We start from the raw sequence: 60,948 nt of genomic DNA on the forward strand, positions 1-60,948 counted from the left end.
ATGGTAAGTGGTGACCAGCTAGTTTCCTCTGATCGATTCGAAGCAGGATGGTCAGTGCTAGCCAACATTGACAACACAACACATAGCATCACAAATTTACACATAGCATTCCTTTTTTCATTCGGAACTTTTTTCATTCTTTCCTGCTCGTTCTTGTTTTCTATATTTTTTTTCTACTCTATTCCATGGAATTGTTGCTTGTTGATTCGCTACAAAAATTTACTGCCAAGCTAGAGGATTGTGTTACATCGAGTAGTCTTTGCAAGTTCGCTTTGTGTGAAAATGGGCCCAATAAGATAAACAAGCTAGGATCGCAACCTCAGACTCACTTCCATCGGGTCAATTGTCAAGTCAACCCGTCAACAAGCTAAGCTACCTGCAAAAGAAACGTTGCATTATTTATTGGCTGTTCTATTGGACCCCTTATATTTTTTTCCAGAAAGCCGAACGGTGTTGATGCGTCATAGATAAATGCGTCAGTGCTTACGTGGATGTCACGTACTCCCTATGTCTTTGTTCACTTTTTTGCAAAGATTAACAAAGTAGTAAAAGTATAAGTGATGACATAAAAGATGATAAGAGATAGAATAAAAACTAATAAAAAATTAATAGGGATTAAACTAGTAGAAAAATGGATAGGTAAAGGATTAAAGGTGGGGAATAAAATAAAGATTATGCTTTGAAGACTAAAATCCCTTATATTATGAGATGGAGAGAGTATGACAAAAAAAAAAACTTTATCACACCTCTAGATCTCCTAATTAGAATGCATAAGTCTTTCTTTTAAATAATATGTTGTGCTAACTAGTCATAATTAATGTTCGATTCCACATGCTTTTTTCTTTTTTAATGCATTTTGCATATAATTTTATTTGCGATGTCAATACATGTAGTGGGTTGGAGCTCGTTTAAATATGCATGACATCCATAACAAGTTCAGGATCCAAAAATATATTTCGAGAGTTCACTAAACTAGATGATACATACGCACAAGTTTAGATACCACTCGTAAATAGATACATACAGCCAAAACCATGAAAACATAACTTACTATTAATTGTATGGAAAATATTAATGTTTGATATATATGCAAAATGAGTTTGGAAGAGTTGTAGAAAATGTACTTTTGTTTAATTATAATTTCGAATTTATGAATAAAAAACAGAATAATCCAATCATGTTAATAAATTAAGCTAGACAGTGTGCTATACCGCGCGCGGCGCGATCCACGTAAGAAAGTCACCAAACTACACACCACACCAAATAAAGTTGATCGGTGCTGCTAATAGTAAAGCTTTACTCCACTCCTTTATGTATGGCTCCTATATCTATGAGAACCTAAATTATTGTGCATACTCTCTTATCTAACCGTGGGCAAAAAAAGTCAATTGCAGAGTCATTTTTTATTTCGGGAAGTGTCAAATAAAATTGATCACCTATAGCTAGCTAGTAGCTAGTGCCGCACTGCCGCTATAAAAACACTTTTGTTTTTCGTTAAAGGCATATATTTTGCGACCCCAAGTGACCCTCCCAAAGACCAAAGAAACAAAAGAAAAAAAAAACGCGATACCGCTCTATCAATAATATCTCTCTTCCTCCTTGTATATATCTCAACTTACGTTAATCATATCCTTCCACACACCAGCTAAGCAGCAAGCTCTCACTGCACTCACCGCATCGATCTCTACTCGATACACAGCAGCAGCAGCAGCCGCCTAAACCCCCATTAGCTAGCTGCATGCCTCAGCGAGCCATGGAGTCGCCTCCAATCCCCTCTTGAGACAAGCTGTGCCAAGGGCAACGAGTACAAGCCGGAGCTATTGGGCTCTCTACTTTTCAAGGTCAGCTACATCCAATTCAAGGAGACCTTTCTGCACAATATTATACTACCAGTAGAATTAAGGGTAAATTCGTAATTTACTAACATAGTTATTAGGGGTAAATTTGTTACTTACCTTTTTTTTAAGTTGTACAAAGCAAATTAAGAGCTTGCATGGGCTTTATGTGAATTTGTGATTATGAGAGTTTGCAGCAATTAAGTTGGATCGCAAAAAACTGTTGTTCTTTACATATATTGATTCAATTTAGCTAGTGTAAAAACCTGATTTAGTTTGGTACGATATATATAGCTAGCTGAAATATTTTCTAATTTTTTGTGCTTCTCATTGAACTGAAGATATAGTGATGCAACTACTGCGAATGGAGATTTGAAAGCAGTTGATGAGTTATCAATCTACGCCACATCATCATAAGAAACGTGCAGAGAGGGAAAGTGAATTATCAAATGGAGTTGGCCACTGGAGCGATAGGTGCAGTCCTCCCCAAGTTGGGCAAGCTGCTAAAGGAGGAGTATGACCTGCATAATAGTGTGAAAGAGGGGATAAAGTTCCTGAAGGCCGAGCTCGAGTACATGCAACCTGCTCTTAAGAAGGTGTCGAATGTTCCACGAGACCAGCTTGACGAACAAGTCAAGATCTGGGCTAAGGATGTTAGAGAGCTATCGTACAGCATCGAGGACATCATTGACACCTTCATGCTACAGGTGGATGCACTTGAGCCACCCAAGAATAACATCTTCACATGGTTAATCAATAAATGCCACAAGTTGTCCCAGCTAATGATCCACCACAAAATAGGCAATGACATTAAAAGTGTTGAGAACCAAGTCAAGGAGGTGACCGAAAGATACGATAGATATAGGATTGATAGTATTGATGCTAAGCCTCCAATATTTATTGACCCTCGTATCTTGGGACTGTACGAGAAGGTCACCAATCTTGTTGGTGTTGACAAGGCCAGTGAAGATCTAATCAGGATGTTGTTTGTAGGAAGTGATGCATCCAAGATGCTTAAGATTGTATCTGTTCTTGGATTAGGAGGTTTGGGCAAGACAACTCTTGCAAAATTCGTGTTTGACAATCTGAAAGTGCAATTTCAGTGTTTTGCTTTTATTTCGGTTGGTCAGAAACCTGCTGACATCAAGAACGTTCTCAAGCACATCCTGATTGGACTTGACAAACACAAGTACATGGAACTCGATACATCCCAACTAAGTGAAAGTTATTTAACTGATGAGGTCCGTGAATATCTGGATAACAAGAGGTATGTATGCCAGAACCCATCAAATTAATTAATTGATGTACATTAATTATCAGTGTTTACTGATGATTTATTGTGTCTGCTACTAGAAGATCAATTGTTTGTATTAGCAGATCGATGCTACAAGGGTACATTATCTAATATGTATTGGTGTTATATAGATATTTGTCTCTCTCTTTTTTTACATTTATTTGAAACCCCTCAATTTAACCCAAAAAAATTTAACAGTTGACAAAAAAATTAAGGGAAAATGCTAGGAATTTTGATGTGAGTTAGAGAAAAGTTCTTGACCACCTGAAATACTAGCTAGATGTATTGTGTACGTGGCTTTATCTTATCCACTGGCCAGGGACCAATTAGATTTGAAACATATACTCCCTCCGTCAAGAGTACTTTGTGGTAAACATACAATCATTTATGACCATCTCCATGTCAATTTCTTCTTATATTTTTAGGAGTACATGATTAGAAGTAGCAAGGATCAAAAATGTGTTTTTGGAGAGCATATCATGTATTACTATAAGTGACAAGTGAAAAACAACAGAGAGGGCATATATATATAGTTTAGAGAAATATCAATACAACATTTGTATGTTCCCAAATCTATTAGAACTTCTAATAAGATCTATTTGGATAAACAGATTTTTAAATACTTCAGATGAAGAAAATACTATATAAAAGTTGTAGAGAGCTTGATGAGATCAACAACTCCATAGTTGAGTAATATAAAGTGTTAAATACAAATTACAAGTTTTTGACGAATGGAGTAAAGAATAGCATGTGTTGTTGAAGTAAGAAGTGCTTTGAGGCAGTAGCGTAGCTAGGATTTAAAGTAAATGTGGTCCATCTATATGAAGTATGTCAATTAAAAGGGTGATCCGCTATACAAATTTTATTATATTAACTAGCACATATACTATAATTTCAAATTTTTAGGTGTGGTCCATGGACCACGGTGCCACCTAGCTTGCTACGCCACTGCTTTGAGGTGATATGGTAAGGAAGCTATGTGTAGAGAGATGTCAAGTTCAAATCCTATATACGACACACAGCCTAATTTCACGCCAAAAATCACACATGACTTTCTTTTCTTCACCTAAAAAAAAATTCAAAATGCAGGAATACATTTCGGCAGGTAGTTGCGTTAATTTAGTCATGGGTGGATGGGCTAAAAGCACGTGGCAATGCTGATTTATCCGCATGCAGAAAATGTTTTCATGGTAGTAATAATACAAAAGTAAATAAAATTACATAATATATATTAATACAGTTCATAGTTAGGCACATTTCTCACACGTTTAAAGAGATCTCAGCAACCTGCTCCCTGGCCGTTGGATTAAAATCTAATGGCTAGTGGGTTGTCTTCAAGCTCTAGCAACAGAGACCATGAGAGCCAAGAGAGAGTGAGGGAGGGGAAGCCCGGAAGGTGGCAGAAAGAACATACTACGATGGCGCGACGACAATATATAACTTCAGCACTAAGTTTAGAGTTTAGCATTTTGTGGTAGGTGCTGGGTGGGAGGGAGCCTAGTAGAGGAGGAATAGGTGGGTTTCCCTGGGCCTAGAGATATGGCCTTGGGCGCCCGCGACCGGTGGTGGGCGGTGGTGCTAGGTTGGATTCCCATGCACTGCTGGAGAAAGGCTCTTTAGTCCCGGTTTGCAACTCCCTTTAGTCCTGAGTTGCAAACCGGGATTAAAGATGACTATCTAACCGGGACTAAAGATGGTAACGCCACGTGGCTAACGCTTTCATCTTTAGTCTCGGTTGTTGCCAACCGGGACTAGGGTTTTCTTTTTCCCCTTTCTTTCATTTTTTTTGTTGTTCTGCATATCTCAGCCTGACATCCCAAAATTGTTACAATAACAAAATATCATCTCCCGATATCCCAAATCATCCACAACAACAAAATGATCCTCAAGTTACAGATCGAATGAACAAATTATCCTCAACAAAAAAGCATCCACAAATTAAGAGGAAAAAAAAAGGAAATAAAAAAATCCGCCCGCGCCGCGCCCAGCCAGCCGTCTGCCACCCGCCCGGCTCGCTGCGCCACCGCCGCCTGGCCGCCTCCCCTCTCAGATCCAGCGGAGGGGAGGCCGTCTGCCACCTGCCCGCTTCCTCTTGCACCGCCACCCACTATACTGCTGAGTGTCCACTAGAGGAGAGAGGAGCGCGGGGAGGAAAGAGAGATAGAGGAGAGAGGAGGAGGAGTTATTTGCGAGGACAGGAGGAGAGGATAAGGCCTAGGGATTATATAGGACGTTTTGATATTTAGTCCCGGTTGGTAACACCATCCGGGACTAAAGATAGTAGGGGCTCTGACGTTTTTTTAATTTGAACCGGGACTAAAAATGATCTTTAGTCCCGGTTGGTGTTACCAACCAGAACTAAATTAGATCATCAAGTCCCGATGAAGTTTTAAACCGGAACTAAAAACCATCTTTAGTTCCGGTTCCTATTTAAATCGGAACTAATGTGGTTTTTTGCCAACCCAGTAAAGATATTTTCTCCAACAATAATGGGCGCTCTGGTTCAATAATTTTGTTGGATGGGAGGGATAAGTGAAGAGGAAGAGATAATGATGAGTCACTGTAGTCAAAACTCTTGGCACAATCCTAGCCATTCAAAAGTGGCTGAAATTTGTGTGGGTTCCCTTAGAGAAAATGCTAGAGATCCATAAGGCATATGGAGCACGGGAATGCGCCCACTAAAAGTTCACATATTTATTTTCATAAATTCGAATGCGTCGGCAATAAGGCTGTGGCTCTATCTGGATGTGTTAGGTGCATAATCATACTGCTAGCTATATTGCATGCATATCACTACATATGTTCCCTGCTGTTTGCTAGACGCATTAAAAGAAAGTATAGAATTCCTTTTACGCACATACAGACATAGTGACATACTTGTTTTGGAGAGTCATATGTAGTTTTCCAATTTCAAAACAGAAAATGAGATTGCACAAATGCATGGCAAGTGATGAATTTAATATTTTTCATCGAGCAATCTTATGATAATTGCTTATGCCATTTCGGATCCTCCATTATGTACACTTCTTGTTTTACAGATTTACTCAATAAATGTGTCTCACTAATTCATATCTCTTCTACTCCTATCGGGATAGGTACTTGATTGTTATTGATGACGTATGGGAGATATTCACATGGAAAAGGATTAATTGTGCTTTGGTGGATAGTAATTGTGGAAGTAAAGTAATTACAACAACTCGTATTTCTGAAGTTGCTGAAGTAGTTGGTGATGTTTATAGGATGAAGCCGCTTTCCAGTGACAACTCCAAAAGGTTATTCAACAATAGAATATTTGGTATTGGTTCCAATGGACCAACTAATAATCAATCAGTTGAAGCAACTGAGAAGATCTTAAAGAAATGTAATGGCATGCCTTTGTCTATAGTTACAATGGCTAGTTTGTTGGTTAATAAACCAGTGGAGGACTGGATCGAAGTGTACGACTCTATTGGTTTTGGGCCTACAGGTCAAAATCAAGAAGTTGAGAACATGAGAAAGATATTATCTTTTAGCTACTACGAGTTGCCTTCATACCTAAAGACTTGTCTACTATACCTAAGCATATATCCAGAAGACCACCGGATCATGAAAAAACCATTGATATGGAAGTGGATAGCTGAAGGCTTTGTCCAAGAGGAACAACAAACCTGGTTATTTGAGGTTGGCGAGAGGTATTTCACCGAGCTTGTAAATAGAAGCATGATCCAACCAATTGAGATGTATGGCCGGGTGTTTGCCTGCCGCATCCATGACATGGTGCTAGATCTTATTCGCATCTTGGCAACCGAAGAGAACTTTGTAAAGATACTAGACAGGTTATATGATGTTCATAGCTCATCTTCACAAAGCAGCACTGCCCGTAGGGTAGCATGGCACAAGAGCTTGAACCAAGATAAATTCGATAACTTGACCACAGGGATGGCACAACTGAGGTCACTCAATGCCATTGAGTGTCCTATTAGTATGATTCCCCCGTTAGTGAGCTTTGAGATTCTACACGTGCTAGCACTGGAATCGTGTGGTGTCATAACAGGATATCACTTGAAGCATATTGGGAAGCTACAAAGGTTGCGTTACCTGGGACTTAGAGGCACACGAATTACCGAGCTCCCAAGTGAAATAGGGGATCTCATGCATCTGTTGGTATTGGATGTCAGGGGCACTAATGCACTGCCAGCAACTGTTGGAAAGCTAAGAAGGCTGATCCGACTATGCGTCGGAGGCACCATAGTTCCTTCTGGGGTAATTGGGAACCTGACCTCACTGCAAGATTTGCGTTTGGGCGAGATAACCGATGATGGCTGCCCAAACATTGCTGTGGATCTCTGCAAACTGACAGACCTGAGGAAGCTCACCATTGATTGGTTGCATCTAGATGAGGGCTCACTGAAGACACTGGTGGAGTCCCTATGCACCCTGCGCAAACTACAGAGCATCAAGATCAAGGGCAGTTGGAAGGTGTTGGAAGGTTGGGAAGGCTGGGAGCCCCCACGGCAGTTCCGCAAGTTCTACGTGGATGGTTCATTGCCTCGGCGGCCAACGTGGGTGGATTCCGTGCGTATTCCACACCTCTCCCATCTGAACCTTCACTTGCTGGCTGTGGAACAAAGGGACTTGGATGCCCTTGCGATGATGCCGGAGCTCCGCGTCCTCGAAGTGAACTCCGATTTGTCAATTTCATGGACAATCGCTGGTGGCGGTTTGTTCCCAAGCCTGAGATGCTTCTCCACGGACATAGAGATCATGTTTTTGCAGGGAGCAATGCCAATGCTCACGAATATTTCATTTGAGCCATCTGGTGATGATTCAGCCAATGACATTGGATTAAGGTACCTCCCTTAGCTGAATGATGTTTTTATACATCTGCTGTACTGCTCAGATCTGACGGCCAGGCAAGTGAAGGAAGCCATAGCGGTGTGGAGGCGTGTGATTAATTCTCACCCCAACCGTCCCATCACTCATGTGCAGATAGGTGACGAGGTACGATTGGTTTTTGTTAATACTCTATCCCATCATAAGGAATTTTAGCTCTATAATTGTATAGACAAAATTTCTTATATTATGCAACGTATGGAGTGGAAATAATGAAAAAATGATTGACGTTAATTCTCTTTCATGCCTCCTCTAAGTAATCATTACTTTTCTTAGGCTATGTTCTTTCTTTCTTCGTAACTTCTATAAGTAATATTTTTTTCGCGCTTGCTTCCTAGACAGATAAACGGTGTGTTTGTCAAAAAATTATATAGGAAAGTTGTTTTAAAAAATCATAATAATCTATTTTCAAGTTTCTATAGCTAATGCTTAATTAATCATACGCTAATAAGCCACTCCATTTTTTGTAAGGGGTAAAGGTTTAAACCTCTAGTATTGAACATAGCCTTGCTAATGTACTCTCCCTCAATTTCAGGCTTATAATCTGATTCCATCAGACGATAGCGATGACGAGGAGATTTCCGATCCAGGGAAAGATGACATAAATGATGAGGAGGAGGATCAAATTTCAGATCCAGAGGAAACCGACAGAAATTATGGCGAGGAGGAGATTTCAGCCACGGACCAGAAGGTGCAGCATTTGCGCACATCGTGCTAATTTAACACTGAATTCGTACAAAGTGTATATGTAACTAATTACTTCTAACTAATTACTGGTTTCTTTCCCCATCCAGCAGGACAATGGCGCAGCCGACGAGGCAAAGAGGAGGAGGCTATCTTGAACCAATTCGCTCTGCACTCTCGTTCCTTGATGCGTGCAGGTACACATTTAGGAAAGTTACAGTCATCTTCAAAGTTGTTATTGTTTTATGTAAAGTTCTCTTACCGACTGTACTGAACAGCGGCAGGAGGATAATTTCAGAGAAACTCTTTGGTGGAACCCTCCATGGCTTTATGACGAGGAAGAAGACCAGTATCCTCCGGCAGACTTGAGCGCCAGAACAGAACCGGCCGTTCGATGGATTGGCTAGTTTTTCCTAATAGTTTCCTGTGCCATTTTACTTAGCTTTTCTACATTGTTTTTATTTACAGATGGATTGTAATATATGCATCAGTGAGGCCTAATCATAGGCCCAGATAAAAACACAAACTGATGGTGTGTAATTGGTTGGAAGTGCAATGTTTGATGGAATGATCCCATCCAAGTTTTACGGTGAATGTTTGAGATGATGGGGCACTTTTTTTTTTGAGAATAATTCGCATGCAAATACAAACTCACATGCTTTCAAGAGAAAGATGAAAAAAATAGTGATTTTACAGTCATTGATTAGTTACTGGGAGGTATACAAAGGCCAGCCGGGTCTTGGGCTCCCGGCGCCCCGGCGCCTGCCTCGCGACGTGGTGCGTTGGCGTGGCGACACCTCCATTTTCCACCGCTCCGTGGATTGAGCGGCCAGGAAGTCAAACGACGCCAGCGGAGAGAAGCAGAAGCTGCGAGGCTGACGCGAGGGCGAGGCGAGCTGGGCTTGAGTTAATTTGTGAGAGATGATGGTGAAGGAAAGATGAAGATGCTTTGCCTACTAGTGAAGGATCGATATGATGTACTGGCCATGCCACGGACACAGCAGCGTCATGTTCGTCCTCCAGTCCACGATTCGTGTTGCTTCAGATTGGTACCGAGCTCGTCTGTGCTTGTGTTCAGGAGGGTATTGAGCTCGTCGCTGTGGACGTCTCTTCGTTGGCGCGTTGAGGTCATCGTCGCCATCGGCTCCCTGAAGTCGGCGCGGCCGGATTTGGACCGGGAGCAGGAGGGGCAAGTTGGGATTGGGCAGTGTGGTGATGGCAGGTAGTAGCGAGGGAGGCGGAGGCCAACGAGCTTGGCTGCGCCGCCGCCGTCGTCAAAGGACCCGAGGGGCTTTTAACTATTTGCCACTCTTACGAGTGGTGCTTAACGATTTGCCACTAGGCCCACATGTTATAGACATATGAGAGCCCACATGTCATAGACACGGTGTGGCAAATCGTTAATTGCAATGTCATAAGAGTGGCAAATAGTTAAATTTCCCGGAGGGGGGGGATTGCCGGTGTCGGGGACTCAAACCGTCTCGACGAAAACTATCTATTATGCGAAAGTCCAATTCTGCCCTTTAATTTGTTCCACGCATGCGAATGAAGTGGGAGGTATCCAGCACGGGACTCCTGTACCTCGCGGTACCAGTGATTGTCGACCGTTTGGTTGTAGTACCGGGAGGTACCAAAAACTGTGTTGGATGGTAAAAAATCTCACCGAATCCTTTACTAAAGATATTCTATCTGTATATGGTACCCTCATACCTAGTTGGATATACATGTCGTATGGGTATGGAGTATCCATAATCTCCAGAAGTATGTGCGTAACTGGTTCTGACGGTTGGATTATCTCGATAATATTTTTTTAAACTTTTATGAGTGCCAAGATTATCTCGATTATACCTCTTTGTTTTATTTTATGTTATGGTAGTGGTGAAAACTTTTTTTTTTACGTTATGATTGCCTCTGTGTGGTTTGTCATCACAGCGATACTTTTTTTTATATATATATGAGTAGTGGACATAACCGGTTCTTCCTGATGTTGGATTTTATCTGAATGATAGTCGTTTTTACTTTTTAAAACTATATATTATGAGTGCGGTGGTGATTGCAGCTTGTTCTTCTCGCCATTGGATTTGTAAGGTGAGCGCCAGCCAGGGCCGCAGCGTAGGCGTGCTGCGGCAAGCGAGCCAAGCTGAATCGGAAAATGGAAATATAGAAAGAGGAGTTGAGAGGCATGTGATGTATCGCTGAAAGCGTAAATCTAGAGGAGTTGAAGGGGTGATGCTAATGGGCGATCGATCGCTTGGAGCGATCACTCCCCATCCCCCCTATGCGCTCCTCTCCCCCTTCCTCCTCTCCTTCTTCTCTTCCTAGTAGTATTACACTATAAATTTTAAAAATATAAAAAACAAAACTGGAAAAAATTATGTATATAAATACAATATATAAAAAATATTTGAATTCAAATTCAAATTTGAAACGGGTATGTAAACTTTTAACTTATAAACTTTGTGTCTATAAACTAATATTTGAATTCAAATTCAAATTTGAATAGGGTATGTAAACTTTTGACTTATAAACTTTGGGTCTATAAACTTTAGGTGCATAAATTTTAGATGTATAGAAATACTATATATAAAAAATATTTGAATTCAAATTCAAATTTGAATCGGATATATAAACTTTTGACTTGTAAACTTTGGGTCTCTAAACTTTAGATGTGTAAACTTAAGGTGTACAAACTTTAGGTGCATAAATTTTACTAAAATAGAAAAGTAATACGGTGCCAAAAAAAAGAAAACCACGTGGAGGGGGTCTGATCAAGTGATCGATCGCTCGTTAGCCTTTCTAGAGTTGAAGTACTCTTTTAAGTACATATTCTTTTATTTACACCTTTAATTTTGTAAATAGATGATGAATCGTGAACTTGTGATTAATGCTTGTTACGGTGCTTAATGTAGACTTGATGAGAAACGTTGCCTTGTAAAATATCGTGCATTGAGATTGATTTTTTTTTCCATTACTATTATCCTGTACTAACTCTTGCGTAGTTCATGAGCCACATCTAATTTTTTCTCGTCCTACGCTACTGTACAAGCACACCTTATTTTAAGACTGAACCGATATATTTTAAGATTGATGAAGTTACTACACACATCCCCACTTAACTAGCACCAAGTATGTCTCGGAAGTATCCATCAATGATGTACACTAGCTAGCTGGAAATATTATTTCCCAACCCGGTCAGTACGTATACACGATAGGGACGGGGAGTCACGGATCACGGCATGATCGGGCATCGGCCGGTAGTGGAGAAGGGTGACGACGGCTTTGGTGGGCACTGGACTGGAGGCTGTTGAAGTAGGCGTGGAAGGCCGGGCGGACACGGTGCCTCCATGGATTCGCTCAACAAAGAAATATAGTGGCGCCGACGCATTGTGAGGTTCGCCTGATCTGGACGGGAGAAGCATCTGCGAAACGTTAAAAAATTATGAGAGCTTTTAAGGTGCTTTTAATAAGTGCAACCCCGATTATATTGTATCTATAAAAGTCTACGATCTCCATCTTCCATCTTGGACAATTATACCCTTATTATTACTCCCTCCCTTTTCAGGCTATAAGGCGTTTTAACTTTGGTCAAAGTCGAACTACTTCAACTTTAACTAAGCTTATAGACAAATATAGTAATATTTATAATACCAAATTAGTTTAATTAAATTAATAATTGAATATATATATATATATATAATAAATTTGTCTTGGGTTGAAAATGTTATTTTTTTTACAAACGTAGTCAAACTTTAAGTAGTCTGACTTTAACCAAAGTAAAAATGTCTTATAACTTAAAAAGGAGGTAGTACATGTACTACTAGAATAATGCTCGTGTGTGGCAATAGAAAGCAAAAATTAAAATAATTATTAGATGAAATCTTTGTGATATATATCCCTTAAAAACATAATTTTAAGTGGATTCTCAAATTTTGAGGTGATGTGATTTAATGAGAGAGAATAGAAAACATTAACTAAGTGGGGATGAAGTATACATAGGATTCCAGTCAAAAAAAAGTATACATAGGATTTGGTAGAAATGACAGGAAAAAAACATGTTAAAATGTTATGTAAATTATGTGGGATGATTATTTAACATGTTTGTATTTTAGATCTTCAGAATAAAATAAAATATAGATGATGTAACATGTTTACATGAGTATTAAGATGTAATAATCACTAAAGGATGGTGATGCGGTATATTTGCATGTTGAATTTAGAATGTAGTGGATTGTAACTTTATACTCCCTCTGTCCCATAATACAAGAAGTTTTAGAGTTGGACACGGTTATTAAGAAAGTAGGTAGAAGTGAATGGATGAGGGTTGTGATTGGATGAGTAGTAGAGGTAGGTGGAAAAAAATAAATGGTGGAGGGTTGTGATTGGTTGGGAAGGGAATATTGATGTAAAGTTGTTAAATTTTGGGACAAATACTGAGAGGTAAAAGTTGTTATATTTTAGGATGGAGGAAGGAATAGAATCGTCCATGCCTTCATGTCTCCTCTCCCATCCACACATTTATGAGTAAGAGTAGCCCATGCCACCTCCACAGAACTGAGCAAGTGAGCAGTACAAGCTCTGCCGCCATGTATCACCAGCAGCCCCCAGCCGTTGAGTCTCCTCCCTCCCCGTGTTGAGCCAAGAGCTGCGAGGGGAGATCGGTCCTCTACTTCATAGGTAAGATCAGCTGGCCCCTCTCGAGTCTCGCCAAAAATTCGTAGAATTTAGTTTCCACATAAACAGTCGTACAATTTCTCTTCTTTCTTTTTCTATGAAGCCCAGTTTGTGGGTGAAAACCGCTTTTGTGCTTTGTTTGGCATATCTGCAAGAACATATATATCAATTGTGTTAGAGAATATAGAAAGAGTCATACTTGATACCGTTGTGTTATGGTAGAATATGATTAAGTTTTATCTTATCTCTCCGAGAGAATCTCTAAAAGAGTGTCTATTTAATTTTTGGCTCTCTCAATATCCATATTTTCATTGCACTCGAATGAAAAACAGACAATATGCCACTATTTTCATGTGGTTTCAAACAAAATTACATCCACTAGATGCACCCGATAAAATGTTACTGTAAGATATTTTGCCACTTTACAAAGCTTTAGCTATTTTCTTTTCTTTTCAACTCATTTTCTTTTCACCATGCACTTAAAATGACCGAAATGCCCTTGGCTCCTCCTAAACAAATCAGCTCTATCTGTCCTCTCTTTGTACCAACCCAGGCATCAACAGCCTGTATGCATCAAAATTAAATAGCAGGCCAGACATAAGAACATCAAACTCAATCCAGTGAAGTTCACAAACCATTCAAGGCAAAATCTAGTGCATACACAAACTTGCTACAAATTGTTCAACCGAGTTCATATACAAACCATTCAACGCATAATTCAGTACATAGACAAATTGTTCCTCATTACCCGCTCTTGACGCCTTCTTGGTCACCGATGCCGTCTTCCTGTTTGGCCAGTGGAGACAGGGAGAGGAAGAGTGGAGTGCAGGGGAGGGCTGAACTGACGGGCACCCATGCATGCTCCTAGGCTTGCTCCCCTCATGGCAGACAGTGTTAGAAACGGCAACTGAGTGAGTGAGAAATGCTGGAGAGAGAGAGGGAGTGGGAGTGGGAGAGGGGAGTACGGGAGGCACCGAGCCGGCCGGCGACCGATGAGGAGGCAGCGAGCGGTGCTAGAGGAGCAGCGAGCGTGGGCAGGCATCTCTGTGGAGGCGGTGAGCAAAGGAAGAGTGTCACTGGAATTGGATTGAGAGATGGCATCAATCTGATCTGTTTAGGAGGAGCCAAGGACATTTCAGTCATTTCACGTGCATGAGAGAAACGAAAATGAATTGAAAAGAAAATAATTAAAATTTCTGCAACTCTCTAATGTGGCAAAATATCTAGCACAACTACTCAGGCAGATCGTCAGCAACATTGCGCCGGTGGCTGACGGAGCTTGGCAATAGGCGGAGTAGGAGGCCGAGAGGCAATGGTGATGTTTAGGAGGGTGGGAGGCAATGGATGAGTGTGGTGGAAGGTAGGGCGTGGTCTGCCATGGGACACATCGAGCAGAGCTTGGTGCTATGGCAACGTAGGTGTGGACGCAACTCGAGCCGGAGGTGACGATAGTACGGATGACAGGTGGAGCTTAGGGCATTGTTGCTCTATGCCTGTGCTGCTCATCTAGGTTGCGTAGCTATAAAGGATGAGGCTTTGGCTAGGAGGCAGATCCACAGATCTAAGGATGGCATTGCAGAGTGAGGAAATTTTGGTGTGTTGTGGTCTAGAAGAAGCCCCTGAGCTTTGATGAAGAGAGCATAGGTTGCGATGCGGCATTAGGATAGCTCGTTTCCACTGTAGAGGGCGGCGATGCATTGAGGAGTTAGGACCCGTGGATGCTCAATGGAGTAGGCTGGCCAAGTTTGGTCGAGGAGGTAGGGGGACATTTGACCAGCCCGATTTTAATATGTTCTAGGATATGCTTTAATATGTTGCAGGATATTCTTATCCTGCTTTTATATGTTTCACATCCCCTTCATAGCTAGAAAGATCATGTCTTTATGTCTTTTAAGATTTGATGTGTTTTATGGTAATTATATTCAAATACCCATAGTTCATAATGACAATGTGAGGATATTTTATAGATATTGAATATTTCATTTTATACTTCCTAAAGAAAACATAATCATTGCTTCAGGATGCAATGATTTCCCAAGCTTAAACCCCTATGCTTCCTCGGTCATCCATGCGTCTATATTGTGTTCTCCTATACAACTCCACTTGTCATTAGTCATGCACTGTTCTTTTTTTAGAGGGAGTATATTAGATCAATGGATAGTTCTTGTAATGTGGGTAGAAGATCACACCAGCCAGAATGTGGATGAGCAAAACATCGGGACAATAGATACATAGATACGTTAACAAGGCTTTGTAAAATGTGTATCATTAAGTGAAAAGTGGCTATAGCCTTGGTCTATTTGCAACTTTATTCTTTATACATAGTTCAAAGTAAAATCTACTCTGTTGCTTAATAATATTTTTTAAACAGAATCTTATTATAGGTTTAGCACAAAGGTTTCCATTTTGTAGTTGCGGTCCTATCGATGGCCTAGCAAGCAGGGCTGCCAGCATGTTGAAGAGGTTTTTTTTTTTCTCTATGTTTGCTAAACATGGAGAGCTATATAGCCCCTCTTCTAGAGATACTCTAAGATTGCTTAAGATCCAAGCCATATAGGATAGTACGACATCTACATGAATGTTTTAGCTTCTTTCCTTAGTTTTTTTTTCTCTAAAGGGGCATAGAATCTCAATCAGTTACTAATTGTGGAGATTGTATTAGGCTTCCTAATCAGGTATCATGATTTGTTCATAAATGCGACCCATATCTTCATCAATCATCATCATTAAAAGAAAAGGGGAAGGTGTGAATCATCCAAAATGGAGTTCGCCACTGGGGCAATAGGCACTCTCCTCCCCAAGCTAGGCAAACTACTTAGTGAGGAGTATAACTTGCAAAAAAATGTGAAGGAGGGAATCAAGTTCCTCAAGATTGAGCTCGAGAGCATGCAACTTGCCCTTAAGAAGATCTCAAATGTGCCACTAGACCAGCTTGATGAGCAAGTCAAGATCTGGGCTAGGGACGTTAGGGAGTTGTCCTACAGCATCGAGGACATCATTGATACCTTCATGCTACGGGCAGATGACCTTGATCAATCCAAGAAAAACATATTCACATGGTTAATCAATAAGTGCCACAAATTGTCTGAAGTAAAGATCCAGCATAAAATAGCCAAGGACATCAAGGATGTCAAGATCCAAGTCAAGGCGGTGATGGAACGACGGGATAGGTATAGGCTTGATGGTGTTGTTGCTAATCCTCCAACGATTGTCGATCCTCGCATATTGGCACTTTACGAGAATGTTACAAATCTTGTTGGCATTGACAAGACAAGTGATGATCTAATCAAGAGGTTGTTTGAGGGGGACGATGAGTCCAAGAAGAAGCTTAAGTTAATATCCATAGTTGGAATTGGAGGATTGGGTAAAACAACCCTTGCAAAGGCAGTGTTTGAGTGTCTTAAAATGCAATTTGAGTGTGCTGCTTTGATTCCCGTGGGTCAGAAACCTGACATCAAGAAAGTTTTCAAGGACATCCTTATTGAACTTAACAAGTACAACTATATGAAATTCGATACAATGGCACTAAGTGAAAGATATCTAATTGATGAGCTCCGAGAATATCTTCACAAGAGGAGGTATGTACTCAATGCCCACCAAATTGATCGATTGTTAATTAACCATAATAAGTGTTTTTTGAATGATTTTTTCCATTAGAATGATTTCAATATTAGCTATTGGTTGTGATAGTTGAGATTAAGTAAATCTGCATTAGGTATGTATATCATTAATGTTTCATGTGAAACTAAACCCCACAATCAACTCGCCATCACACTCATGCCTCGCTACTATGGGTCTAAATCTCTTTGCCACGGAGATTAAATTATTGTATCAATAATGATGGGTTTAACCCCTTTGTCAAGTAACACGTTGATGATTTTCTTATGCCTCTTGGATCTCTAATGTTTGTAGGCTTCTTGATTATGCATTGATTGTTTTACTAATGAATATCCGTTGTATTCCAATGCACATAGGTATTTGATTGTTATTGATGACATATGGGAGACATCAACATGGAAAATGATTAAATGTGCTTTAGTTGATAGTAATTGTGGAAGTAGAGTAATCACAACAACTCGTATTTCTCAAGTTGCTGAAGAAGTTGGTAATATTTACCTAATGGAACCACTTTCTGCTGACAACTCAAAAAAGTTATTCTACAATAGAATGTTTGGTGCTCAATGCAAAGGTCGAGAGGGTAATCAACAAGCCGAGGCAACTAAAAAGATTTTACAAAAATGTGGTGGTGTACCATTGTCTATAATTACAATAGCTTGTTTGTTAGTTAATAAACCAGTGGAAGACTGGTCCAGAGTATACAACTCTATCGGTTTTGGGCTTGAAGATCGAAATGAAGCAGTCCAAAACACAAGGAAGATATTGTCTTATAGCTACTATGAATTGCCTTCACATCTGAAGACTTGTCTGTTGCACCTAAGCATATTTCCAGAAGATTGTTGGATTGAAAAAAAATCTTTGATATGGATATGGATAGCCGAAGGATTTGTCCATGAGGAACATGGGAATAAGATATATGAGGTAGGTGAGAGTTACTTCACCGAGCTTATAAATAAAGGCATGATCCAGCCGATGGGCTATGACATTTACAGTGACACGTTTGATGGTTGTCGTGTCCATGACATGGTCCTAGACCTCATCCGCATTTTGACAAATGTAGAAAACTTTGTAAAAGTATTGGACAAACCATATGATGAGCACAACTTGTCTTTGCAGATCAGTATAGTCCGCAGGATAGCATTGCACAAGAGTAGCAACCTAGAAAAAAGCCATAACCTGGCTGCTAGCATGCCACAACTGAGATCATTCAATGCCATTAAGTGTTCCATTAGTTTGATGCCCCTACTTACAAGCTTCCAGGTCCTACGTGTGCTAGTACTGGAACATTGCGATATCACGGGAAGTTGTCACCTGAAGCATCTAGGGAAGCTACATCAGTTGAGGTACCTAGGACTAAGATACACATGTGTTGATTACCTACCAACAGAAATTGGTGCCCTTGTGCAACTTCAGGCACTCGACGTAAGGAACACAGGCTTGGCAGCACTACCTGCAAGTGTTGGCAAGCTAAACAAGCTAATGCGCCTATGCGTCGACAGAGAGACGAGAGTTCTTGCCAGTGTTGGGAATCTAACGTCCCTGCAAGAGCTATCTTTGGGCCTTGTATCGATCGATATCTGCTCAAACTTCGCTGTGGAGGTGCGCAAACTGTCAGACTTAAGGATCCTCAAGATTAGTTGGCTTGGTGAAACAGACAAGGGCTTGCTAAAAGCCTTGGTGGAGTCTCTATGTAGCTTGCAGAGAATCCAGCATCTGGAGATTTTGTTTGGCTCGTGGGTCCTTGTAAGCCACTGGGAAGGCTGGGAGCCCCCACGGCAACTCCACAAGTTTTGTATGGATGGCCTCCACGTCTTCTTGCCTCGGTTGCCATCATGGGTGAACTCCATGTGCATCCCACACCTCTCCTATCTCGAACTCCAAGTGCTGGCCATGGAGCCGCAGGACCTAGACGTCCTAGCGAGGATGCAAAAGCTCCGGTTCCTCCACGTGTACCTCAACACAAAATTTTCATGGACCGTCGCCGGTGGCGGGTTGTTTCCTAACCTGAGATACTGTTGCACAAACATAATGCTCACATTTCTACAGGGTGCCATGCCAATGGTCAAGCATGTTGAATTATGCGTACCAGCGTCCAGGGATAGTGTGACCAATGAGGTTGGCTTGGGAAACCTCCCTCTGCTCGATGTAGTCTCGGTATTGCTCGACTGCGAGAGTGCCACAGGCAGGGTGGTGGTGGAAGTGGAGGCGGCATTGAGGAGAGAGGTTAACGCGCACCCTAACAATCCCACCATTCAAGTTAACTGGTTTACGCACCTAAGGTTTGTTTAGTTAACCATGAATAATTCATTGATTACCTAGTCAATTTACACATTTGCCTTCTCAGTTTGTAGCTTTTTTCAGTCCTCAATTGACACCCACCGTCCCCTTCCTCATTTTCAATTTCAGGAGAAGATGGTTTTAATAAATCAAGTGTTACTGCAGCTTAAATTAAACATTTTTGTAAGGAAAACAGTAGCAACAGGGGGGAGGAGAACTGCAGGGATAATCTTGGTGGCAGCCTGCTCTCCGGTTGCATGAAGATGACATGAGGACCAGCCTCCTCCGGTAGACTTGGGCGCCAGAACAGGATGATTATGTAGTGTGTTGACAATTATTTTGCTCTCAATATTTATCCGCGAGATTCATGTGTTCAGTATCTATTATATACTAAAAGTCCATTAAACTTCCTACAAATGCTCTCAAGCCGCCACGTGGCATTCTACAAATGCTCTCATAATACCATGTGGCACTCTAATAAATTAGAGAAAATATAAGAAATATCTAGCCATTGATTTATGCGCAAACATATGGATTAGATTTGTTAAAATCTCTCTCTCCTTAAAACCGGCTAATGTCCTTCCTATGCGCAACAGATGTGAAAAAAAAGAAAGAAAAGGTCCGTTATTTATTTGTTAATGGGTAATATACGGCGGCGAGACTGTCACGAACCAACAAGTCGGATCGGAATTATCTCCTGTGAACAAAATACAACCACCAAAACACAGATTAAGTCTAGCACCCCGTGCTAATTGAGTCGCACACAGATTAAGTCTAGCACCCCGTGCTAATTGAGTCGCCTATTGTCTACCAGCAGTCCAGTATGATTAGTATACGTTTGATCAGTTGGATAGTTGAGAAGAGTATTAGAACAATATATTGACACATCTAAATATTTTGAATAAATGATAGATATATATTAAATGTTTAATTACAGTATAATTTAGATTAGTTGTATATATAACATAATCGTTTAATGGAAACCTACCTATATTCTATATTTTACAACACAACTACGTAGGACCCGGCCATCCGTTAGTTTTCTCTTTCCTTCCACCTCTAAGTTTTTTTTCAAACTGTGAATATGTACCAAACACTCCTACGAGGCCGTGAAGAAGCCACGCCCCATGCCACGGCGGCGCCTCACGCTATCCATTGCTTCGCTTTCTTACCATCAATCTATCTATCTATTATCTACTCTATTATACCCTAAAAGAACATTAAATTTCCTACAAACGCTCTCATGCCGCCATATGGTGCTCTAAAAAGCTCTCAAGCTGCCACAAGGCGCTATAATAAAATAGAAAAAAACTTAAAATTTCTGAGAAAAAAGAAAAAAAATATATCCCTCCAAATTCTTAAAAAGTTGGTGGACCCATTAGTTTACACAATTGGATTAGATATGTTATAAATAGTAATCTATCCCTTCAAATTTACCGAGTAATACTTTCCATAAAAAAATTGACTAGAAAAGGCTGAGAAGGCATTGGTACGTACGAATTAACAACCACAACCGAGAAAAGAAGAAATGATATACAGCAAAAAAAAAACATACTGTACACGTACGTACTACTGGAAAAAAAATTTAAAAAAAACATCGCTTTTTCTAAACTTGGATTTTCACTTCCTTTGTATTTTTTTTATGACAGCCAACGTTAAATATTTAGTGAAACTACCGAAAGAAAACAACGCTCTTTAATCTGGATTTTCTATTATACTTCCTTTGTATTTTTTTATTGTTTTTTATATATTGATGACCAATGTCATATATTTAGTGAAGGTGGTAGTATAAAAAATATATATCACTTAACAAACATGCACAGCCAAAACTAGATCTACAATATAATATAAAATATCAAATAAACGTATCAGTTCACACTATTATTGTTGAGTATAGATAGCATTTATTTGCATCAATGGGCCTATATATTGATAGTTCAAGATGAAATAATGAGTAATTAAAATATTCAGGACATATTGTCAAAAACACAAATAAAAAATGTATTGTCTAAAAATAAGTTGCATGTTTTTCTCGCTAAACACGGTTTGAATTTTAGCCGTTAACGACTCAATCTACGCTTTTGATTTGTACGTATTTTTTAAGTACATAAGTAACAAATTTAAGATTGAGTTGTAAAGTGTTTATCAGATTAGCATGTTCTCCAAACTACTAAATTGTGTGTGTTGTGCAAATACATTCTATACATTTTTTTAAAAAAAAACTATTTTCATGTTTGTAATATTTAATACTTAATTAATCATACGTTAATAGCCTATATTGTTTTGTGTGCCCTACATAAGCTCAATCAATGAGATCGAGTGTACCCTAAGTAGGAGATAAATTAGATTATTTACTATAAAATTTAAAATTAAAGAACCAAGTTAACTATATTATTAAAAAAATCATTACTTTGGATCATATATATTATACGGACTAGCTATTGTTCACTAATCCATACATTTTGAAGAAAAAAATCAAATAGATTTTAGCGTCCCTTCCCTCTCTCTTAGCTATAAAACTAAAACAGAAACAATCAATAATATTGAAAATCTTTTAGAAACACAGCGTGCACGCACCCTACACCTTTAGCATCTTAAAAGACAGAGCCGGTACATTTTGAGATTGAAGAAGTTACCAAGGCACTTCGCTGTCGATGGGTACGTTACCTACCACTAAAAGAATAATTAGTCGTAAATACCAACACCCATGTCAAATTTAGAACTTGAACCCAGATGGGCAAGCTCCACCACGAGAAACCTAACCAGATATTAAAACAACCATAATTTTTAAGCTACATTTCTGCAATACTCCTATGCCTTTTAAACTGGTAAACTATTAGTTATAATCGTTAGATCTATCTTATATAAAAAAAGAATGTATTCATGGTACATGATATTTTCAAAATATTACTGCGCAATTATATTTCGTCGTTATCGTATTCATGTTAGGCTGCATGGAACCTCTCACCCACCCTACATGAAATGTACATGAAATGTTCATATATGATCGCCTCTCAAACTACATCAATCATATTGGACTATATAAACCTAAACATTTAGTAGAGCTTCATGTTCCACCTAATTAATCCTTTAATGAATTATGATAATAGATATGCAATTTCAAAAACGCCTTATTTTACTTATTTTTACTTTCAATTCGTTGACATGTTTTTAAAAAATAAGTCTACCTTAATTTCAAATGATATAGAAGATTATAAAAAATTACTTATAGATATTATTTAAATATTGATACAATATAAAACTAATAGGTTAGAAAATTATAAAAGCAATTAATGCCGATGAAAACAATTTATGGAGAAATTGTGGTAGATGTAACATTTCGCTCTTACAAATATCTCAAACTTAGCATAGGACGCATGCCCGCGCGAATGCGCGGGCTACCTTTCTAGTTTTAATAATATTAGAATAATATTAATATTACTCCTAATTGTTTGTATTTCTGCTGTGCACGTTTACCAAATCTTCTTAGGCTGCATTCAAGACCGTCAGTTAGAAACATTTATGTCTAGTACGGAAAATAGAATAACTCATTAGTAATATGATTAATTAAATATTAGTTCAAAATTTAAATATCTTTTAAAGTAACTTTTCTATATAAATCTTTTAGAAAAAAAACATCGTTTAGCTTCGGGAAACATGCATAAGAAAAACAAGGGAGAGTAGAGATTGGGAGAAGGAAGAGCCGAATACAATTAACCTTAGTTAGTAGGGTAATTTTACCCTATACCAAACTGCAGTTATCACGTTTTTTAATATAAATTCGGTACCTTCAGATACCCCATATCTCTTTGTACCAAAATATTTAATATAAATTAAATATATGTATCTATAGGTACCTTCTAAAGGATCGGGAAATTTCTCTAATAACTCTACAATTAATACAAACCGAGCCGGCCAGTCTAGTATGACGAATGCATGATTGGCTAGCTAGTTTAATTTTGAAAGTTAGAACCCGAACTGGTGTTTTTCTCACTCTGGTTTGGAAAACGAATAAACGTGTCCAACGCGTGGTGACGTGTCCCCAAGTCTTTGAAACAACAGATGTAAGCAGCCTTAGAAAAAAGAAAAAAATATATGGACACATCACCCATGCGACGCGTGCAAATGCTTAAACAAAGTTATCAGTGAATAAATACGCTGTCAGTCAACACACAGCTGCCAACTGCATGAGCCGATGGAGAGTTCACATTGGCCAAAATAAAAACAAACAGATGAAGAGATCTCAATTTGCCTCCATGACCGCTACCTCCAAGCTTCGCTAGGGGAGGGAGAGAGAGAGAGGGATGAGAAGCCATGCATCCACCTGATGATGATCAGCCTCTCCCTCTGCTTTGATTTGCAAGGTCAGTTGCATACCTTCCCTCAATTCAGATTTCTAGAAAATGGGGAGAGCTTTGGGATTTGCTTTGATTTTGGGAGTTTAATTTGCTGCGATTTTTTTATGGCCTGAGACTTGGAGATATGGAGTCAGTTTATTACTAGTAGTAAGGAAGTACCTGAGTACTAGGCTTCTTAGTATGCTAGCCAGGGGCGGAAGCCAGGATTTTGAGCCACCAGGGTCATGACTTACCCTATTACTTATCCTGTGTTTATGGGCTCTAATATTGCTAGCTGAAATGTGTTTCTGTCATCTTAGAGTTGCAGTACAGTGATTGTGGGTTCGTACTGATGATAATTTAAAATATTGATTGCAGCCTTCAAGTGATTAATTGGGACTGGTTAAACCAGACCAGACACTAGAGACCTGAGTTTGTCATCCTTTCTTTTTCTAATAAACTAGAAAAAATACCCGTGCATTACAGCGGGTGAAGACTATTTTAGTTTTATTATTATTGTTATACGATTTAGTTAGGGTGAAAATCATTGTGGGAATTTACTTGGATATTTTTTTTAGAAAATCATGAGTTGTAATTAGGAGTTCGACTCTTATCTCAAGTTAGCATCTCAAGTTAGCATGCGAGTTTTTTTTAAATGATTTCTTATACAACTTCTTTTGTATTTTCAAAAGCGTCCCAAGTTATCATGCGAGTATTTTTAAAGAGATTTCTTACCAGACGTCTTTTGTATTTCCTAAAGCAAACGAACTTAAAACTGACTCAAACACATATCTGTATTTCCAAAAGTGAATGAGCTTAAAAACCGACTCAAACACGGATGACCTACCAAAGTATCGACAAAAACATCTTCAATTTTTATAATAGTAGAGATAGAGATATAGAGAGAGAGATGTGGCACCTTCTACACTCTGCCTCCAAAATACGGATTAGTCCAGCTTACCATGTAAAGTCAGACCTCATAAACATAATATCACCATATCACCACTTTCGTATTCGCTTCGCATAGACGAGTTTAACTATGATATAGTTATAGTTGAAGCGTCAAAAATTACAAGCTAGCCCTCACAAACAACCACTGCAACTACTTCTGGGTCATAAGTCTTAACTACACCACTACTAATTGGCTAGGGCCTAGGGTAAACTGAGTATAATGCATGAAGGCCAGCTTAGAAGCGATTGACCCAAACCATGTGTCAACCTTTTACTTGAAGCGAGGATGGAAGTGTAAACTAAGTATAACGTGTATGTGGTCCTTCTCTATTTGGTGTGATGCATTAATCAGATATTGCAGACGGAGTGTTAAAAAAAAAATTCAAGTTTGTGTCATGTGTAAAAATGCTAGTATATGACTATTGTGCATTCTTAAATATTATTAAAAATTGCATTTAGGGTCATTGAGTAAAAAAGGAGACAAAACCAAAATATGCACATAGCTGATGTTTTGCATATGCTTTTTATTTTACCAGGGTTTGCTGGGATATAAGGTGAAGCTATCTGAGGCAATTACTGCAAAAGAGACTGTGCAAGAAGCTGTGTGGTAGTGAATGCAGGCATCATCACCCCACTTCACACTTTTTGGGTACTCTTTTGGTTAAATAAGTTTTGTAGACTTGTAGGTGAACATTCTGTTCTGTGTTAGGCACCTGCAAGAACATCCAAAACATCTGCAGAAATTGGGGCAATTCATTTGATCCTAAAACATTGTTGCTATTTACTGAAATTGAGTTAGTTCAGCTGAAAATTTTTCCCTTCTTACATACTTTTCTTTTACCAGGACTTGAAGGGAAACTATAGTGAGTCAATTACTACAAATAGGATTGTGAAAGCAACTGACTTGTCGTCAATCTATGCCTCATCATCGTAACAACAGAGAGGGAAAGGAGGGAACTATCAAGTATGGAGTTTGCCACAGGGGCAATAGGAACACTCCTTCCCAAGCTGGGCGAGCTATTGAAGGAGGAGTATGACTTGCAAAAGAGTGTGAAGGAAGGGATCAAGTTCCTCATGGCTGAGCTTGAGAGCATGCAACCTGCCCTTAAGAAGGTCTCAAATATTCCGCTAGACCAGCTTGATGAGCAAGTCAAGATCTGGTCTAGGGAAGTTAGGGAGTTGTCCTATAACATCGAGGATATCATCGATACTTTCATGTTGCATGCTGATGTAGTTGAGCCAACCAACAAACATAACTTCACATGGTTTATCAATAAGTGTCATAGGTTAGCCCAAGTAAAGATCCACCACAAAATAGCATGTGACATCAAAGATGTTAAGAGCCAAGTCAAGGAGGTGATGGAGCGACGTGATAGGTACATGATTGACAATATTGCCGCTAAGACTCCAACGGTTATTGACCCTCGCATATTGTCATTGTATGAGAAGGCCACCAATCTTGTTGGCATTGACAAGGCAAGTAATGATATAATCAAGAGGTTGTTCGTGGAGGATGAGGCATCCAAGATGCTCAAGATGGTCTCTATTGTTGGATTCGGGGGATTGGGCAAGACAACTCTTGCCAAAGCAGTGTTTGATACGCTTAAAGTGCAATTTGACTGTATCGGTTTTGTTCCAGTCGGTCAGAACCCTGACATCAAGAAAGTTCTCAAGGATATCCTGATTGAACTTAACAAGCACAAGTACAAGGAACTCAATGCATCAGCACTAAGTGAAAAACATCTCATTGATGAGCTCCGAGAATATCTTGACAACAAGAGGTACGTGTGTTGTGCCACCAAATCCTGATGGAAAATTCTATAGTGATCTCACATTAATGTTGACCACTAATTCCATTAGATCTTATTAAATCTAAGGGCCAAATATCTCTTACCACCTAGGAGATGTAATGAAAAGAATATTAGTGCCAAGGGTAATAATGACAATCACAAACTATAACAAGAAAAGTTCAGGAGAAGAATAATAAGAGTAATCACTATCATTTAGAGTATGCTAACTGCATTCAGCACACAAATAAAGTAATAACAATGAGTATTGTTTATGAACTGGCCGTGCTATTTGTTTTCTCATTTGACATTAATTGGAACGGAATTTTAAAGGGATGCATCTAGTTGTGTCAAACCAAAAGAATAATTGATAGAATTTTTTATTGTATATAAAACTTCTAACGGCATGCAGTTTATTTTTATTTGAACAGTTTTAGTTAATTTGGTATATATTATATGTGTTTTGATGAATCAAGCTAGATATTTTTATTTGGCATGTTACAAAATTTTGAAATTAAAACATTATCTTCAGAATTATGTGTTATTTTAAATTTTGTGATGGTTTGAGTGCATTTGTATATATCATATACATTACGCACATAAAAATGGCTTTTTTATGCGATAGATGTATACATTTCTGCACAAAAAATTATAGAATTATCCAATAAATCGCTATGGAAAGAAAAGATATGCCAATTTTGGATCCTCGACTCTGTATATTAAATAGATTAAATTTATTGGATGAGTACACCACACAATAAATTTAATCTATTCATGGTAATAGAAAGGGCATGAATTAGTGAAACAATCAAGAATATATTTGTAAAATTAAGAAGCTAATATACAGAGTCGAGGATCCAATAAATTCAATGATGATTGCTGATGCCATTTTGGATCCTCGACTCTGTATATTAGCTTCTTAATTTTACAAATATATTCTTGATTGTTTCACTAATTCATGCCCTTTCTATTACCATGAGGATAGATACTTGATTGTGATTGATGACATATGGGAGGCATCAACATGGAAAATTATTAAATGTGCTTTGGCGGATAGTAATTGTGGAAGTAAAGTAATTACAACAACTCGTATTTCTCAAGTTGCCAATGAAATTGCTGATGTTTATAACATGGCGCCGCTTTCTGATGACAACTCAAAGAAGTTATTCAACAACAGAATATTTGGTGCTAATTATAGAGATCCAAGTGATCATGAATTAGTTGCGGCAACCAAAAGGATATTAAAGAAATGTGGTGGCGTACCACTGTCTATAATTACAATAGCTAGTTTATTGGTTGATAAACCAGTGGAGGATTGGTCCAAGGTGTACGACTCTATTGGTTTTGGGCCTGAAGACCGTAATGAAGTAGTACAAAACACAAGGAAGATATTATCTTTCAGCTACTATGATTTGCCTTCATATCTAAAGACTTGTCTACTACACCTAAGTATATACCCAGAAGATCATCGTATTGAGAAGGAGTCTTTGATTTGGAAGTGGATAGGTGAAGGCTTTGTCCAAGAGGAACAAGGGAAGGGGTTGTTTGAGGTCGGTGAGAGATACTTCACTGAGCTTATAAATAAGAGCATGATCCAGCCAATTGAACACCACCTTTACCTTGGCACTGTGGATGGCTGCCATGTCCATGACATGGTGCTGGACCTTATCCGCCTCTTGGCAATAGAAGAAAACTTTGTAAAAGTGTTGGATAAAATGCGCGAGGAGCACAACTCATATGCACAGAGCACAACTGTCCATAGGGTAGCATTGCACAAGAGTTGGAACCAAGATAACAAGAATAACCTAGCCACAAGCATGGAGCAGCTGAGGTCATTCAATGCCATAGAGTGCCCTATTATGGTGATGCCTCCACTTGCGAACTTCCAGGTTTTGCGCGTGCTAGCGCTGGAAAACTGTGTTTTCACGAGAGGTTATCAACTCAAGCATCTTGGGAAGCTACTACAACTGAGGTACCTAGGACTAAGGCATACACATGTTGCCGATCTCCCAAAGGAAATAGGGAATCTTGTGCACCTGCAGGTACTAGATGTTAGACACACTGTCCTGAAGGTATTGCCGGCGACCATTCACAAGCTAAGGAATCTAATGCGCCTACGCATTAATGGGAACAAGACGAGATTTCTGACCGGGCTTGGGAAGCTGACATCCCTACAAGAGTTGTCGCTAGGAGCTGTATCCGAAGACACCTGTCCAAACTTTTCCTTGGAACTATGCAAACTGATGGATCTGAGGATTCTCCAGATTGATTGGTACACAAAGACAGACAAGAACTCATTGGATGTTCTGATGGAGTGTCTTCTGACCTTGTGCAGGATCCAGAGCATACATATCTCTTTTGCTATCGATTTCAGTGAGACCCCTGTGATGACTGGCTGGGAAGGCTGGGAGCCCTCGCGACAGCTCCGCCTGCTGCACATCACTGGCGTCCGGCTGCCTCGGCTGCCAGTGTGGGTGAACTCCATGCGCATCCCACACCTCTCCATATTGGACCTTAGAGTGGTGACCATGGAACCTCGGGACCTAGACGTCCTTGCGAGGATGCCGGAGCTCTGCTCCCTCCGTCTGGACATCACGAGGAGGTTTCCATGGACGGTCGTCGCCGGTGACGGATTGTTCCCAAACCTGAGATACTGCCGCATGGACATAGCGCTCACGTTTTTGCAGGGAGCAATGCCGATGCTCGTCAAAGTTGAACTGTACGTGTGGGTGGCCAGAGATGATGCTGCCAATGATGTTGGATTGGGGAACCTCCCTCTGCTCAATACCATCCATATTTGGCTGCAATGTGGGGGTGCGACGGCCAAGCAGGTGGAGGAAGCGGAAGCAGCATGGAGGCGCGTCGCCCATGCTCACCCCAATCATCCTGCCATTCATGTGAACCGATTGGGAGAGGTACAATTGATTTCGCTAGTAATGATTAATTGATTGATTGATTAGTTAACTCTTCTAGCTACATGATTTCTCAGTTCTGATTCCTCCCCAAGACCCATAACTAGTCAGCTTCTTTAATACATTATCTAAAAAAATCAGCTTCTTTCTCAGTTAGCCCTTTTTTTATATCGCCCAATTAGTATCATCAGTCTCTCAAATTCAATTTCAGTTACTGATGAAAAAAGACAAAGATGATGGTGATGATGAAGAGGAGATTTCAGGAACACACAAAGTTGACAGAAATGATGATGAGCAGGATATTTCAACTGGGGATCAAGAGGTATACAGCTATTGGTTTACCCACAGCATGCAAATATAATCTCATCCTTGCTGCATAACAAACTTATACTTATTTTAGACAATGGATAAATTAATTCCAATCTTTGCTTCAAAGAAGCTACAATCACTTATTACAAACTTTCTTCAACTGGGTATGTAAAGTATTACAAAGGATAGGTAAAGACAAACTAAAAACACACCAACAAAAGAGAGATAAATTCTAAGTAAGACGTAGTCCTATTAGAAAATCTTCATCCAAAGTTGGGAAAATCTGCATTACCGTAGATTTTGCAAGTAGGTTGCCTTGTAATGTTCCTTGTCTTCTTCACAGCTGGGATCAAAAGCAAAGCCAATAGGTTACCCTGAAAAGTACATGTATATAAGATTGAATTGAAGCTTTGTCAAAACCATATCATTACTACTAAGCCATACAGTCCAATATAGTGCAGCAGATGCTCCCGCTAACATATGTTTTATTGGTTTTTATAATCGATACCAGCAAGTCAATTTCCAGACATATGGGAGAAATTCTCTGATTTAAAACAATTCTCAAAAGAAATTTAGAGAAGTGGCAATCAAAGAAACAATGTTGAATAGTTTCACACTACTACAAAAAGACAAATAGGTGTCGTCACTATAGGTGCCGGAACAGCTAAAACCGGCACTTATAATGTCTTTCCCGCCCATGCACCCGCCTCCATGCACCTATGATCATCATGCAAACAGAAGCAACACTTCCTACTAGCATTCCAATTCCGTCGTGCTAAATTATCTTTGGCCAGTGTTACCCTTTTAATAAACACCACGTAAAAATATTTATTTTAAGGGGCACCATCAGTCTCTATGGGACCTTGCTTCTCTCTATATGACCATTGCTAATCAAAGCTAGGCACATTGAACGAACTGAAAAAGGAGCATTCTGATGTCAAATTCATCTTAAAGATATATTTGTCTTCATTCAATTGTACATGTACTGTTTTTGCAACTAAAGCATGCCAAAGAGCCAGATTCCAGCCTACTAATAATGCTCTGCGAAACAAAAATTAAGAGAAACAAAACCCAAGATTGTTACCACTGTTGCATTATTCGTACAAACAATGTTACAGTTGGATGGATATTGTTCCCTAAAAGAAAAGTTATAACTCTATCTATCTCCCCAAAATCTAACATATTTCCCATCATTAACCATAAAATTACCCGAGCTTAAAAACCTATCTTTTACTTTCATATGTCCCGGTCAGAAGTGAGAGCCTCCTGGTTTTCTCAGTCTAGGTGATAGTTTGATTCTTTAAATATTTTCTTCCTTATAAATTATGCAAAATGCCATCCTTGTTAATCCTTGAAAAGCCATTTGCGTAGAAGACATAGTTCTGCACATCCAAATTATGCATTCCAAGCCATCGTGTTTCTTTGGTTGACAAATTATATTTCATCTAGTCAATATGTTTTTCTTATTGCGACTATCACATTGTAAAAAAAATTATGAATCTATAGTGATCATATTTTTTTCAAGAATTACTCTAGGAATCTCGAAAAACAAGATCATAAACATAGCTAAACTGGTTAACATAGATTTAATTAGAGCCAGTCTTCCTCCAACCGAGATTATCTTTCCAATTAGTAAGTTATTTTCTCTATCCTCTTCTCAATTGATTTCCAATCCTTATTACTTAGCGTCGAAATACCAAGCTACCTAAAAGAAAAATATCCTAATTAACATCAGAATAACCAGAATATATATATCCTTGTGTTCTTTAGTCTGGCCCATAAAAATGAGTTCACTCTTACAAAAATTTATTTTGAACCAAAAAGCTTCTAAAAAACAGTAAATAACAACCTCATGTTTTTGGCTTTATTCAAATTGTAATCAATAAATATTATTGTATCATCAACATATTGCAAAGTTGATAGATGAGAAACTGCATCCACTATTTGCCGATCTTCTTTAGCATGCTTAATTAGGATAGCTAACATATCAACTACTACTCCCTCCGTCCTAAAATATAGCAACCCAGTACTATTCTATGAATCGGAAGGTAGTATGTTTCTAATCTTATACTAGGTTGTTATATTTTGTGACGGATGAAGCATATATGTTAAAAAGAATTTGAGATGAAGTATTGCCTTGTCTCAAGATTCTTCTCTCTTTTTTTTGAAAATTAGTGCCAATCTAGTCATTAACTTTGATACCTATATGTCTCCCTTGATCATCCATTGGCACCATTTAAGAGAAAGGCCTTCCATTCTGAGGTTTGTGTATAAATAACCATTTGACCTTATCATATGCCTTTTCAAAGTCAATCTTGAAAAATACTCTGTCATGTTTCTTTTTATATAACTCATGAATAGTTTATTGTAAAATCACTATTGGTTCCATTGGAAGGTATGAAACCTGTTTGGGTAGGACTAATTTTTTTTAGCTACCCCAACAATCCAATTAATCGCAACCTTGGTAAAAATATTAAAACTCACCATATAATAAACAGATCAGCTTATATTGCTCAATCTTAAAAGCCTCTTTACATTTAGACAATAAAATAATTGTACCGAAATTTAAAGAGTACATAGGAAATAACCAAAGTTAAATATTATAATTAATTTACTTAACTACTGGTTTCTCTCGCAGTTCCAATCTGACAATGGTAGAGCCAAAGAGGAAGAGGAGGCTGCACAGCAATCTTGAACGCGCATGCATGCACTCCTCCTTTCATGCAATCTTCTCTTAATTTGTGAGACATTCCTATCGTCTTCGAAACATTCTTCAAATTTAATATCGCTATACGCAAACTTCTCTTAATTTCCGACTGTAATGAAACAAGTTTCTTTGGTGGTAACCTAATATTTTGGTTGTGTACTGTATGAAGACGAAGAAGATCCACCTCTCCTCTGGTAGACTTGAGCGCCAACAGCACCAGCTGTTCGCCTGTTCGACAACATTGGCTAGTTTTTCATAATATTTTCTTTTGTCATGTCTGGAGGATTTGTATGGTGTGTTTGCAAATGGATTGTACTATGTGCTTCGATGAGACAAAAATGTTGAGCAAATAAGCCATTACATAGGACATACTCTCTCCAGTTTTTAATCTTTGGCATTGTTGAATTTTGGATATACATTTGATCATTCGTCTTATTTAAAAAAATTTATGCAAATAAAAAATATAAGTCATATTTAATGAAAAACAAATCACAATAAAATAAGTGATAATTAAGTTTCTTAATAAAACGAATGGTCAAACATATGTTCAAAACAGAAGTCGCATCGTGTGTAGCTTGGTTTCTTTTTACTTGTTTTCGTTTCTGTTTTATGAAATTGCATGAGTACACCACACAATAAATTTAATCTATTCATGGTAATAGAAAGGGCATGAATTAGTGAAACAATCAAGAATATATTTGTAAAATTAAGAAGCTAATATACAGAGTCGAGGATCCAATAAATTCAATGATGATTGCTGATGCCATTTTGGATCCTCGACTCTGTATATTAGCTTCTTAATTTTACAAATATATTCTTGATTGTTTCACTAATTCATGCCCTTTCTATTACCATGAGGATAGATACTTGATTGTGATTGATGACATATGGGAGGCATCAACATGGAAAATTATTAAATGTGCTTTGGCGGATAGTAATTGTGGAAGTAAAGTAATTACAACAACTCGTATTTCTCAAGTTGCCAATGAAATTGCTGATGTTTATAACATGGCGCCGCTTTCTGATGACAACTCAAAGAAGTTATTCAACAACAGAATATTTGGTGCTAATTATAGAGATCCAAGTGATCATGAATTAGTTGCGGCAACCAAAAGGATATTAAAGAAATGTGGTGGCGTACCACTGTCTATAATTACAATAGCTAGTTTATTGGTTGATAAACCAGTGGAGGATTGGTCCAAGGTGTACGACTCTATTGGTTTTGGGCCTGAAGACCGTAATGAAGTAGTACAAAACACAAGGAAGATATTATCTTTCAGCTACTATGATTTGCCTTCATATCTAAAGACTTGTCTACTACACCTAAGTATATACCCAGAAGATCATCGTATTGAGAAGGAGTCTTTGATTTGGAAGTGGATAGGTGAAGGCTTTGTCCAAGAGGAACAAGGGAAGGGGTTGTTTGAGGTCGGTGAGAGATACTTCACTGAGCTTATAAATAAGAGCATGATCCAGCCAATTGAACACCACCTTTACCTTGGCACTGTGGATGGCTGCCATGTCCATGACATGGTGCTGGACCTTATCCGCCTCTTGGCAATAGAAGAAAACTTTGTAAAAGTGTTGGATAAAATGCGCGAGGAGCACAACTCATATGCACAGAGCACAACTGTCCATAGGGTAGCATTGCACAAGAGTTGGAACCAAGATAACAAGAATAACCTAGCCACAAGCATGGAGCAGCTGAGGTCATTCAATGCCATAGAGTGCCCTATTATGGTGATGCCTCCACTTGCGAACTTCCAGGTTTTGCGCGTGCTAGCGCTGGAAAACTGTGTTTTCACGAGAGGTTATCAACTCAAGCATCTTGGGAAGCTACTACAACTGAGGTACCTAGGACTAAGGCATACACATGTTGCCGATCTCCCAAAGGAAATAGGGAATCTTGTGCACCTGCAGGTACTAGATGTTAGACACACTGTCCTGAAGGTATTGCCGGCGACCATTCACAAGCTAAGGAATCTAATGCGCCTACGCATTAATGGGAACAAGACGAGATTTCTGACCGGGCTTGGGAAGCTGACATCCCTACAAGAGTTGTCGCTAGGAGCTGTATCCGAAGACACCTGTCCAAACTTTTCCTTGGAACTATGCAAACTGATGGATCTGAGGATTCTCCAGATTGATTGGTACACAAAGACAGACAAGAACTCATTGGATGTTCTGATGGAGTGTCTTCTGACCTTGTGCAGGATCCAGAGCATACATATCTCTTTTGCTATCGATTTCAGTGAGACCCCTGTGATGACTGGCTGGGAAGGCTGGGAGCCCTCGCGACAGCTCCGCCTGCTGCACATCACTGGCGTCCGGCTGCCTCGGCTGCCAGTGTGGGTGAACTCCATGCGCATCCCACACCTCTCCATATTGGACCTTAGAGTGGTGACCATGGAACCTCGGGACCTAGACGTCCTTGCGAGGATGCCGGAGCTCTGCTCCCTCCGTCTGGACATCACGAGGAGGTTTCCATGGACGGTCGTCGCCGGTGACGGATTGTTCCCAAACCTGAGATACTGCCGCATGGACATAGCGCTCACGTTTTTGCAGGGAGCAATGCCGATGCTCGTCAAAGTTGAACTGTACGTGTGGGTGGCCAGAGATGATGCTGCCAATGATGTTGGATTGGGGAACCTCCCTCTGCTCAATACCATCCATATTTGGCTGCAATGTGGGGGTGCGACGGCCAAGCAGGTGGAGGAAGCGGAAGCAGCATGGAGGCGCGTCGCCCATGCTCACCCCAATCATCCTGCCATTCATGTGAACCGATTGGGAGAGGTACAATTGATTTCGCTAGTAATGATTAATTGATTGATTGATTAGTTAACTCTTCTAGCTACATGATTTCTCAGTTCTGATTCCTCCCCAAGACCCATAACTAGTCAGCTTCTTTAATACATTATCTAAAAAAATCAGCTTCTTTCTCAGTTAGCCCTTTTTTTATATCGCCCAATTAGTATCATCAGTCTCTCAAATTCAATTTCAGTTACTGATGAAAAAAGACAAAGATGATGGTGATGATGAAGAGGAGATTTCAGGAACACACAAAGTTGACAGAAATGATGATGAGCAGGATATTTCAACTGGGGATCAAGAGGTATACAGCTATTGGTTTACCCACAGCATGCAAATATAATCTCATCCTTGCTGCATAACAAACTTATACTTATTTTAGACAATGGATAAATTAATTCCAATCTTTGCTTCAAAGAAGCTACAATCACTTATTACAAACTTTCTTCAACTGGGTATGTAAAGTATTACAAAGGATAGGTAAAGACAAACTAAAAACACACCAACAAAAGAGAGATAAATTCTAAGTAAGACGTAGTCCTATTAGAAAATCTTCATCCAAAGTTGGGAAAATCTGCATTACCGTAGATTTTGCAAGTAGGTTGCCTTGTAATGTTCCTTGTCTTCTTCACAGCTGGGATCAAAAGCAAAGCCAATAGGTTACCCTGAAAAGTACATGTATATAAGATTGAATTGAAGCTTTGTCAAAACCATATCATTACTACTAAGCCATACAGTCCAATATAGTGCAGCAGATGCTCCCGCTAACATATGTTTTATTGGTTTTTATAATCGATACCAGCAAGTCAATTTCCAGACATATGGGAGAAATTCTCTGATTTAAAACAATTCTCAAAAGAAATTTAGAGAAGTGGCAATCAAAGAAACAATGTTGAATAGTTTCACACTACTACAAAAAGACAAATAGGTGTCGTCACTATAGGTGCCGGAACAGCTAAAACCGGCACTTATAATGTCTTTCCCGCCCATGCACCCGCCTCCATGCACCTATGATCATCATGCAAACAGAAGCAACACTTCCTACTAGCATTCCAATTCCGTCGTGCTAAATTATCTTTGGCCAGTGTTACCCTTTTAATAAACACCACGTAAAAATATTTATTTTAAGGGGCACCATCAGTCTCTATGGGACCTTGCTTCTCTCTATATGACCATTGCTAATCAAAGCTAGGCACATTGAACGAACTGAAAAAGGAGCATTCTGATGTCAAATTCATCTTAAAGATATATTTGTCTTCATTCAATTGTACATGTACTGTTTTTGCAACTAAAGCATGCCAAAGAGCCAGATTCCAGCCTACTAATAATGCTCTGCGAAACAAAAATTAAGAGAAACAAAACCCAAGATTGTTACCACTGTTGCATTATTCGTACAAACAATGTTACAGTTGGATGGATATTGTTCCCTAAAAGAAAAGTTATAACTCTATCTATCTCCCCAAAATCTAACATATTTCCCATCATTAACCATAAAATTACCCGAGCTTAAAAACCTATCTTTTACTTTCATATGTCCCGGTCAGAAGTGAGAGCCTCCTGGTTTTCTCAGTCTAGGTGATAGTTTGATTCTTTAAATATTTTCTTCCTTATAAATTATGCAAAATGCCATCCTTGTTAATCCTTGAAAAGCCATTTGCGTAGAAGACATAGTTCTGCACATCCAAATTATGCATTCCAAGCCATCGTGTTTCTTTGGTTGACAAATTATATTTCATCTAGTCAATATGTTTTTCTTATTGCGACTATCACATTGTAAAAAAAATTATGAATCTATAGTGATCATATTTTTTTCAAGAATTACTCTAGGAATCTCGAAAAACAAGATCATAAACATAGCTAAACTGGTTAACATAGATTTAATTAGAGCCAGTCTTCCTCCAACCGAGATTATCTTTCCAATTAGTAAGTTATTTTCTCTATCCTCTTCTCAATTGATTTCCAATCCTTATTACTTAGCGTCGAAATACCAAGCTACCTAAAAGAAAAATATCCTAATTAACATCAGAATAACCAGAATATATATATCCTTGTGTTCTTTAGTCTGGCCCATAAAAATGAGTTCACTCTTACAAAAATTTATTTTGAACCAAAAAGCTTCTAAAAAACAGTAAATAACAACCTCATGTTTTTGGCTTTATTCAAATTGTAATCAATAAATATTATTGTATCATCAACATATTGCAAAGTTGATAGATGAGAAACTGCATCCACTATTTGCCGATCTTCTTTAGCATGCTTAATTAGGATAGCTAACATATCAACTACTACTCCCTCCGTCCTAAAATATAGCAACCCAGTACTATTCTATGAATCGGAAGGTAGTATGTTTCTAATCTTATACTAGGTTGTTATATTTTGTGACGGATGAAGCATATATGTTAAAAAGAATTTGAGATGAAGTATTGCCTTGTCTCAAGATTCTTCTCTCTTTTTTTTGAAAATTAGTGCCAATCTAGTCATTAACTTTGATACCTATATGTCTCCCTTGATCATCCATTGGCACCATTTAAGAGAAAGGCCTTCCATTCTGAGGTTTGTGTATAAATAACCATTTGACCTTATCATATGCCTTTTCAAAGTCAATCTTGAAAAATACTCTGTCATGTTTCTTTTTATATAACTCATGAATAGTTTATTGTAAAATCACTATTGGTTCCATTGGAAGGTATGAAACCTGTTTGGGTAGGACTAATTTTTTTTAGCTACCCCAACAATCCAATTAATCGCAACCTTGGTAAAAATATTAAAACTCACCATATAATAAACAGATCAGCTTATATTGCTCAATCTTAAAAGCCTCTTTACATTTAGACAATAAAATAATTGTACCGAAATTTAAAGAGTACATAGGAAATAACCAAAGTTAAATATTATAATTAATTTACTTAACTACTGGTTTCTCTCGCAGTTCCAATCTGACAATGGTAGAGCCAAAGAGGAAGAGGAGGCTGCACAGCAATCTTGAACGCGCATGCATGCACTCCTCCTTTCATGCAATCTTCTCTTAATTTGTGAGACATTCCTATCGTCTTCGAAACATTCTTCAAATTTAATATCGCTATACGCAAACTTCTCTTAATTTCCGACTGTAATGAAACAAGTTTCTTTGGTGGTAACCTAATATTTTGGTTGTGTACTGTATGAAGACGAAGAAGATCCACCTCTCCTCTGGTAGACTTGAGCGCCAACAGCACCAGCTGTTCGCCTGTTCGACAACATTGGCTAGTTTTTCATAATATTTTCTTTTGTCATGTCTGGAGGATTTGTATGGTGTGTTTGCAAATGGATTGTACTATGTGCTTCGATGAGACAAAAATGTTGAGCAAATAAGCCATTACATAGGACATACTCTCTCCAGTTTTTAATCTTTGGCATTGTTGAATTTTGGATATACATTTGATCATTCGTCTTATTTAAAAAAATTTATGCAAATAAAAAATATAAGTCATATTTAATGAAAAACAAATCACAATAAAATAAGTGATAATTAAGTTTCTTAATAAAACGAATGGTCAAACATATGTTCAAAACAGAAGTCGCATCGTGTGTAGCTTGGTTTCTTTTTACTTGTTTTCGTTTCTGTTTTATGTAAAAGGCTCAGTTTTTAGCTTTCTCAAAAAAAAGCAGGGTAATGAAAAGTTGTGCATCAAACATAAAACCGGATTGAAAACTATTTTGCACCATATTCTATTTTTCAAAAAATATTTGTTTACCAGATTGAGTGGTTGGTTGAAACTTGAGAGTATTTTGTTTGAGATATGATGGATAATACGATCTTCCTAGATTTAGTGGGGTTTCATAAGTTTCACAAAGCTAAACAGATTCTATATACTAACCCACATCACAGCAGTCAAACACAAATTTATGGTGCATAATTGGTTTTGTAGATACATGGTTGGATTGAGGGTGCGCTCGTTTCTGTAGATAGGTTGGGCTGATTAGCCGCACGTAAAATGAGAAATGTGATTAGCATATGATTAATTTGTGTTAATATATTTTTGATAAATAAATTTGTTGGATTTTTTTAAACAACTTATTTATAGAAAGTTTTCGCACGAAATACACCGTTTAACAGTTTAAAAAGCGTGCTAACAGAAAACGAGGAGAATCTAATCCTATAGGCTGAAACGAGCTCACCTTGAATGATCCCATCCATGTTTTAGGGTAACACATGCAAGTAAAAGGTTAGGTGAGTGGATGACATGGCGGGATACATGTTTCCATAATAGTTCATGTAGACGCTACATGGATTTGGATCAGGTGCAGTCATGACTGCAACTTAACCAGTAGCAGTAGTACCATTGGATGTAAATTGGACGGCTCAGAAAATGGTGTGAAATAAGGTTACGTTCGGGAGGAACTCCACCTCCCCGCACGAAAAACGTGATGGTTTATTAATGTGTAATTAATTAAGTATTAGCTAAATATACTTGAAAATAAATTAATATATTTTTTAAAACAACTTTCTTATAGAAAATATTTTGTAAAAACGCATCATTTAGTAGTTTAGGAAGCTCGCGTAGTCGCGTGCGGAAAACAAGGAAAATGATTTCGAAAATGAGGGGGGAGAACATATCCTAAGGCCGTGTTTAGTTCCCCTCCACCAACTTCAAACTTCCAACTTTCCATCACATCAAAAACTTTCCTACACACATAAACTTCTAACTTTTTTTTCAAACTACCAACTTTCTTCAAAATTCCCACTTTTTCCACCAACTAAACACAGCCTAAGAATGCTTAACACAGCTCAGGCCACATATATCTTGAATTCATTCTTAATTCCATTGTTCTTGTGAAGTTTTTCCCCCCTGTAATGCTATACCATTATCACCCTCTTGTATATATATAAAAGCGGTTTACCCTCGTTTACAACACAAAGAAGTGAAAATTGCAGACTAGTAAACTTTGATCTTTCAGGAAGTGAAGTCCAAAACAGAATCAAGAAATTGTATAGATGGTGGTGGCTGGCAACCATCATATGGCATCTGAAAAATTCTGAAACCAGTAGCACTATATCATGATGATGCCTGTTTCCTGCCCAGGGTGAGAGCTCACTCCTTTCCATCAGCAGCACGGAGGGAGCCAAGCTGCACCGGCGCCTGAGTCTGCACTACCTTGGATGACCCGTAGGCCGACAAGTCGACGCCCTCGGCCTTCTCCTTCTCGAGCTGCTCCTTGATCCAGAAGTATGTGATCCTCAGACCATCCTGCGCCGCAAGAATCAAGTTTCCGATGAATGATCAGAATGCATGAATTCGGGGCGATGAACTGATAGGCAGATGGTTGCCTGAAAATCAGGGATAGTAGTACCTTCAGCCTCATGGTTGGAGCCCAGCCAAGCTTCTCTTTGATGAGCGTGTTGTCGGAGTTGCGACCACGGACACCCTCTGGCCCGGGGATGTGGTGGATGGGCAGCTGCTTGTTCTCAAAGCTGAGGACTATCTCAGCCATCTCATTCATGCTGACCATTTCATCACTTCCAATGTTTACAGGCTCACGGAAATCGGACTTTGTCAACCTGAATGCATTTGGCAATGTAATGACTTGGTCGACCGGCCCCCAAAAAAAAATGTAGACAAATTGGTATGTCTCTTTAGATCACATGGTATGCTGTGATGTTAGTTAAATCCAAGCTCTATTGTGTCACTGACTTTATGAGCGTTGGAAGATCCTTCAAGCAGACAGAGGGTGAAAAGGATAATTATTCAAGGCTCAAGAACAAAATGGTTAAAATTTACCTTTTTATTTTCTCAATTATTTTTTGTAAGTATATATATTTAAGAGCAACTATATCAAAGAAGAACCACTCAGCGATACACCATTTTGGCAGATTGAACTGCTAGTACTTGTATGCCATAAAAGTCCAGCCTCACATGGTGACATTACTAGTAATTGAGACATGTTAAGCAATTCTAGTATTTCAGATACTAGCATATTCATTTATACAGAATTTGCAATGACGCGCATTGATTTCTCTAAAGACTAGAGATCGACGAACCAATCAATGTGCTCCCAGTCTACTGGTCCTATGTACAAGCTAGAGGGACCAACAGACTCTGTTTCTCATCCAATAAATTGCCTGTTGGACAAGTGGTAATTAAGAAAACTACACAAAGAGGAAAGTGTTTCTCAAAATCTAAAATTATGCTCATCAAATAAGTATTCCATAACATTTAGAAAACTTCGAGAAGTTTAACAAACAACTGATACTTCTCTTGGAATTAATATACATGTAAACCTTCAATTATCATCTGAACATGGCGTGATCAGAGTAGCAAAAGCAGATCTATGCAAAAATGTGCTTGGTGTTAAACTAAGATATGGAAATGCTGAATAACTGGATTGTGCATAGAAGAAATAAGATTAAAATGTTTACCTGAGGACACCCTCCACACATTCATCAATAAACGTGAAGGATCTAGTCTGAAGACCATCTCCCCACATCTCAAAACGGTCAGTGGAGGTTAGAGCTTTTCTGCAGAAAGCAGCAGGCGCCTTCTCCCTTCCACCTGTAGAGCCAATCAATTATTATAACTTCTACAGTAACAATACCCAAGTTTTACTAGGTACCAGATATGTAGCTTACCCTTCCATGTTCCAAAGGGACCATAGATATTATGAAAGCGGCCAACCCGACATTCAATGCCAAAATCCTTTGTGTAATGCTTGCACAGTTCCTCAGTAGCAAGTTTTTCCAAGCCATAGGCATCTTGAGGCTAAAAGGTAATTACTGAAATCAGTGCTGTTTTGTAACAATAATTAACATATCAATTTGCAACAGAACATATATCAGTGGGAAAGTTTAGAAACCTCTGCAGGCCAAGCATCTGACTCCTTCAAGCTAACTACAGTGTCCAGCTGCTTAAATTCAGGGTAGATACAAGCACTTGAAGCATAAAAGAACCTACAAGGAAAAAAAATAACCAAAATGATGATTCTTCTGAGTGATGATAACATGACAGGATTGTTAAAGTAAATGCTCTGTTTTGAGGAATTCTAGGGTTCTACGTATGATCCATTCCTTTCATTTGCTTCCCCAAGCCATGCCAATCTATGAAAGCCAGGAAGCATAACAATGAAATGATAACAATGTATAGACTGAAAAAAGAAAAGAATACAGTCAACTCAACAAACTCGTTTTTTTCTATCAAAGAGTTGAACACAATTCTCTGCAAAAGCTGTTTGTTTTGGAAATTACAACCAGTGAATACTACTTCCTCCATTTCATAATGTAAATCTTTCTAGCATTGCCCACATTCATATAGATGTTAATGAATCTAGACACATATCATTAACATTTATATGAATATGAGCAATCCTAGAAAGTCTTACATTATGAAACGCAGGGAGTATGTTTGAAGTGCATTTTTGTTGACCAGGAGAGAAATGCAAGTTTTAGATAATATTTGAAAGATTCTAATATCTTCCTTGATCCCCAACAGTTCATAAAGCTCCTATAGGTGAAAAGTTTTCATAGAAACCCCCTATCTGCCTATCCCCCATAAGGGACATCCACTAATAAATGAAGGCACACCAAAAATCATCAATCAGCACCAACCACCAAGTAGAATTCTACTAATTTATGCTTTCCTCATTGAGGTCAATCCATGCCCATTATGTTGATATACATTAATCTGCTATATGCAACTGCACTGCCTAGAAATAGTAATACTTGTCCACACTTTCTCTTAACGTCATCAAACTTATCGTTTAGCAGGAAGCCCCTGATTGAAACTTTCCAATACAGGCCAGGTCAATCCAAGCTCAGTACGCATAGATTCTCTACGCAGCACACATTCCAATTCTAACGCTTCTAAATTAATGATAGCTAACATGTGGCATTCACTTCCCAAAGTTGCAGCTTCAGCCAAACACAAATTAATACATCGTATTAGCATATCAAATCAAATAGGTAGATGATTCCCGCCAAATACTATGTGATGATTTCCATTTCTATGTTTTTCTGTAGATAGGCTTTATATACCTTAACAGATCTTAGCATCCTATAGCATCAATTGGTGAAAAATAAAACATGGGATTTACAGAGCCAGCACCAGTTCAAAAGTTACCTTTTGACACCATTAATCCTAGCGGCCTCAAGCATGTTAAAGCTGATCATGGTGTTGTTGTACATGATAACAGAGTGATTGGATTGAATGAATCCCATCCCTCCCATATCAGCGGCAAGGTTGAAAACATGGTCAACCCCGGTGGTCACCTTGAGGCAGTTGTCCATCACCCTCAAATCAACAAGATGGAACTCATGGCAGAACATATCCTCAGTCATGTGCTCATTTTTCTTCCAGTCAGAAGCAATGATGTAGTGGCCCTCGCTCTTGAGGCGCCTCGCGATGTGGGATGCGATGAACCCGCCAGCTCCCGTAATCGAGATCCGCAGCTTCTCAAATGGCCAGTAAGGCTCCTTCTCCAGCTCCACGTATGTGTACTCCTCATTGAGCGCCATTCTGCAGTAACACATATTCATCAAGCTTTAAGACGACAAACCGTTCAAGAGGTATACATTGTCCTTGCTGAGATTATAAACTTCTAAAGCAAACAACCAATCTGCTCTGGCTACCAAACAAAAGTTCTGATTGCCAAACATGTTTCTAGACACAGTCAAAGACTACTACTACTAAAATCACAGAATTTGATATGAAAAACCACAACAAGGATATGTTTTGACCATGTATATTCAATCAATAACACATGAATCAGCCAAACTTTGTAGTCAAAACCAAGTGTTGCCATGAAACCCTCAAAGGACAAGCCACTATTAAAGCTAAACCCTTAACTTAGCTCATACTAAATTGTACAAACTGCATCTGGCAGCAATCCCACACACAATAATTCATCGAATACGAAGTTACGGAATGCCATGTGCGATCTCCTCAATTTCAGGAAAAGATAGTAAGAAATGTGATCCCCTGCTCCAATCCAACACCAAAGCAAGTAGGTCCCTTTTGGGGGGAGCAACATGATATGGAACGCAGTAGACGGTAGAAATGGATCCTTGGGCAAGTTTAATCCACAAAATCACAGATTAAAAGATAGAAATTTACAGCAGCTATCTCCAGCTTGGCTAATACTACTTGCTTAACTCCCCACCAACCAACCAAGCGTCCAAGCTTAACAAATCCTCTTCTCTTCCCCAAAACAAATCTGGAGTCTTTGGCCAAAAAAAAAGAAATCCTAAAGCCACCGATCCAAAATGGCCAGGCCAAAATCGAACAAGCCAAGAACAGCAGAAATCCGGCGGATTAATAAACAAGAAAGAACCATTACCAATCCGTTCAATCAACTTCTAGGACCATGAACACACGGGATTAATTAATAATAACCAATAAAAAGAACTTCTTTTTCCGCGGGGGATCGGGGCATTACCTGTCACAAGTCGGAAGGAAGAGGCGTGGGAGCGAGATTTGGGGAGGGGAGGTAGATTCTTGCACACCCCCACAGGATCTCCTTTGCTTTTATTCTTCCTCTTTATATAGAGGTTAGACTTGCATTCGAGAAGAACAGGGGAAGAACGAGTTCGTTCATTTTGCATTTTTGACCCTCCACGGTTTGGGATTCACCTACTGGTCCCTGAGAATCTCAGATTTGTTTGACTTACGTTTTAGCCAGGACACAGCTTTCAAATTCTTCCTAGCTGGAGTAAGATCCAAAAACTTTTGTACTACCTCAATCCCATAACATAAGATATGAACGTATTTTAAGATTTAGTTTTTAAAATTTTTATTTAACCGTGAGTATAATATGAATCGAATTTTGTTTTGTTCAAAATAATATAATTAGATTGACATTTGAATTTACAAACTTTATAGTATATGAGAAATTATAAATCAAAGATTATTTTTAGAAACCAAACCAAATATGAATGTACATTATATTATGGGATAGAAAGAGTACCAAATTTCGGTGGTTTACTTCAAAATTGGTTTTGCTTACAAGCAAATTATTTCGTACATTTTTTGCAGAATTTTCTGAGAATCAGCTCAATTCGTAGGAAATATTGAGGGAACAATTCTTGCATTTCGAGTAAAGAAAAAAAAAGATGAATTTCATGGGACGAGAAACTTATGGATTCTTTTCTACTTGACGCTTATGATATTTACCATTCCTAATTCCTATAAAACTATTACCTACATCCATATATATATGATGCAGGCTAGTATAAATTTGAACTAGCCAAAGTCATATAAAAAGTTGGAGGGAGTACTTTGGAGTGACTTCATCCAAACTCCTGTACTTTTCTTGTGAAGTACTCCACCTAACATGTTGCTTCTTTAACAATCACTTGGAATCAACTAAGCATACCGTCTTAGATACTCCATCCGTCTCATATTATAAGACTGTCTCATATTATAAGACTTTCTAGCATTGCCTCCATTCATATAGATTTTAATAAATCTATTCATATAGAAAGTCTTATAATATGAAACGGAGGAAGTACTTCATATATATCAAAATATAACAACCTAGTAGTGAATTAGGCACAATCTAATACGACAAATTTGGACAAACTCTAACAGGCCTCTGCCCAAATTTATAGTATTATATTGTGTCTAATTTAATACTAGATTATTATATTTTATGAGTATTTTTTTCTCTAGACTCGTGTGACTGAGAGAGTACATTTTTTCCCTCTAAATTCCTGAGTTTCAAAAGAGGCCTCTACAAGTTAGAAAAAACTCCCATTTCTGCCTCAGCTTAAAGAGAAGAACAAACCGGGTACCGTCAAAAAAAATACTCCTACATCTACAGGGATCATTTTACAAAAAAAATTCATGCAAATATTTTTTTCTTCTCTTTCTTCTTGGACTTGTCATGATTCATGAACCGTGGCACTTGTGCAATGCACGTTGGCGATGTGCGCCTTTTGCTTATGCAGCTACTCAAGTGAAGACAAAAGGAGATGGCTCGATCGATCTGAGGCTTGGAGTTAGCCAGGCTGGCTGATCTTGACGTCCCGACTACCCAATCAAGCGAGGTCCAGTATAATCATTGACAATCGTGTGCTAAAAAAAGTGGAAAAATTAACAGTACATGTAAGAGCAAGTTTAATAGTATAGCCCACTACTCGCTCCAATTCATCTATAACCGATCTAATAGCTAATTCATATAATAATTGCTTACTATACTACTAATATATGGTCCCACCTGTCATACATACATTGTATCTTGGAGTCCGTGCTGTAGTTGGCTACAGATCTGTAGCCCGCTGCTCTTCTCTCTCATCTTTTATCTTATTAAAATATATTTACAGCTGGCTAATAGCCTGCTATTGTACCTGCTCTAATAATGAGCTATAAGCTTACTATAAGCTTAGGTGAAGAAGAGAGATAGTGAAAAATTAAGGATGTTGGCTCTTATGCAAGAGCTAGCTTATCACAAGCTATAAGACAAATACATTAAATGTATAAGTGAGAGATAGAGAGAGGAGAAGAAAATTATAGCCAATCTTATAGCTAATATATTATATATATTGGCTTTAAAGATGGGCTAATAGTAGAAATTTGGCTATATTATTATCCTTGCTCTAACTGACATTACATAAAAGTACGTACACCTCATAATTTGATCAATAGCACATTTATAAGTTGTCAATTTGTCTCTTCTCATTCTCACTCACCAAATAATTAAGCAGTGCAATGCGCCGTAGATTAATTGGCCAATCAAGAAGTCAAGAAAGAGAATTTTGGTATGTAGTACATGCCAAACTGATTTTTCAGCAAAGGACATATAGGAGAATAAAGTGGCACATACAAGGGGAGATTGGCATTGGCTTGACCCCCTCCAACAAAATACTTTTTTTTGAATGTTCAAAATACTTTTACAAAATACTTTAGATGATTATATATAAAATACTTTTACATATAATCATCTAACTAATTAGGCTATCATCCTCCTCTGCTTTCGCAAGCTGCCTACAATATTTGTTTTTTGGGGCACAGTTTGATCGCTGGTCAGGAATTTAGAATTAAAATACTTTTGTATTCACTTCGAGTTGCAATGGAAGTGTAGTGTGTTTGGACTTTGGAGCTTAGTACACCTACACCAGTTATGCTTACTCCAAAGTACACGTTGACGGGGGACGCTGATCCGCGACTAGTCGCGCGGCCGCGCGCGCGCGATCAGCGCCTGTCTCTACTCATTGATTAGTATATACGTATATACTTTGTATTTATATATACAAAGTTTATACTTACAATTTTTTATATGTATACACTTTATTATATAAAAAATATATACGTATACAAAGTTTGTGTACATACATATAAAAATAAAAAAAAACACTTATACAAACTTTGTATACATATATACAAAGTTTGTGTACATACATATAAAAATAAAAATAAAAACACTTATACAAACTTTGTATATGTGTATAAAAAGTTTGTATTTGTGTATACAAAGTTTATATTTATACATATATAAAATTTGCATATACGTATACAAACTTTGCATACATGTATTCAAGGTTTGTATACGTATATGCAAAGTTTGTATTCGTGTATACAAAATTTGTACTTGTACATATATAAAGTTTACATATACATATTAGAAAAAAAAACCTAAAAATAATACGAAAATAAAAAAAAACAGAAAAGCAAAAAAAAAAAGGAAATCGTAAGATACGGAAAGAAAAACGGAAAAAAAAGGAAACCGTAAACTACGGAAAGAAAACAAACTCGTACGGAAGGAAAAACAAAAAGAAAAAAAAACGTTCCCGAAAAAAATCACGCGCCGTCCGCCGCTCCCCTTCTCCGCTCGCGACGCGTGTCTCGCGACTGGTTGCGGATTAGCATTCTCGCACGTCGACTCCTATAGCAAATTAACGGCAAATTTAGTAGGTTTAGAGAACAAGAGAAAGGAAATGATGGGGATTACCCGGCCCAAGTTAATATATATGATTCACAAGCCCAACAGAAAGTCCACCAAAAATTAGCCCAAACACATCACGTAGGGGATATAAAACGTGGCCCATTAGGCCCATCCCATGCTATATCAGTTACACATAAGTTTATACAATTTGGAATGATTTCATTTTCCTTTTCCAGCCCACATCATCTATCTCAGGCTCTCAGGCTCTCAGTTACGATGAATCCAAACATCAGGTTCCAAACCAAGTCACCTTAGTTTAAACCATCATCAAATTTAAATAATGTTTACAGGTTGCCTGACGTTATAGCGTACATTAATTTGAATTTGATGGTATATACTTCAAAACCCCAAAAGAAAAGGAAAGAAAAAAACAAGAAAGAAACTAAGAAAAACAAGTCAAACAACCGAGCCTGCAAGAACCACCATCATCCTCGTCGCCATCGCCGGCGGCGGCGATCTCACGACGACGCGGCGTCGGCGGTGGCGGTGGCGACGGCCTCCACCTTGGGCACCTCGACGGGGAAGCTGTCGATCTCCCCCGCCCACGGGTTGCGCTCGTCGGCGTCGGGCTCGACGGTGCGGAGCGCCCTCCACACGGCGCTGTTGCACTTGAACCCGGAGCCGAACGCGATCTGCCACGCCGTCTGTCCGCGGCGGACGCGGCCCTTGGCCTCGGCGTACGCGAGCTCGTACCAGAGCGAGCTGCTCGACGTGTTGCCCCACCGGTAGAGCGTCATCCGCGACGGCTCCATGTGCCAGGCGCCGAGGCCGAGGTTCTTCTCGATGGTGTCGAGCACGGCGCGGCCGCCGGCGTGGATGCAGAAGTGGTCGAACGCCATCTTGAAGTCCGGGATGTAGGGCCTCACGCCGGCGAGGCCGAACACGCGGCGCGCCACGAGCGACGCCAGGAACAGGATCTGCTCGGACATGGGGAGGACGAGGGGCCCCAGGGTGGTGATGTTGGTGCGGAGGGCCTCGCCGGCGACGGCCATGAGGTCCTTGGAGAGCGCGACGCCGACGCCGGCGGCGTCGTCCTCCTCCTGGAACACGCAGCGGTAGGCGCGGTCGGCGGCGCCGCTGTGGGTGCGCACCGTGTGCAGCAGCTGGTACTTGGCGCGGCGGCGGTCGCCGCCGCGGTTGCTGAGGAGGATGGCGGCGCCGCCCATCCGGAAGAGGCAGTTGGAGACGAGCATGGAGCGGTTGTTGCCCCAGTACCAGTTGAGCGTGATGTTCTCCATGCTCACCACCAACGCGTACGAGTTCCGGTGAACCTGCAAAAACACGCTCAAATTATTAGTTTCATGTCCCTAAATGTTGTTAAAAAAATCTTCTTTTCACTTTTTAAAACTATTTTGTTAAGTTTATTTTTTAAAAATTATATTTATCATTGTGTACATGATTCACTAAAATAATTCAGTTAATAATCTGTTCCAAAAGGCTGTGTTCGTTAGCAGTGAATTGAGAGAAAACATCTCTTGTTTTTTACATGAATGCTTTCCGAACTCCTAAACGATACTATATTTTTATAAAAAAATATAGTAAAGTAGTTTTAAAAATCATATCAATTTATTTTTTATAATTTAAAATAATTAATATTCAATACATTATTAACGCTAATGACTTATCTCGGTTTATGTGTCTTCTCAAACTTTTTTTTATTCACTCAAACATATCCTAAACGGTGCATCCTCGCGGAGGGCAATTCTCAACCACGAATCGAAGAACTTTTTGAGTTTAGTGCAGTGGGTCTCTCTTTGGGCGATCTAGCTGTCGTCATCAATGGCGAGCTAGCTAGGGCACAAGTTGATCGGACCAACCACACGCTGTGCTGTGCACGCAGGTGGCGGTCTCCTCCGCGCATTGATGATTCGGTGTGGTCGCCGGCCATTAACGGCGGCGAGGAGCTAGCAGAGGTGGTCGGACATGTCACCTGTGTCTTTCTAGCAATTTGTACAGTTATTATTGCTGCTGGCTGGACCATTTTTGGTAGTAGTAGTGACCCAGCAGTTAATCCCCAAGCAAGCTGGAGAGATGCTGATTACTGTAGCTGGCCCTAGTGATTAATTTTTTAATTTTGTTTATGGGTTGCAACTAATTTAAGCAGGTGATTAGCAAGATTGGAAATATTATGTAGTTTTACACAAAGGTTAATTGATTGATTATTAATTGGTTCTTAATATAGTTGATGTATCATACCTTTGGAACAAATATAGGGATGACTATTTGAGATTAATTTGGTTATTATATCGTCAGAGATAGGAATAACTACTTACGAGGTTGATTGTGCAGTGTTAGTTAATTCTTTGGTTTATGTATATATTTTGTACTAGCTTACAATTAATTTGGTCAAGTCCCAAAATTATATGTGTATAATCAAAAGAAATTTCAGAATTGACTGACCATCTACAGTTTACCCAAAAAATGTTGATTGCTTAACAGTAGTGTGTTAAGCTAGATTTAATATCGGTTTAATTAGCTAGACTACAAGAAATAAGTAAACATCATGAATTAATTGCTTAATGGAGAAATAAAGATGTTTTTTTTCTGTTGGTAGTTAGTAGCTTAATGGAGTAATTAGGAGGTAGGAGTAGTAATTAATTAAACCTGGAGCAGCTGCTTGGCGAGGTCAATGGAGATGAGGCCGGCGCTGCAGCCCATGCCGCCGAGGTTGTAGGTGGCGACGTTCCCGCGGAGCTTGTAGTGGTTGACGATCATGGCGGACAGCGACGGTGTCGGGTTGAAGAGGCTGCAGTTGACGACGACGACGCCGATGTCCCTGGCCCGGACGCCGGTCTTTGCCAGCACGGCGTCGATGGCGCCGAACATCACCTGCTCCGCCTCCCGCCGCGCCTCCGCCATGCACGGGTTCGGCGGCGAGTTGAGCACCGCCGCCGGGAAGTAGGTCCCCTGCCCGAGCCCCGACCGCTCCAGGATCTTCCGCTGGAACGCCAGGCTGTCGCCGGTGAACGCGCCGGCCGCCGCCGACTGCGCCATGAACGTCTCCCTCGTCACCACGTGCTCGGGACCGGGCTTGTAGCACGCGAAGTCGAGCAGGTACACCGGCCTCGGCCGCCGCATCAGGTAGGCGGTGGCGAGCACGACCGCCGCCGCGAGGAGCGCCACGGCGAGCGGGAGGTTCGTCGCCAGCAGCTCCCGCGCCGTGGCGAGGTCGTCGGCGGGGGCCAGCCGCGACGCCCGCAGCGCCACGGCCGCGGCGGCCGCGGCCAGCATGAGGTACGGCGCGTTGGAGATGGCGTGGTGGTAGAGCAGCTTCATCTTCCCCGGCCGGTACGGGCCGACTGCGGCGGCGGGAGCGGTTTCTTGGATAGGGGAGAGGAGATGGAACGCGGCGGAGGGCGGTGGTGGTGGGTGGTCGGAGATGGCGGGGAGAGGGGGAGGGGGATATATAGCGGCGGTGGTGGAGGAGGAGGTGGGGGGTGGGTGCAACCACCTGGAGCTACCATTAATGTGTGCAGTGCAGTGGAGGGAGGAGGCCGAAGGCGCCGGGAAAAGGGGGAGAAGGGCTCGCGCGTACGTGGCGCGGGTTTTGGGTCTGGCTCGGCCGGGTTAAGAGTGGATTTTAAACATGTGAGGACGTTTCTTCATCCTTTGCAAGTTACTCCCTCCGTTTCAGAATATAAGTCATTCTAGCATTTCCCACATTCATATTGATCCTAATGAATCTAGACATATATATATCTATCTAGATTCATTAGCATAAATATAAATGTGAGAAATGCTAAAATGACTTACATTGTGAAACGGAGGAAGTACTTAAACAGTGATATTCCCTCCGTCCCGGAAAAAACGAATCTAGGACTGGATGTGACATATTCTAGTACAATGAATCTAGATAGAGATATGTCTAGATTCGTAGTAGTAGGATGTGTCACATCTAGTACTAGGTTGGTTTTTTAAGGGACGGAGGGAGTACAATTTTAGAAAATATATTAACATGTGATGTGCTCCCTCCATTTCAGATTATACGATGTTTTGGCTTTAGTCAAAGTCAAACTGTTTTAAGTTTGACCAGGTTTATAGAAAAAAGTAGTAACATTTTTAACCCAAGACAAATTTATTATGAAAATATATTCAATTATTGATTTGATGAAACTATTTTAATATTATAAATAGTATTATATTTTCCTATAAGCTTAGTCAAACTTGGATCGGTTTGACTTTGACCAAAGTTAAAATGTCTTATAACCTTAAACGGATGAAGTATCAATTTATACACATACAGGTTAGAATATAACTTTCTATAAGTTAAAAAATCACAACTACTTAATCAACTTTTTTACAATATGCATTAAATTTTAACTTTTATAGAGTGACCTGTCATATATTAATCAATCTTGTTGATTTTTTAAAAATATAGTCATTACTATTTAAGTGATTTACAAATAACTAGATGACATTCTTTTTCCAATCGGGGTTTGATTATGGTCACAGCCGTGCCGTACGTTTCCATGCTGGACATGGATGTCCTCTTGTGTTCAAACAACTGTCAGTACTTTTTTTGACTGATTCATTTTAACTTTAACCATTAATAAATTTTAATGAAATGGGTAGATAAAATTTTAATGAAAGTTTTATGGACCTATTAAGATAGAACACACTTTACTTTTAAGTATTTGTATTTTTTTTAAAAAAAAATAATACAAGATGAATGATCAAAGTTTAAAGATAAATAGAATAAAGTCATAAGTAGTTGAACAGGGAGGGAGTAGATTATGGGTATGTGTGGCTGCACTTTTTTTTTACTGTAGTGTAGTCAACACGCATAGTGTGTTCTATTTGTAGCTGAGCAGTCGAACATTTCTTACTGGAATTAAACTGGTCGTTTTATTGTATATATAAAAGTTGGTGACATGAATACACACAACCTCGAAAAAAATTATGCTGCAAAAGTTGTTTCATTGAAGTTGTAAGATTTGTAATTTTGGAAAAACCGGCCAAAAAGTTTTTCGATTGGTTAGAGAGTGGGTTAGCAACTTAGCATCAGCAACAGGAGGAGGAAATGAAGGGGCTAGGTTTGTGACGGAGAACAGGGTGTATAGCTTAATTAGATGTGGATATATAGACCGAGGGTGTGATATAGCTTGCAATAGACGACCTTAATTAGATATGACACATTTCAGTCGTTTTCTCCATCATCAATATTGTTGTCACAACTCCCTACCGTCCTCTCTCTTTTTTAACTTGTCGTCTAGAACCTCTCTGCGTAATCTCCAATTTATAAGTTTATTATTTTACCTAATCTTATTATATATAACATATTATGGAAAAACATATACTATATTTGTCAATTTTTTACGTGAGATATCTCATATCTCAAACTGGAAAAATAATAAAAGATGTAAGTCAATTTTTCAGAGGAGTGTCAACTACTCAAGTCATGTAAGTATTTTGCATATATAAAGGCGGGCAAAGACAAATCTCATGCCTCAGACTTAGTGTTATGACAGGGATAAATCCAGGATAAGATCACAGGGGGACTTATTTCCTTTTCCTCCTTCACCGCTCCTTCTCTTCCCCCTTTCCCTCTTCTTCTGCCTTTTCTCTCCCCTTCTACCAGTGATAATTTATCGGGGTATAGGGGCTCGAGTCTCCCTAACACCCATGCTAGATCTACCCCTGTTTGTAATCTAGACTGCTTTCTCATTTACTATCTCAATGAGATCCGCTAAGTGGTATGTTCGTGAAAATTTTTTATAGAAGTTTCAAAAAGATCAAATAAATCTAATTTTTAAATTTGCAATAGTTACTACTTAATTGTGAATACGCTAATGATATTTCGTTTTCACGTGTAAAAAAAAACCCTCCGCTATTGAGCTGATTCTAATGCATGCGTCATAAACTTTATTGTTAAGTATGCATATACAAAGCATGCTATATACATGCAAAGTAAACGTATCTCAACGGTTAGATTTCTTATAATAGAAACGAACTTACCTGGGTTTAAGTTCTAAATGGGATATACTAGCCTAGTCTGTTAGAGGTACTCGTATGGGTATAATCATGTAAGTGTTACGAGTGTATGCGTTTGTACTAAACACGCTATACATTCTCATCGTACTTACACACATTGAATTAATTAAATTGCTAGCTATAGTTGGACATGCAAATATGATGTTTACTAATGGAATAGAGATCCCGGCTGGGACATGCAAATTAAATACACAAAGAGATTTGTTTTTTTTTTCTCGTTGATGGAAACTGTAAACCCCTGCACCGTTGTACGGTTGCACCGGCCCAGACGAACGTACGTAACGTGAGTGACGTGCTACGTTTACTTGTAATTTGTGGTTGAGCCGATCGACATATATATCAGGCGCAGGCCAATTCAAGCTGATCGAATTCAACAACCAAAACCAAATCTGAAGAAGCTTGCTCCCCTTAATTAATTTGGTTATAGATGATCCAAAAGGGCATGTACGTACGTAGCATTTAGTTTGACCAAATTAAAGGCAATATTATATACAAAAGTACTCTAATTAAGGGGCACAAATTAAGCTTCTTTTCCGGCCGGACCGGTCCGTATAAAGTGTGTTGTTAATCAAAAACCTTAATTTAAAGAGGAGTGAATTTCAGTTTGAATCTCGTTTCTTTACCAAACTTTTACGTTTGTGTGACCTCCTTATTAGCCAAAATTTTCCTTTTTAATTTGGACATCCTTTTATTCTGACTTTTTTTTTTCATTTTGGACCCTTTACACTTTTCCTCAAGCTCTAACTCAGTAATTTTCGGCATGAAATAAAATTGGACATTGCTAGGCCAAAAATTATAGTGATATGCAAAATATGCAATTTTAGCTTATCTTTTACCGCAAATTTTGCTGTTAAACTCGGGTTTACCTTATTGTTATCTAAATTTCAATATTTGTCCATGTAGTTTTATAATTTTTTATGAAGTGTAAGTTTATTTCATGTAATCACATTGTAAATTATTTTTTTAGCATTTTGTCTAAGAAAGAAAGGGCTTTATTGAAAATAATTAAGTAATAGATCAGAGTTATGAGAACCATCAGATCATCATCCGAGCAAAAAGAAAAGTGACTTGAAAATTTTAAAAATATCAGTATAGCCTGAAATCTAAACACTCTTTAATTTTTAGCACAAATTAACTAGCTAGTATGCACTTCTAAACTAAGGGAGGATTGCGCAAAAATGATGAGTACACATCCTTTAATTTACAGCAATAGAGTACACACAATTTAATATTTCTCCATTTCATATTATAAAATGTTTGGACTTTTTTCGAAGTCAAAATATCTTAAGGTTGACCATACTAATAGAAAAATGTAGCAAGATTTTTAATTGACACCAAAATTAATCTTATTAAATCTAACATTAAAAATATTTTGATACTATATTTGTTTTCTATAAAAATATTGTTATATTTTGCTATAAACTTTATCAAAGTTAAATATGTTTAACTAGAAAAGTCAAAGTGACATATAATATAAAACGAAGGGAACGAACGACGCTGTAATTAACATCACCTTCACTTATACATACTACTCTCGTGTCATTAACAAGCCGCGTGCATAAGCCCCCACGCGTCAAATTTCGTTCGAATTTCCTTATCACATATTTTCATGCCCATTTCATTGTCACCCCAACTATTTTGCTTTGATCACCCGTAAACGTTTAAACACAGGGCCGTACCAAACTCCTTTCGATCGAAAAGCAACTCAAACCCATCATTCTCCTCCATCGATTTATAGCGCTGCTAGGTGCTAGCTGCTCCGGCCATCAGTCAACTACAAGTCCACAACTACTGTGGCCTCTACTGCTACTGCTACACTGGCATATACTGCTACTGCTTCTGCGCGTCTCCAGCTCTATCTTATCTGGTCGAGACCCCGTCGCTGCAACCGATCGAATGAATTCAAGACGGCGGCGGCGACATGGCCCTCCTTCATCGCGTGCTCTACGTGTGGGAATAAACTGGAGAGGAAGGTGTCGGCGATCGACGCGCCGGCCGACGTACTGACCGGCGACCCCTGCAGCATGGGATCGCTGCAGGGTTGACATGGGCGTCTTGATCAGTGCGACCAGTTGGGGGTTTATACGTGTGTGTGCTTTCATTTTTCGGGAATGCTACTTACCGGGAATCCGTCCTAGATATTTAGAATGGGATCCCCTCCCCAGCTACGTTTTTATCCCTTTGCTCTAATCTCATCCGCAACTGCTTTTCCCATCTCCTTTATCTCACTTTCTCTAGATCTCGATACATACGTGGAAGAGACGGGCGGTGTGTAAGCAATGGTGGCGAAGCCGGCCGATCTCGCATGACTTTCACGGTGGCGGCGATGGCAGAGCCCGACCTCACATGGTATGTCCGTTTTCATGTAGTGCGTATTCGTGTGAGGGCGCTCATGATGGCAGAGACTACATGAAAACGCTCATGATGGCAGAGACTATCTGGATTTCAGCATTGCTTCTCTACTATGAGCAAGATCCGGTGGTCTTTCTCTTGGCCGGAGGTACAAATTTTGTCCTCATCACCTTCTCTCTTCGTCTTTCTCATCTTTACCACTGGCAACGGGACGTATAAGCTTTGGTTTTTTTTCCCTCCACACCGGCAACAACATGCATATGCATCCGGCTTTCCTCCTCGCCACTAGTACCAAATTCCTCCTCGCCACGTGTACCAAACACATACCCGTCGATTCCGATTGGTATCACAGTCTGATACCAAGCTAGAAAGCATTGCATCATACCTCGTAAGTATTATCGGATATCTTACTTGTATCATATAATACTCACAGGAATAAGAACATTATACTGACCAGTTATCAAAACTTGATACCTCGTATATATCATCCTGTTCGGACGAGAAGTATAGTAGCCCTTTCAATTTTTTTCTGAGAGATTATATATATTATATTGTTCGGTTATTTATTCATTAAGTGAAAATTATAATTTCAGAACTATAACCTCAGATATCATAATAGCCAAGATCAGATAAGAAGCCATGACTTGACCGTAAAAGCCAGAGCGTCAAGGCTCCAAGAGTCGTCGTTTGTTTGTTTGAGAGACATTCCCTAACGATACTTTAACTCTATTTAATGAATTAATTGGTACTGCGACGATTCATTTACAAAAAAAAGTTTACTGCAGGGCTATGGTAGCTACAGTAAGATAATTAACCTTTGTAATGAACAGTGCTCACATACTGCAACGATTGTTCCATCTTTTCCTATACTATGCCAGAGATATGTATTCACTAATACGTACCGTATAGTAGCAGAAAAATCTAAATCATGGAAGAGGTTATGGAAAGAGCATCACTAATTCGCTATCACTATACAAGGGAGAAGAAATTAACCACGTGCGCAGGCAACGAGTTGGTGAGGAAACGACCAGCCGTTAGATGCGTATCCAACGTACGGTTGGTCAGTTGCACGTGAACATCTAGCTCTAGTGAAGCAGTTCGGATCGATGGCCCAAATGCCTAATATAAACATTAATTTAAACCTGTTAATTATTTTTGGAACGCATACATAGATATTATATCTTCTTCTGAATGTATTTGACCAAACCTTTTTCTACATATATACTAATTAATCTCGTGGTCATGTGGACTTGCTAGCTATAGTACTCCAGCTAGCTCCTCTTGTTTTTCCGTCCAGCCCCATATGCATGCACATATTAATACTGTACATATTTGCTTCAACTAACAACCTGATCATTTAATATTGCATGACTAACCATCTTCTTCTAGCTTAGGTGTGTGTTTTCTTCTTTTGAAAAACTTCTTCTTGTAGGAAGCGTATATAGCCGCTGGATTCCATGCATTATTTGCCAAACTAAAATCAAAGGTCGTTTAATTCTTCTAGGTCTTGCACATGCATGATCTGAAAGCATTATGATCAGGAGAACACTTAATTAATTTTAGCTTAGATGACAGTGAAATTGTGGTTGCATGATTTTATTTATTAACTAAAATGTAATTCAAGTCTTAGTTACGCTAGCATTGCTCTCGTTATTAAGAAGACGTGTTAACCAAGTTAATTAGTTTCCTCTTAAGTTTATTTATTATTTTTTAGTCAGTTTTCCTCTTAAATTTATTTTTGAAACAACCGAGACAATGCAGAGTTTTGTATTGATGTATGATCAGTAAAAAAAATAACAAATTTATAGCTCTGAAAGACTATAGTTAGGAAAATAGAAAAAGTACAATCACATCACGCGTCTACATTCGGATCCTCGCTACTGAAAAGCAAAACAGGATCACGACATCTCTCGAAAAATGGAATTTCAAAACGATACCTCTAGGGAGGATATGACGTTGAGAGCATCGCCGCTACCCATCTAGGAGATCAGGACATAGTTTTCACTGAAGAACACCATCAAAGAGAGAAGAAAGACATTTTGCAACAACGTCCCAACGCCTCAGGGTTTTCCTCTTAAATTTATGGCTCAAGAAGGAACAATATCCATTCCATACAAGATATATGCTCACGCAAGCAAATTTACCACGGCTCCAATTTGTCAATTGTGGTGGATCATCTCTCCAACCTAACAACCATACTCCATATTCATCATGCGTACATATGTCATGTTATCCTCATGACAGCTACAGGTGGTGTGGCTATCTATCTAGGCAGCATCATCATCAGCTAATCTGCCCAACCAACACGCACTCATGAAAATCAGATATTTTTAGCAGCATTAAACTATATTAGATCTTGCATGCATGCTGCTGTTTGCTCTATGGCATTTGCATTTTTATGGGGTTTTCCAGGAGTTCTTTCAAAATGAAAAAAAAATCTATTTTACTTTCTAAATTATTCTGTTGGATCACTTAAAAATGATTCACTTACTACTCGGTATAATTTCTTTTCTTTGTTTCTCTTTAGACTAGTTGTACTTTATGCTGAAATTTTGTAGTCCTAGATGATACAACTATCAAAATTTTCTTTGACTGTTTGCTTGCAATTTAAAACCTCTATGTCTAAAGCAGTCTCAGTTCTTTCAACTTATATAAATAGTAAAAAGTATAATATAGGATCGTAAAGAGTCTTTCCCATCCTAAAATCTAGCCAATAAGGTGAGAGGCTTATCCACTTATATATTAGATCCCTTATCCTTCCACAACTAATGTGGGATTATTCAACATAAAAGATATTGAGATATAATTAGTTATAATGCACTATCAACCCTAGCAAATTTTATTGCAAAACTAAAAGATTATTCTAACTAGTTGGGGGGGGGGTGCAAAAGGAGCCTAGCTAGAAATTCTTTTGGGTTAAGGGATTCGGTGAAAAAAAAAGGGGGAAGAAGCTATACAACATTCGACAGTTTTTTCAATGAAAAACTTTCAGATGTAACTACTGTGTAATTGCAATGTAGTTACATTTTAACTACTACGTAACTACAATATAAATAATCTGTAACTCAGATATAACATTGAAAAATTACGATGGAGCAACTGGTTAGTTGAATGAGCATGCAAGCTGCAGGTCTCGAGTTCAATCCTTGATGTGAGCATCTGATTTTTTTTTCCATTTTCCTCCACCAGCACAAATCTCAAAGCATATTGGACGGTTTAAAATTTAAAAGTTTTCATCCCTGAAAACTGTTGACAGTAGGATAGCAAATCCGAAAAAGAAGTTTGGTGAAATAAATGGGCTTCTATTTCTTTAGAAAGTATATATACGTATACATCCTGATCTGCTACTACGTTTCACATGTTAGCAAAGGACGCATTGACACGGTCATCTACACACGATTACATACGTACGTACAATTTTGATCGGTATATTAATTTCTCTTACCATGTCTAGACTTCCATTAATTAAGATGTGAGTATGTTTAGATTCGTTTATTAGAATATGCCATCGATTTATTTTGAACGAAGGGATCGAGTACACATCTTCGCTTAATTTGTTGACTGTTGAGTCGTCTTCTCCTTCTCCTCTCATTTATTTCCGGCCCAGCAGTCAACTACCCTCTGCTACTCCTCCAAACTAGCTCAGCTCTCACCCTTTAGGTCGCCGGCCGGCCGACAACCACGGTCATGCTTGCAGCCAATAGCTTTGCTTTCCCGGCGCCATCAGTGCCCTACTGTTCCATGTTTTTTTTCCTCTTGGTTTGGACATATAATTTTATTTCATGTGTGATAAATTAGCTAGTGTGTCTATATTTTCTCTTGTGTTGATATTAAATATATATCTTGCACACTCGGTAGAGATAAAATGTTTTTCTCTCGCCGGTTCTTGAGAAATGGCAACAACATTAACTGCAAACATGGCAAAAATAACTTGTCTCAAGTGAAAGGAAATTTTATCCAAACCACAAAACACTTATATGACAACAACTATGGAACAACCTCTTCTTATGACTTAATCCTTACCTATAACTTACAAGCCAATCATTACAATCTATTTGTTAGAGCTGTGTAACATTGTGTACTAAATATTGCTCTCTCCTAGTATATTGACATGCAATTATTTTATGTGTTTGGGAAAAAATCAAAGCTGTGGAAAATGAGATTTGAAACATACGGTATATAATACTACATTTATATATAGCATTATCGATATAAACTTTAGAGTAAACTAACGAAGTGACTAATACATCTAACCATGTCTATCTAAAACCGGTGGAATTCGTTGAAGGTCAAGGGGGCGGTCAACAAACGTGTAGCTATGTACGTGCTGGTGGCGGATGACCTCTTTAAATTCGTTCCATCGATCCGTATGGGTTCTAGCTAGCTAGCAACGTATAGTTGCAACTTGCACGTGACCACATCTCTCTCTCTCTCTCTCTCTCTCTCTCTCTCTCTCTCTCTCTCTCTCTCTCTCTCTCTCTCTCTCTCTGGGAAAAAAATATTTGCTTAGAATAGTTAAACGCATGGGTAATTTTTTGAGATTCCATTACTATTAGTTCATTTTAGCACATAAATGGAGCATTATTTTTTCGAGGAAATGGAGCATTATTTTTTTCGAGGAAATGGAGCATTAA

At 39.0% G+C, this 60,948-nt stretch overlaps 6 protein-coding genes across 11 annotated transcripts; 4 read left to right on the top strand and 2 right to left on the bottom strand.

Moving 5' to 3' along the window:
- Positions 1 to 1,628: 1,628 nt before the first annotated feature.
- On the top strand, positions 1,629 to 9,272 carry LOC4350814 (disease resistance protein RGA5-like). Of its 3 annotated transcripts, none has more exons than XM_015762489.3 (7): positions 1,629 to 1,841; positions 2,177 to 3,102; positions 6,225 to 7,927; positions 8,009 to 8,109; positions 8,537 to 8,692; positions 8,796 to 8,882; positions 8,964 to 9,272. In XM_015762489.3, exons 2-6 carry the CDS (start codon positions 2,285 to 2,287, stop codon positions 8,841 to 8,843), a joined length of 2,826 nt encoding a protein of 941 aa, XP_015617975.1. In that variant the 5' UTR covers positions 1,629 to 1,841; positions 2,177 to 2,284; the 3' UTR covers positions 8,844 to 8,882; positions 8,964 to 9,272. The 3 variants fall into 3 exon arrangements, with proteins under 3 accessions (XP_015617975.1, XP_015617979.1, XP_015617976.1); XM_015762493.3 differs by having other exon boundaries at positions 8,799 to 8,882; XM_015762490.3 differs by having other exon boundaries at positions 1,637 to 1,841; positions 2,183 to 3,102.
- Positions 9,273 to 13,185: 3,913 nt separating this feature from the next.
- On the top strand, positions 13,186 to 19,668 carry LOC4350815 (disease resistance protein RGA5-like). The gene is made up of 4 exons (XM_015760101.3): positions 13,186 to 13,359; positions 16,019 to 16,934; positions 17,331 to 19,253; positions 19,381 to 19,668. The coding sequence occupies exons 2-4, from the start codon at positions 16,117 to 16,119 to the stop codon at positions 19,394 to 19,396; spliced, it is 2,757 nt and encodes a 918-aa protein (XP_015615587.1). The 5' UTR covers positions 13,186 to 13,359; positions 16,019 to 16,116; the 3' UTR covers positions 19,397 to 19,668.
- A 3,833-nt stretch (positions 19,669 to 23,501) lies between these two features.
- LOC9271903 (disease resistance protein RGA5-like) lies at positions 23,502 to 32,642 on the top strand. 3 transcript variants are annotated; one of them, XM_015762475.3, is made up of 7 exons: positions 23,502 to 23,615; positions 25,076 to 25,188; positions 25,384 to 26,320; positions 27,312 to 29,241; positions 29,450 to 29,560; positions 32,186 to 32,288; positions 32,424 to 32,642. In XM_015762475.3, the coding sequence occupies exons 3-6, from the start codon at positions 25,506 to 25,508 to the stop codon at positions 32,240 to 32,242; spliced, it is 2,913 nt and encodes a 970-aa protein (XP_015617961.1). In that variant the 5' UTR covers positions 23,502 to 23,615; positions 25,076 to 25,188; positions 25,384 to 25,505; the 3' UTR covers positions 32,243 to 32,288; positions 32,424 to 32,642. The 3 variants fall into 3 exon arrangements, with proteins under 3 accessions (XP_015617961.1, XP_015617960.1, XP_015617962.1); XM_015762474.3 differs by having other exon boundaries at positions 32,186 to 32,642; XM_015762476.3 differs by having other exon boundaries at positions 28,662 to 29,241; positions 32,186 to 32,642.
- Positions 32,643 to 32,918: 276 nt separating this feature from the next.
- On the top strand, positions 32,919 to 38,448 carry LOC136351255 (disease resistance protein RGA5-like). Of its 2 annotated transcripts, XM_066305491.1 has the most exons (4): positions 33,119 to 35,047; positions 35,256 to 35,366; positions 37,992 to 38,094; positions 38,230 to 38,448. In XM_066305491.1, the coding sequence occupies exons 1-3, from the start codon at positions 33,263 to 33,265 to the stop codon at positions 38,046 to 38,048; spliced, it is 1,953 nt and encodes a 650-aa protein (XP_066161588.1). In that variant the 5' UTR covers positions 33,119 to 33,262; the 3' UTR covers positions 38,049 to 38,094; positions 38,230 to 38,448. The 2 variants fall into 2 exon arrangements, with proteins under 2 accessions (XP_066161589.1, XP_066161588.1); XM_066305492.1 differs by having other exon boundaries at positions 32,919 to 35,047; positions 37,992 to 38,448.
- A 1,294-nt stretch (positions 38,449 to 39,742) lies between these two features.
- LOC4350816 (GDP-mannose 3,5-epimerase 2-like) lies at positions 39,743 to 44,541 on the bottom strand. Its single transcript, NM_001423216.1, has 7 exons — positions 44,468 to 44,541; positions 43,153 to 43,548; positions 41,894 to 41,987; positions 41,670 to 41,799; positions 41,460 to 41,592; positions 40,394 to 40,601; positions 39,743 to 40,290 (listed from the first exon to the last, which is right to left on the bottom strand). The coding sequence occupies exons 2-7, from the start codon at positions 43,545 to 43,547 to the stop codon at positions 40,135 to 40,137; spliced, it is 1,116 nt and encodes a 371-aa protein (NP_001410145.1). The 5' UTR covers position 43,548; positions 44,468 to 44,541; the 3' UTR covers positions 39,743 to 40,134.
- A 3,647-nt stretch (positions 44,542 to 48,188) lies between these two features.
- Positions 48,189 to 51,346, bottom strand: LOC4350817 (3-ketoacyl-CoA synthase 20). The gene is made up of 2 exons (XM_015762391.2): positions 50,576 to 51,346; positions 48,189 to 49,242 (listed from the first exon to the last, which is right to left on the bottom strand). Exons 1-2 carry the CDS (start codon positions 51,245 to 51,247, stop codon positions 48,430 to 48,432), a joined length of 1,485 nt encoding a protein of 494 aa, XP_015617877.1. The 5' UTR covers positions 51,248 to 51,346; the 3' UTR covers positions 48,189 to 48,429.
- Between the last annotated feature and the right edge of the window lie 9,602 nt (positions 51,347 to 60,948).

This window comes from Oryza sativa, chromosome 11 (genome assembly GCF_034140825.1).
Source record: "Oryza sativa Japonica Group chromosome 11, ASM3414082v1".
Taxonomy (NCBI): domain Eukaryota; kingdom Viridiplantae; phylum Streptophyta; class Magnoliopsida; order Poales; family Poaceae; genus Oryza; species Oryza sativa.

Excerpts from the sequence above, each read along its gene's own strand:
- LOC4350815 (XM_015760101.3), top strand. The coding sequence starts at position 16,117 with ATGGAGTTCGCCACTGGGGCAATAGGCACTCTCCTCCCCAAGCTAGGC. Across the intron at positions 16,935-17,330 it reads GAATATCTTCACAAGAGGAG|GTATTTGATTGTTATTGATG; the intron begins GTATGTACTCAA and ends CAATGCACATAG.
- LOC4350816 (NM_001423216.1), bottom strand. The coding sequence starts at position 43,547 with ATGGCGCTCAATGAGGAGTACACATACGTGGAGCTGGAGAAGGAGCCT. Across the intron at positions 41,800-41,893 it reads CAGATGCTTGGCCTGCAGAG|CCTCAAGATGCCTATGGCTT; the intron begins GTTTCTAAACTT and ends ATTACCTTTTAG. Across the intron at positions 40,602-41,459 it reads TGTGTGGAGGGTGTCCTCAG|GTTGACAAAGTCCGATTTCC; the intron begins GTAAACATTTTA and ends AAATGCATTCAG.
- LOC4350814 (XM_015762489.3), top strand. The coding sequence starts at position 2,285 with ATGGAGTTGGCCACTGGAGCGATAGGTGCAGTCCTCCCCAAGTTGGGC. Across the intron at positions 3,103-6,224 it reads GAATATCTGGATAACAAGAG|GTACTTGATTGTTATTGATG; the intron begins GTATGTATGCCA and ends CTATCGGGATAG. Across the intron at positions 8,110-8,536 it reads ATGTGCAGATAGGTGACGAG|GCTTATAATCTGATTCCATC; the intron begins GTACGATTGGTT and ends CCTCAATTTCAG.
- LOC9271903 (XM_015762474.3), top strand. The coding sequence starts at position 25,506 with ATGGAGTTTGCCACAGGGGCAATAGGAACACTCCTTCCCAAGCTGGGC. Across the intron at positions 26,321-27,311 it reads GAATATCTTGACAACAAGAG|ATACTTGATTGTGATTGATG; the intron begins GTACGTGTGTTG and ends CCATGAGGATAG. Across the intron at positions 29,561-32,185 it reads TTTCAACTGGGGATCAAGAG|TTCCAATCTGACAATGGTAG; the intron begins GTATACAGCTAT and ends TTTCTCTCGCAG.
- LOC136351255 (XM_066305492.1), top strand. The coding sequence starts at position 33,263 with ATGGCGCCGCTTTCTGATGACAACTCAAAGAAGTTATTCAACAACAGA. Across the intron at positions 35,048-35,255 it reads ATGTGAACCGATTGGGAGAG|TTACTGATGAAAAAAGACAA; the intron begins GTACAATTGATT and ends ATTCAATTTCAG. Across the intron at positions 35,367-37,991 it reads TTTCAACTGGGGATCAAGAG|TTCCAATCTGACAATGGTAG; the intron begins GTATACAGCTAT and ends TTTCTCTCGCAG.
- LOC4350817 (XM_015762391.2), bottom strand. The coding sequence starts at position 51,247 with ATGAAGCTGCTCTACCACCACGCCATCTCCAACGCGCCGTACCTCATG. Across the intron at positions 49,243-50,575 it reads TCGCCAAGCAGCTGCTCCAG|GTTCACCGGAACTCGTACGC; the intron begins GTTTAATTAATT and ends GTGTTTTTGCAG.